This window comes from Martes martes (assembly GCF_963455335.1).
Source record: "Martes martes genome assembly, chromosome: 10".
NCBI lineage: Eukaryota > Metazoa > Chordata > Mammalia > Carnivora > Mustelidae > Martes > Martes martes.
Genome location: NC_137898.1, coordinates 72,518,016 through 72,590,104, shown reverse-complemented (window position 1 = coordinate 72,590,104; position 72,089 = coordinate 72,518,016).

The following is a 72,089-nucleotide window of genomic DNA, read 5'->3' as shown; positions in this document are numbered from 1 at the left end:
TGGTTTCATTATCATTTGTTTCCATGAATTTTTTCAATTCTTCTTTAATTTCCTGGTTAACCCATTCATTCTTTAGAAGGATACTGTTTAGTCTCCATGTATTTGCATTCTTTCCAAATTTCCTCTTGTGATTGAGTTCTAGCTTCAGAGCATTGTGGTCTGAAAATATGCAGGGAATGATCCCAATCTTTTGATATCAGCTGAGACCAGATTTAAGACCCAGGATGTGATCTATTCTGGAGAATGTTCCATGTGCACTAGAGAAGAATATGTATTCTGAATGTTCTGAATGTATCTGTGATGTCCATCTGATCCAGTGTGTCATTTAAGGCCTTTATTTCCTTGTTGATCTTTTGCTTGGATGATCTGTCCATTTCAGAGAGGGGAGTGTTAAAGTCCCCTACTATTATTGTATTATTGTTGATGTGTTTCTTTGATTTTGTTATTAATTGGTTTATATAGTTGGTTGCTCCTATGTTGGGGCATAGAATTTTAAAATTGTTAGATCTTCTCATTGGACAGACCCTTTGAATATGATATAGTGTCCTTCCTCATTTCTTATTATAGTCTTTGTTCTGAGTTTCTTGTGGGAACAAACATCAAAATCCAGGAGATGCTATGATGCTAAGAACGCCCCTCAAAATCAATAAAAAGAGGTCCACACGTCGTCACCTGATAGTAAAACTTACAAGTCTTAGCGACAAAGAGAAAATCCTGAAAGCAGCCCGGGAAAAGAAGTCTGTAACATACACAGGTAAAAACATTAGATTGGCAGCAGACCTATCCACAGAGACCTGGCAGGCCAGAAAGAACTGGCATGATATATTCAGAGCACTAAACGAGAAAAACATGCAGCCAAGAATACTATATCCAGCTAGGCTATCATTGAAAATAGAAGGAGAGATAAAGAGATTCCAGGACAAACAAAAGCTGAAGGAATTTGCAAACACCAAACCAGCTCTACAGGAAATATTGAAAGGGGTGCTCTAAGCAAAGAGAGACCCTAAAAGTAGTAGATCAGAAAGAAACAGAGACAATATACAGTAACAGTCACCTTACAGGCAATACAATGGCAATAAATTCAAATCTCTCAATAGTTACCCTGAATGTTAATGGGCTAAATGTCCCAATCAAAAGACAAAGGGTATCAGAATGGATAAAAAACCAAAACCCATCAATATGTGGCCTACAAGAAACTTATTTTAGACCCAAAGACACCTCCAGATTTAAAGTGAGGGGGTGGAAAACAATGTACCATGCTAATGGACAACAGAAGAAAGCTGGGGTGGCAATCCTTATATCAGATCAATTAGATTTTAAGCCAAAGACTATAATAAGAGATGAGGAAGGACAGTATATCATACTCAAAGGGTCTGTCCAACAAGAAGATCTAACAATCTTAAATATCTATGCCCCTAACATGGGAGCAGCCAACTATATAAACCAATTAATAACAAAATCAAAGAAATACATCGACAGTAATACAATAATAGCAGGGAACTTTAACACTTCCCTCACTGAAATGGACAGATCATCTAAGCAAAAGATCAATAAGGAAATAAAGGCCTTAAATGACACACTGGACCAGATGGACATCACAGATATATTCAGAGCATTCCATCCCAAAGCAACAGAATATACATTCTTCTCTAGTGCACATGGAACATTCTCCAGAATAGACCACATCCTGGGTCATAAATCAGGTCTCAACAGGTATCAAAAGATTGGGATCATTCCCTGCATATTTTCAGACCACAATGCTCTGAAGCTAGAACTCAATCACAAGAGGAAATTTGGAAAGAATGCAAATACATGGAGACTAAACAGCATCCTTCTAAAAAATGAATGGGTCAATCAGGAAATTAAAGAGGAATTGAACAAATTCATGGAAACAAATGATAATGAAAACATAACGGTTCAAAATCTGTGGGACACAACAAAGGCAGTCCTGAGAGGAAAATATAAAGCGGTACAAGCCTTTCTCAAGAAATAAGAAGGGTCTCAAATACACAATCTGACCCTACACCTAAAAGAGCTGGAGAAAGAACAAGAAAGAAAGCCTAAACCCAGCAGGAGAAGAGAAATCATAACGATCAGAGCAGAAATCAATGAAATAGAAACTAAAAAAAAGACAATAGAGCAAATCAACAAAACTAAGAGCTGGTTCTTTGAAAGAATTAATAAAATTGACAAACCCCTGGCCAGACTTATCAAAAAGAAAAGAGAAAGGACGCAAATAAATAAAATCATGAATGAAAGAGGAGGGATCACAACCAACACCAAAGAAATACAAACAATTATAAGAACATACTACGAGCAACTCTATGCCAACAAATTCGACAATCTGGAAGAAATGGATACATTTCTAGAGGCATATAAACTACCACAACTGAACCAGGAATAAATAGAAAACCTGAACAGACCCATGACCAGTAAGGAGATCAAAACAGTCATCAAAAATCTCCAAACAAACAAAAGTCCAGGACCAGAAGGCTTCCCAGGGGAATTCTACCCAACATTTAAAGAAGAACTAATTCCTATTCTCCTGAAACTGTTCCAAAAAATAGAAATGGAAGAAAAACTTCCAACTCATTTTATGAGGCCAGCATCACCTTGATCCCCAAACCAGACAAGGATCCCATCAAAAAAGAGAATTACAGACCAATATCCTTGATGAACACAGATGAGAAAATTCTCACCAAAATACTAGCCAATAGGATCCAACAGTACATTAAAAGGATTATTCACCACGACCAAGTGGGATTTATTCCAGGGCTGCAAGGTTGGTTCAAATCCATCAATGTGATGCAATACATTAATAAAAGAAAGAATAAGAACCATATGATACTCTCCATAGATGCTGAAAAAGCATTTGACAAAGTGCAGCATCCCTTCCTGATTAAAACTCTTCAAAGTGTAGAGATAGAGGGCACATACCTCAATATTATCAAAGCCATCTACAAAAAACCCACTGCAAATATCATTCTCAATGGAGAAAATCTGAAAGCTTTTCCACTAAGGTCAGGAATACGGCAAGGATGTCCGTTATCACCACTGCTGTTCAACATAGTACTAGAAGTCCTAGCCTCAGCAATCAGACAACAAAAAGAAATTGAAGGCATCTAAATCGGCAAAGAAGAAGTCAAACTCTCACTCTTTGCAGATGATATGATAGTATATGTGGAAAACCCAAAAGGCTCCACTCCAAAACTGCTAGAACTTGTACAGGAATTTAGTAAAGTGTCAGGATATAAAGTCAATGCACAGAAATCAGTTGCATTTCTTTACACCAACAACAAGACAGAAGAAAGAGTAATGGAAGAGTCAGTCCCATTTACAGTTGCACCCAAAACCATAAGATACCTAGGATAAATCTAACCAAAGAGGCAAAGAATCTATACCCAGAAAACTATTAAGTCCTCATGAAAGAAATTGAGGAAGACACAAAGAAATGGAAAAATGTTCCATGCTCATGGATTGGAAGAACAAATATTGTGAAAATGTCTATGCTATCTAAAGCAATCTACACATTTAATGCAATCCCTATCAAAATCCCATCCATTTTTTTCAAAGAAATAGAACAAATAATCCTAAAATTTATATGGAACCAGAAAAGACCTCGAATAGCGAAAGGAATATTAAAAAGAAAACCAAAGTCGGTGGCATCACAATTCCAGATTCAAGCTCTATTACAAAGCTGTCATCATCAAGACAGTATGGTAGTGGCACAAAAACAGACATATAGATCAATGGAACAGAATTGAGAGCCCAGAAATAGACCCTCAACTCTATCATCAACTAATTTTCGACAAAGCAGGAAGGAATGTCCAATGGAAAAAAGACAGCCTCTTCAACAAATGGTGCTGGTTAAATTGGACAGCCACATGCAGAAAAATGAAACTGGACCATATCCTTACACCACACACAAAAATAGACTAAAAATGGATGAAGGACCTCAATGTGAGAAAGGAATCCATAAAAATCGTTGAGGAGAATGCAGGCAGCAACCTCTTTGACCTCAACCGCAGCAACTTCTTCCTAGGAACATCACCAAAGGCAACAGAAGCAAGGGCAAAAATGAACTATTGGGATTTCATCAAGATCAAAAGCTTTTGCACAGCAAAGGAAACAGTTAACAAAACCAAAAGACAACTGACAGAATGGGAGAAGATATTTGCAAATGACATATCAGATAAAGGGCTAGTACCAAAAATCTATAAAGAGCTTATCAAACTCAACACCCAGAGAACAAATACTCCAATCAAGAAATGGGCAGAGGACATGAACAGACATTTCTGCAAGGAAGACATCCAGATGGCCAACAGACACATGAAAAAATGCTCCACATCACTTGGCATCAGGGAAATACAAATCAAAACCACAATGAGATACCACCTCACACCAGTCAGAATGACTAAAATTAACAAGTCAAGAAATGCAGATGCTGACGAGGATGGGGAGAGAGGGGAACCCTCCTACACTGCTGGTGGGAATGCAAGCTGGTGCAACCACTTTGGAAAACAGTGTGGAGGTTCCTCAAAAAACTGAAAATAGAGCTACCCTATGACCCAGCAATTGCACTACTGGGTATATATTCTAAAGATACAAACGTGGTGCTCCGAAGGGGCACGTGCACCCGAATGTTTATAGCAGCAACGTCCACAATAGCCAAACTGTGGAAAGAGCCTAGATGTCCATCAACAGATGAATGGATAAAGAAGAAGTGGTATATATACACAATGGAATACTATGCAGCCATCAAAAGACATGAAATCTTGCCATTTGAGACGATGTGGATGGAACTAGAGGGTATCATGCTTAGCGAAATAAGTCAATCAGAGAAAGACAACTATCATATGATCTCTTTGATATGAGGAAGTGGAGATGCAATGTGTGGGCGTTGGGGGGAGGTTGGAAAAGAAAAAATGAAAGAAGATGTGATTGGGAGGGAGACAAACCATAAAGGACTCAATCTCAAAAACAGACTGAGGTTTGCTGGGGGGAGGGGGGACGGGAGAGGGTGGTGGGGATATGGACATTGGGGAGGGTATGGGCTATGATGAGTGCTGTGAAAGGTGTAAACCTGGCGATTCACAGACCTGTACCCCTGGGGTAAAAATACATTATATGTTTATTAAAATAAATTAATTAATTTAAAAAAATGAGTTTCTTGTAGACAGCATATGGATGGGTTTGTTTTTTTATCCATTCTGATACCCTGTGTCTTTTGATTAGGGCATTTAGCCCACTTACATTCAGGGTAACTATTGAAAGATATGAATTTAGTGCCTTTGTATTGCCTGTAAGGTGACTCTTACTGTATATTTTCTTGGTTTCTTTCTGATCTACTACTTTTAGGCTCTTTCTTTGCGTAGAGGACCCCTTTCAATATTTCCTGAAGAGCTGGTTTGGTGTTTACAAATTCTTTTAGTTTTTGTTTGTCCTGGAAGTTTTTAAGCTCTGCTTCTATTTTCAATGATATAGTATTCTTTGATACTATATCTAGTATCTGGATATAGTATTCTTGGCTGCATGTTTTTCTCGTTTAGTGCTCTGAAGATATCATGCCAGTTCTTTCTGGCCTGCCAGGTCTCTGTGGATAAGTCTGTTGCCAATATAATATTTTTACCATTGTATGTTACAGACTTCTTGTCCTGAGCTGCTTTCAAGATTTTTTCTTTGTGTCTAAGACTTGTAAATATTACTATTGGATGACAGGGTGTGGACCTATTCTTATTGATTTTGAGGGGGGTTCTCTGCACCTCCTGGATTTTGATGCTTGTTCCCCATGCCATATTAGGGAAATTCTCTACAATAATTCTCTCCAATATATCCTCTGCTCCCCTCTCTTTTTCTTCTTCTTCTAGAATCCCAATTATTCTAAGGTTGTTTTGTCTTATCACTTATCTAGAATTCTCCCCTGATGGTCCAGTAGTTGTTTGTCTCTCTTTTGCTCAGCATCTTTATTCTCTGTCATTTGGTCTTCTATATCACTAATTCTCTCTTCTGCCTCATTTATCCTAGCAGTAAGAGCCTCCATTTTTTATTGTACCCCATTAATAGCTTTTTTTAATTTCAAGTTGGTTAGATTTTAGTTCTTTTATTTTTCCAGAAAGGGCTTTTATTTCTCCAGACAGGATTTCTTTAATATCTTCCATGCCTTTTTTGAGCCTGGCTAGCACCTTGAGAATCATCATTCTGAACTCTATATCTGACATATTTCCAATATCTGTATTGATGAGGTCCCAGGCCTTCGGTACTGTCTCCCGTTCTTTTTTTTTTTTTTTTTTGGTGAGTTTTTCCGCCTTGTCATTTTATCCAGATAAGAATATATGAAGGAGCGAATAAAATACTAAAAGGGTGGCAAAGACCCCAGTAAAATGTGCTTTAACCATATCAGAGGAGACCCCAAATTGTGTGGGGGGAAAGGGGATAAAAAGAAGTTCAGGAAAAAAAAATAAAAAATTTAAGAAAAATTAAAAAGAGAAAATAAAATAAAAGAAAGAAAGAAAATTTTTAACAAAGAAAGAATATATATATATATTAGAGTGGTGAATAATACAGGGCCACCTACTTAATTTGGGGAGTATTTTGATCTCTTAGAAGAAACTACCTCCCAAAATTTTAAAGAATGAAAAACATATAAAGTAAACACGATGAAGGGATGGAATAATACTATAAAGATGAAAATTTTAAAAAAATTTCTAAAAAAGGAATTGATACATTAGTTGGGAGAATAAAGAAAGAGAAAGTGGGAGAATTTGCTCAGGCTGGAGACTAGAACAAAGCCCTGTGCTAGATCTAGGGTATATTTTGATCTATTAGAAGAAGTTGTATCCCAAATATTTTTATAAGAAAAAACCCTATGTGTATACAAAAAATAAAGTTAGATACAATGAAGGATAAAATATGACTATAGTAATGAAGGTTCAAAAAAGATTTTTTCTTTGAAAGGTATTGTTGAGATAAACTAGTTAAACAACATTAAAAGAGGAAAGGGTAAAAGTTAAAAAAAAATTTAGCAGAAGAAAATAATAAAATTTAAAAGAATTAATTAACTTTGCAAGACTAAAGAATCATGTGGAGAAAGTCCTGAATTCCATGCTTTGCTTTCTCCTCCTCTGGAATTCTGCTGTTCTGCTTGGTAAGTGAACTTGGTTGTGGCTGGATTTCTTGCTGATCTTCTTGGGGAGGGGCCTGTTGTAATGATTCTCAAGTGTCTTTGCCTGAGGCGGAATTGCACCGCCCTTACCAGGGGCCAGGCTAAATAATCTGCTTGGGTTTGCTTTCAGGAGCTTTCTGTAGAGTTCTGGAGGATGGGAATGAAAATGACGGCTTCCCAATCTCTGGCTGGGAGGAGCCAAGAGCTCAGGGCCCCATTCCTCAGTGCGCACTCAGAGAAAAGCGCTCAATCACTCCCATCTCCCTGGCCTCTGGCTGTGCTCCAAGCTCACCCAGCCTGTGACTGAGCGTCTCTGTCTCTGGCACACAGCTCCACCTGGAGTCTCCAAACCCTGCAGATCCCTGTGCTCTTTCAGGGGTGTCTCCCCGGATCTGTGGGGTTCCCACCCACAGAGCAGTGGCCTTTGCCACAGATCACACTTTAAGGTAACCTCAAGTTGAGAGCTCACTCCTTGGCTCCGTCTCTGTAGCCGGCTTCCCTTCCCTAATACCTGTGAGCTCTTTGACACTCAGATACCCCTGATCCTTCTGTGACCCCACGGAATCTGAGGCCATGCTGTCCTTGCATGGGCTTCACCCCGGTTTAGTCTCTGGAGCAATGTCCATCAGTGCTGCAGACTTTTAAAAGTTGATTTTGTGCTCTGTTGCTCCGCTGCTTGCCAGGAGCTTACCCCTCCCCCCACGGTCTATCTTCCCGTAGCTTTGGATTCACTTCTCTGCAGGTCCTACCTTTCAGAAAGTGGTCGATTTTCTGTTTCTAGAATTGTTGCTCTTCTTCTCTTCGATTTCCCGTTGGATTTGTAGGTTGTCACAATGGTTAGATAAGCTATCTAGCTGATCTCCTGCTACCTGATGTCATCTCAGCCTGCTACTTCTCTGCCATCTTGACTCCTCCTCTTCTTTTCTTTTTCTCAAAGTAATTATTGATAGCTATGTATTTATCACCATTTTATTACTTGTTTTGTGATTGTTTCTGAAGATTTTCTCTGATCCTTTCTTGTCTTTCTCTCTTTTATGGTTTGCTTATTTTCTTTAATGATATATTTACATTTCTTTCTCTTTATTATTTGCATATTTATTAGTGGTTTTTGATGTGTGGTTACCCTTAAGTTTGTGTATAACCTCTTCTGCATATTACTGTCTATGTTAAGTTGATAGTCATTTGAGCACATTCTTTACTCCTCTTCTCCCCATCTTAGGTATATAGTGTAATATTTTACATCCTTCTATTTTGAGTTCCTCCACTCAAGGAGTCCCCTTAAATATTTCTTTCAGGGCTGATTTAGTGGTTGTGCACTCTTTTAGTTTTCGTTTTCCTGGGTAACTCCTTATCTTTCCATCTGTTCTGAATGAGAGACTTGCTGATAGAGTATTCTTAACTGCAGATTATTGCCATTTAATACTTTGAATATATCATACCACTCCCTTCTGGCTTGGAAAGTTTCAGCTGAAAAATCCCTGGATGAGCTTTTCAGATTTCCCTTGTATGTAACTGTCTTCTTTTGTGTTGTTTCTCTTAAATTTTTCTCACCAATGTCTTGGTGTGAATCTGTGGTTGTTGATTTTGTTGGGGGTTCTCTGTGCCTCCCGGATCTGGAATCTGTTGCCTTCCTCAGATTAGGGAAGTGTTCAGCTATATTATCTCTTCAAATACATGTTCTGTCCCCTTTTCTCTCTCTTTATTCCTGGGACTCCTTTAATATGAAATTTACTTTGTTTGATGGAGTCACAGCATTCCCTAAGTCTATTCTCCTTTTGCACAGTTTTTTTTTTTTTTTCACTTTTGTCCAGCTTGATGACTTTCCATCGCTCTCTCTTCTAGGTAACTTAATCATTCGTCTGCTTCTTCCAGCATGCTGTTCATTCTATCAAGCTTGTTTCTTATTTCATTTATTGAGCCCTTTATTTCTGCTATGTTAATGGTCTCACACATGTGTTCCACTCTTTTCTCAAGTCCAGTGAGTATCTTTATGATCATTACTTTAAAGTCTCTATCAGACATATTACTTATATATGTTTCACTTAGCTCTCTGGCCACAGCCTCGTCCTATTCTTTTACTTGGAACAACTTCCACTGTCTTCTCATTTTATCTAAGTCTCTGTGCCTGATTCTCTATGTTAGGAAATTTAGCAATTTCTCCTGTTGGTGAGGATAAAGAGATCCTGTAGTGCTTTGCAGTATGGCATCCCCTGTTCCCTAGGGCCTGGTACTTTAGTGTATGTCTCCAGTGTGTGTTGTGTGTGTTCTGCTGTTCTATCCTGGCCACTTTATCCTATAGGCCAGCTATCTTCAAAGGTTCTCTTTATCTATTGTAGGCAGTGTTTGGTCCCTGGCCTAAATGTGGTGCATTTTGACTAGCTGTACTCTGGTCTGCTTGTGAAATGAGTCTTGTTGCCACCAGCTCTGCTACCAAGGTTATGCAAACTCCTGGGTCAGGAGATGTGCTGTGAACAGAGGGTTTGATCCAGTCTTCTGGGGCCTGGGGCCCACCATACTGGGACTGAGCCAAGAATAGCTGGGAAGGGCAGTTCCATTGGAGTGCAGGGTCAGGGCTTGGTATAAGCAAGTTAGGTGGTGAGTGTAAGCACTGTGTTGGTCCTTTCAGGTGGATCTGTGTTTATGCTGAGGAGCAGGTCAGGGAAATGGTGCCTGTTAGTTCCTTTTTTCCTGGAGGGGTCTCTCCATGAATGTTGCCTCTCAGGATCATTCTCTGAGATGAGCAGATAACCTTCCCACTGTGTGCCCCAGGTTCTCTTCAGATCACTTTCTAGGATGTCCATGGGTTCTTTGCCTGTCCTCTCTCCAAGAACAGCACAACATCCTCCAGGCTTTCCCTGAGCTGAGTCTGCCGACCTTTAGAAATTTAGGCTTTAAACCCTGCTAGTTTCAAGAACTCATGAAATTCAGACCCTCTTACTTTACAAGCCAGTTGCCATAGGGATTCATTTTTCCCATATGCTTCCCCATGTGTTAGTCATCTCTCTCCCCTCTCTGTGACAGCATTTCCCTCCCCACCCCAGCGGTCACAATCTGTTTCTTTCCCAAACTGTGTCTCCATACTTCCCACCTTCTTTGATAGGGCCTCTTCTCAACCTTTAGTTGTGGAGATTGTTCTGCATGTCTTCAGGTCAATTTCTGCGGTATTTAGGGTGATTTGATAGTTATCTAATTATATTCATGGGAGCAGGTGGGCCTAGGGTCCTCCTATTCCTGGCCATTTTCCAGACTCTCCAATTAAGGCTGACTTTTGATGGTGGATGTAAAACCTGCAACATCATCCATCCCATGTTTCCTGAAAGGTTCAAATGGAATCTTTTGTAAGTATTTTCCTAGAGGAAATGAAAATAAATTATTTAGAGTTCCTTTGGAAAATAAAAGCAATTTTTGAGAAAATCATCCTTATGCAAAGTTTGTATTTCTTAAAATCTTTCCAAATTCAAAGTGGATTTCTATTTTAACAATACAGATTTTAAAAATTATTATTATTGGTTATTTTTCAAAACATGTCAAGAATCAAAAGAAAAGTGAGCCTTGGAGACATATGTCTCTTCCTTCTAAGGATATGACATGGAATTAAACTAAGTTAGGACTTCAGGACCAAAGTCAGAAATACAGAAGTCAAGATCAATATAAATTAAAAACACTAGTAGTAATCAAGATCACGTTATCAGGCACAAGCATAAAACAGAGAAGCAAGTGACAGGTCTGGGAGTTCAGGAAGTAAGGATAAGCATAAATGACCTAGCTGTGGATGGCAGATTTCCAAAAAGAAAGAAGTAGCTGTGCTCTTTATACTTGAACCCTGGCATAACCTGGGTTTAAACATTAAACCCTGAATATCTAATCTTTACTGTTACGGCCCACAGGAGTAGAGTTAGAGACAAAGTATAGGAGAAGATGGGAGGTGGGTGTTGCTAAACACACCAGGGAAGTTGAGCACATATGATCATTTCACACTTCAAGGAAAATACAGTATGTGATAGAGAGAAGCCTATTATATTCTGAATGCCTGCAATACCCAGAGCCCACAGAACTGAGCAGTTTTTTTAGCTATAGGTGGAACTGATGTGCACCATATAAATTCACTCTTCTGGTTATTGTAGATCGGATCTGAGGTAAACATCTCACCCAAAGGTGGTCAGTCTGTTTAGGCTAGCCCAAAGTCTGTGAGGTTGCCTAGTGAGTAAACTATGGCGATAGGGGCCCTGGGGACCCAATCAACCGTCTCAATAAACCAATCAAATTTCCTCTGAAGAAGTCTAAACTTAAAAAGTATAGTATAATGAGAGGGGCGCCTGGGTGGCTCAGTGGGTTAAAGCCTCTGCCTTTGGCTCAGGTCATGATCTCAGGGTCCTGGGATCGAGCCCCGCATCCGGCTCTCTGCTCTGTAGGGAGCCTGCTTCCTCCTCTCTCTCTGTCTGCCTCTCTGCCTAGTTGTGATTTCTCTCTGTCAAATACATAAAATATTTAAGAAAAAAAAAAGTATAATGAGAAAGCTGGTTAATTGGTGGTGCTAGAAACAAAGGAATTTTTTTTTGGTCAACCACAAAATGGAACCCTAAAATAGGTGTTAACATATCCTTTGTATCTTGTGTGATCTCCCAATTCTAGAATCCTTCCAATCTTCATGAGGTCTGGCTGTGTGAAAGTCCTATCTTCTTTTGTGATCTTATATATACTTAAAATGAACTCTTGTGACTTTAGGCATCTTTTCTTAAAATTTACACATTTGTATACTACCTTTGAAATACAGACTTCTGAATAAAGGCTGTCAGATGTTAATCACTCACCTTGAAGAGTGTATTCTTGACTAGGGATTAATTCTTTTATTAATTTATCATACCTATGGTGAAAACTAGAATTAACTAGCATCTACCTACATAACATATTCTTTAGGATAAAGTATTTAAAGAACATGAAACAATATAGTAAATAGCAAAGCCTGAGCTTTTCCCTTGCTCTGGGCCTGGTGGCATGTAGATCTTCATCCAGAATTCATCATGTGGCAGGTGACCTCAGAAAAGAGGCTTGAGAATTAGGTATTACATTCTAGGCACATTCTGTTCAACAAGGCATATGATGCCTTTCAAAAGAAAGGCAAATTTGACAAATGTCCTTCCTCTCTCATCTCCATCCACTCTTACCCCCTTAGCTGTATTAAAAGTTATATTATGAGACTTCTTTTTATGGGCATCCCTCCCCATTGTTCCCATAGCATTGTCTAGCCCACTTTTTAAGTTTCATTTATTCTGTAAAAATAATAGATATCACATATTGAATGCTTCCCAGGTTTTGGGAGCTGGAACTGTGATAAGCTCTTCACTCTGTCCCAGAAAAGCCTGAGTTACCTAGAAATAAAAAAGTGCCCTGCGAAAAGACACTGGAAAAGCCAAAAGAAACACTCTATTTATCTAACGGTTTATCTGTATTTTCTTGCTTGGCCATCTAGTTGACACCAAATTCCTGTGCTGTTTACTAGGTTGTTAAGGAAGTTCAACCACAGGATTGGCCATTTGATTAATCAATCCAAAAACTCTGTGACTTGGAATCTTACTCTGGCTTATATCTCAGCTCTAACACCCAGCTCTTTGAAAAACTTAAGGCCCAGTAATTGGTATGCTTATGTCAGGTCTCATCAAGACTCAACAGAACTAGGAAATCTTAATATCTTAAACCTTAACACTTAACTGTTGAAGCAGAGGACTGTTTACTTTGTGCAAGGGTCTAGGAAGAAGTGACAGCATCAACCCTCGTTTTCACATATCCTCCTTGGATAATGATTGCTTTACTTCCTCAGTGAAAGTTTTACTTTTGCTGGATGATATATTAGTGACTCTTAATGGACCATTGACATAGCAGCTGTTGAGCTTCTTTGGGAAAGGTTGAGAAGCTGTATAAGGAAGAAAGGAAGTCAACAAGGAGAATGTATACCAGACAGCCTACGTCCCCAACTAAGGCTTCACTCATAATAGTATTTTTCTTCCCTCTCATCTTCTAGGCTGCCGTACTTCATCTCTTGGTTGGCTCACTCAAGAGTTTGCTATGGTAAAGCAGGATTTATTTCTTTTCTTTTTTTTTAAAGATTTTTTATTTATTTGACAGAGATCACAAGTAGGCAGAGAGGCAGACCGAGAGAGAGAGAGAGAAGCGGGCTCCCTGCTGAGCAGAAGAGCCCGATGCGGGGCTCGATCCCAGGACCCTGAGATCATGACCTGAGCTGAAGGCAGCGGCTTAACCCACTGAGCCACCCAGGCGCCAGCAGGATTTATTTCTTATTGGCTCATCTGCTAATTCTTGGTACAACAAAATATCATTGGGTTTTAGTATGTTTCTGAAATTTTGTTAAGAAATTAAAATTAATTAAAGTAATATTTGCAATACTTTATGATTCCTACCTATTCTAATTATCTCCTAAGGCAGCAGAATCACAGTCATGATTTAGGACTTCCTAAAATGCATGTAACATTTAGTTCTCACAATAACCTTATAAAATAAGTCTTAATACCATATCACATTATTTAAAATTAATTTATTTATTTTAATAAACATATAATGTATTTTTATCCCCAGGGGTACAGGTCTGTGAATCGCCAGGTTTACACCTCTCACAGCACTCATCATAGCCCATACCCTCCCCAATGTCCATATCCCCACCACCCTCTCCCGTCCCCCCTCCCCCCAGCAAACCTCAGTCTGTTTTTTGAGATTGAGTCTTTTATGGTTTGTCTCCCTCCCAATCCCATCTTCTTTCATTTTTTCTTTTCCTACATCTCCCCAACCCCCCCACATTGCACCTCCATTTCCTCATATCAAAGAGATCATATGATAGTTGTCTTTCTCCGATTGACTTATTTTGCTAAGCATGATACCCTCTAGTTCCATCCACGTTGTCGCAAATGGCAAGATTTCATTTCTTTTGATGGCTGCATAGTATTCATTGTGTATATATACCACCTCTTCTTTATCCATTCATCTGTTGATGGACATCTAGGTTCTTTCCATAGTTTGGCTATTGTGGACATTGCTGCTATAAACATTCGGGTGCACGTGCCCCTTTGGAGCACCACATTTGTATCTTTAGAATATATACCCAGTAGTGCAATTGCTGGGTCATAGGGTAGCTCTATTTTCAGTTTTTTGAGGAACCTCCACACTGTTTTCCAAAGTGGTTGCACCAGCTTGCATTCCCACCAGCAGTGTAGGAGGGTTCCCCTCTCTCCCCATCCTCGCCAGCATCTGCATTTCTTGACTTGTTAATTTTAGTCATTCTGACTGGTGTGAGGTGGTATCTCATTGTGGTTTTGATTTGTATTTCCCTGATGCCGAGTGATGCGGAGCACTTTTTCATGTGTCTGTTGGCCATCTGGATGTCTTCTTTGCAGAAATGTCTGTTCATGTCCTCTGCCCATTTCTTGATTGGATTATTTGTTCTCTGGGTGTTGAGTTTGATAAGCTCTTTATAGATTTTTGGTACTAGCCCTTTATCTGATATGTCATTTGCAAATATCTTCTCCCATTCTGTCAGTTGTCTTTTGGTTTTGTTAACTGTTTCCTTTGCTGTGCAAAAGCTTTTGATCTTGATGAAATCCCAATAGTTCATTTTTGCCCTTGCTTCTGTTGCCTTTGGTGATGTTCCTAGGAAGAAGTTGCTGCGGTTGAGGTCAAAGAGGTTGCTGCCTGCATTCTCCTCAACGATTTTTATGGATTCCTTTCTCCCATTGAGGTCTTTCAACCATTTTGAGTCTATTTTTATGTGTGGTGTAAGGATATGGTCCAGTTTCATTTTTCTGCATGTGGCTGTCCAATTTAACCAGCACCATTTGTTGAAGAGGCTGTCTTGTTTCCATTGGACATTCCTTCCTCCTTTGTCGAAAATTAGTTGACGATAGAGTTGAGGGTCTATTTCTGGGCTCTCAATTCTGTTCCATTGATCTATGTGTCTGTTTTTATGCCAGTACCATACTGTCTTGATGATGACAGCTTTATAATAGAGCTTGAAGTCTGGAATTGTGATGCCACCGACTTTGGTTTTCTTTTTCAATATTCCTTTGGCTATTCGAGGTCTTTTCTGGTTCCATATAAATTTTAGGATTATTTGTTCTATTTCTTTGAAAAAAATGGATGGGATTTTGATAGGGATTGCATTAAATGTGTAGATTGCTTTAGGTAGCATAGACGTTTTCACAATATTTGCTCTTCCAATCCATGAGTATGGAACATTTTTCCATTTCTTTGTGTCTTCCTCAATTTCTTTCATGAGTACTTTATAGTTTTCTGAGTATAGATTCTTTGCCTCTTTGGTTAGATTTATCCTAGGTATCTTATGGTTTTGGGTGCAATTGTAAATGGGACTGGCTCCTCCATTTCTCTTTCTTCTGTCTTGTTGTTAGTGTAAAGAAATGCAACTGATTTCTGTGCATTGACTTTATATCCTGACACTTTACTGAATTCCTGTACAAGTTCTAGCAGTTTTGGAGTGGAGCCTTTTGGGTTTTCCACATATAGTATCATATTATCTGCAAAGAGTGAGAGTTTGACTTCTTCTTTGCCTATTTGGATGACTTTAATTTCTTTTTGTTGTCTGATTGCTGAGGCTAGGACTTCTAGTACTATGTTGAACAGCAGTGGTGATAATGGACATCCTTGCCATATTCCTGACCTTAGTGGAAAAGCTTTCAGATTTTCTCCATTGAGAATGATATTTGCAGTGGGTTTTTTGTAGATGGCTTTGATAATATTGAGGTATGTGCCCTCTATCTCTACACTTTGAAGAGTTTTAATCAGGAAGGGATGCTGCACTTTGTCAAATGCTTTTTCAGCATCTATGGAGAGTATCATATGGTTCTTATTCTTTCTTTTATTAATGTATTGCATCACATTGATGGATTTGAACCAACCTTGCAGCCCTGGAATAAATCCCACTTGGTCGTGGTGAATAATCCTTTTAATGTACTGTTGGATCCTATTGGCTAGTATTTTGGTGAGAATTTTCGCATCTGTGTTCATCAAGGATATTGGTCTGTAATTCTCTTTTTTGATGGGATCCTTGTCTGGTTTGGGGATCAAGGTGATGCTGGCCTCATAAAATGAGTTGGAAGTTTTTCTTCCATTTCTATTTTTTGGAACAGTTTCAGGAGAATAGGAATTAGTTCTTCTTTAAATGTTGGGTAGAATTCCCCTGGGAAGCCTTCTGGTCCTGGACTTTTGTTTGTTTGGAGATTTTTGATGACTGTTTTGATCTCCTTACTGGTCATGGGTCTGTTCAGGTTTTCTATTTATTCCTGGTTCAGTTGTGGTAGTTTATATGCCTCTAGAAATGTATCCATTTCTTCCAGATTGTCGAATTTGTTGGTGTAGAGTTGCTCATAGTATGTTCTTATAATTGTTTGTATTTCTTTGGTGTTGGTTGTGATCCCTCCTCTTTCATTCATGATTTTATTTATTTGTGTCCTTTCTCTTTTCTTTTTGATAAGTCTGGCCAGGGGTTTGTCAATTTTATTAATTCTTTCAAAGAACCAGCTCCTAGTTTCTTTGATTTGGCTATTGTTCTTTTAGTTTCTATTTCATTAATTTTTGCTCTGATCTTTATGATTTCTCTTCTCCTGCTGGGTTTAGGCTTTCTTTGTTGTTCTTTCTCCAGCTCCTTTAGGTGTAGGGTTAGGTTGTGTATTTGAGACCTTTTTTGTTTCCTGAGAAAGGCTTGTACTGCTATGTATTTTCCTCTCAGGACTGCCTTTGTTGTGTCCCACAGATTTTGAACCATTGTGTTTTCATTAACATTTGTTTCCATGAATTTTTTCAATTCTTCTTTAATTTCCTGGTTGACCCATTCATTTTTTAGAAGGATGCTCTTTAGTCTCCATGTATTTGCATTCTTTCCAAATTTCCTCTTGTGATTGAGTTCTAGCTTCAGAGCATTGTGGTCTGAAAATATGCAGGGAATGATCCCAATCTTTTGATACCTGTTGAGACCTGATTTATGACCCAGGATGTGGTCTATTATGGAGAATGTTCCATGTGCACTAGAGAAGAATGTATATTCTGTTGCTTTGGGATGGAATGCTCTGAATATGTCTGTGATGTCCATCTGGTCCAGTGTGTCATTTAAGGCCTTTATTTCCTTGTTGATCTTTTGCTTAGATGATCTGTCCATTTCAGTGAGGGGAGTGTTAAAGTCCCCTGCTATTATTGTATGACTGTCGATGTATTTCTTTGATTTTGTTATTAATTGGTTTATATAGTTGGCTGCTCCCATGTTAGAGGCATAGATATTTAAGATTGTTAGATCTTCTTGTTGGACAGACCCTTTGAGTATGATATACTGTCCTTCCTCATCTCTTATTATAGTCTTTGGCTTAAAATCTAATTGATCTGATATAAGGATTGCCACCCCAGCTTTCTTCTGATGTCCATTAGCATGGCACATTGTTTTCCACCCCCACACTTTAAATCTGGAGGTGTCTTTGGGTCTAAAATGTGTTTCCTGTAGGCAGCATATTGATGGGTTTTGTTTTTTTATCCATTCTGATACCCTTTGTCTTTTGATTGGGACATTTAGCCCATTAACATTCAGGGTAACTATTGAGAGATTTAAATTTATTGCCATTGTATTGCCTGTAAGGTGACTGTTACTGTATATTGTCTCTGTTTCTTTCTGATCTACTTTTAGGGTCTCTCTTTGCTTAGAGGACTCCTTTCAATATTTCCTGTAGAGCTGGTTTGGTGTTTGCAAATTCCTTCAGCTTTTGTTTGTTCTGGAAGCTCTTTATCTTTCTATTTTCAATGATAGCCTAGCTGGATATAGTATTCTTGGCTGCATGTTTTTCTCGTTTAGTGCTCTGAATATATCATGCCAGTTCTTTCTGGCCTGCCAGGTCTCTGTGGATAGGTCTATCTATCTAATGTTTTAGATAGAACCAATCTAATGTTTTTACCCGTGTATGTTACAGACTTCTTTTCCTGGGCTGCTTTCAGGATTTTCTCTTTGTCGCTAAGACTTGTAAGTTTTACTATCAGGTGATGAGGTGTGGACCCATTTTTATTGATTTTGAGGGGCATTCTTAGCATCTCCTGGATTTTGATGTTTGTTCCCTTTCCCATATTAGGGAAATTCTCTCCAATAATTGTCTCCAATAGACCTTCTGCTCCCCTCTCTCTTTCTTCTTCTTCTGGAATCCCAATTATTCTAATATTGTGTCATCTTATGGTGTTGCTTATCTCTCAAATTCTCTCCTCATGGTCCAGTACTTGTTTGTCTCTCTTTTGCTCAGCTTCTTTATTCTCTGTCATTTGGTCTTCTATGTCACTAATTCTTTCTTCTGCCTCATTTATCCTAGCAGTGAGAGCTTCCATTTTTGATTGCACCTCAATAATAGCTTTTTTGACTTCAACTTGGTTAGATTTTAGTTCTTTTATTTCTCCAGAAAGGGCTTTTATCTCTCCAGAGAGGGTTCCTCTGATATCTTCTATGCCTTTTTCGAGCCTGGCTAGAACCTTGAGAATCGTCATTCTGAACTCTAGGTCTGTCATATTACCAATGTCCGTATTGATTAGGTCCCCAGCCTTCGGTACTGCCTCTTGTTCTTTTTTTTATGGTGAGTTTTTCCACCTTGTCATTTTGTCCAGATAAGATTTGCTTTCTCCTGCTGTGGAATTCCGCTGTTCTTGGTGAGTGAAGTTGGTCTTGGCTGGGTTTCTTGTTGATCTTCTGGGGGAGGGGCCTGTTGTAGTGATTCTCAAGTGTCTTTGCTGCAGGCAGAATTGCACCACCCTTGCCAGGGGCCAGGCTTAGTAATCCGCTAGGGTTTGCTTTCAGGAGCTTTTGTTCCCTGAGCGCTTTCCGTAGAGTTCCAGGGGTGGGAATGAAGATGGCGGCCTCCCAATCTCTGGCCCGGAGGAGCAGAGAGCTTGGAGTCCCACTCCTCAGTGAGCCCTCAGAGAAAAGCACCCAACCGCCTCTGCCTCCCTGACCTCTGGTTGCACCTGGAGTAAAGCAGTCAATTGCTGGCACTTGGAGAAAAGTGCCCATTCACTTCCATCTCCGTGGCCTCTGGCCACGCTCTGAGCCCACCCAGCCTGCGACCGGCACAAGGGAACCCTGGGCTGAGAGCTCACTCCTCGGCTTTGTCGCTGTAGCCGGCTTCCCTGCTCTAATATCTGAGAGCTCTGTGGCACTCAGACACCCATGGTTCTTCTGTGACCCCGCGGGACCTGGGGTTACGCTGACCCCGCGTGGGCTTCCCCCCAGTTTAGCTTCTGGAGCAATATCCCTCCGTGGAGCAGACTTTTAAAAGTCCTGATTTTGTGCTCTGTTGCTCCGCCGCTTGCTGGGAGCCGGCCCCTCCCCCTGAGGTCTGTCTTCCCGTCGCTTTGGATTCACTTCTCCGCAGGTCCTACCTTTCAGAGAGTGATCGATTTTCAGTTTCTAGAATTGTTGCTCTTCTTCTCTTCGATTTCCTGTTGGATTTGTAGGTGTTTGCAATGGTTTGATAAGCTATCTAGCTGATCTCCTGCTACCCAATGTCGTCTCAGCCTGCTACTTCTCCGCCATCTTGACTCCTCCCCTACTATGTCACATTTTTGAAATAAAGAAATAGAAGCCTAGAAAGGTTAAGTAGTTTAGTCAAGATTGTACAGTTAGTAGGTTGTGGAGCTAGAATTCAAACCAGCTTCCTGACTCTAGTTGCTACAATGCTACATTAACCTGCCTTCTTAGAAGTTAATGCCTGCCTCTGGACTTCACCCCCAAGTCTACCAAGAAAGGTAGGTTCAGGGGTAAGAACAGCTTCAACTCATATCCTCTGTAAGACAGGGGTTGTCAAACTTTTTCTGTAAAGAATCAAGCAGAAAATACTCTAGGCCTCACATGCTTTATAGTCTCTGTCCTAACTACTCAACTCTGCAGCTGTAGTACAAAAGCAGCCTTAGTAAATACATAAGCAAAAGAAAATAAATGTGAAAATGTGTTCCAATGAAACTTTATTTATAAAAGTAAGTGACAGGTGAATTTGGATTGTGGGCTATAGTTGACTACTAATATAAAGAAATCTTCCAATGATCATTGCCCAATGATCTCTCTTATTCCTTTTTAGAATAAGAAATTACCACTTATTCCTTATAACCCTGTGGACTGCTGAAACTATTTTCCTCAGAGACATAACTTAAAGTTAATGCAGTTTTCTCAGCCTTCATCATAATGTTTAATGTCTTTATAGCATTTGGCACCAAGTAGTGACATAATTTAATGGAAATATAATTAGGTTTGGAGCCAGAATATCTGAGTTTGAGTACTGCATTTGTCATATTTGAGCTTTGTGACTTTAAAAGTCACTTGGTTTCTTGTGACATTTTCCCACTGTTCCTTCAGATATACCCTCTACTCTTTACCCTGCTCCTTGCCCTTGGAGGCCTACCTCTAATAACTGTATTCATGAGACTTCGTGCCTTCTGGCTTTCAGCTGGATTTGACCAGTGGGGAGAATCAAGAAGAGATAAAAGTAAGAGAGATGAATGAGGTTGTTTAGCTCCTTGTAGGGTCATCAAGGGCTGGTGGATTGCCTTGCCAGGATATCATTCCTTCTGTAAAGGCAGTCCCTTTTTAAGAGTCTCTTTCTTCTGGTTCTAGTAATCATTATGCACTAGGTGTATGCTGTATCCCTTGTGATTCTTTACACCTGTCCATTCTTTAAAAATTGTCCTGTTACTACACTCTTACCAAATTATCCATTTTGAGTATGTTATCTATTTCCCACCAGGCCCAGAAGGATATGTTTCTTTGTACTTTTGTTTGTTCTTATAATCCTTTGTTAAGCAAACACCCATTCAGCACAATTATGTTCCAGGCTCTGTAGTAGGCACTGGTGCTACCATGATGATCAAGATGTGGCAACCTCAAAAATTTCCAAAGAGCTGAGAAGAAGCACACAAAATAACAGATTGCTATAAAGACAATGCTACTCTCATAGAGTGAATAAAACAACACAACAAGAAAGGGAAATGTGTAAGGGAAGCAGGGAAGCTCAGAGCAGGATCCAGATTATGCAATCTGGTCTTGGAGTGAAAAATAGACTCTCAGTCAAAATAGATACAATGATCCAGGGATTTTTCAGGTAGAAGTATGACCTCACTGACCAACTAATCTTGACTTCTTCTTTTCTGATCAATCTCTAAATCCTTTGCCAGGTCATTTTCCTTTTTCCCCATTATAACAGTTATTCTTCAGTATGATTTTACCCCCCACCCTTTTTTTTACTGTAGCCCTCTTGGAGCTCCCATTCACTTCTATATTTCCTCTCCTTTCTGAGCAGATGGGGTCAGTTCTCTAGCTTTTATTTTTTGTCTGAACTCTAGCCCCAGATTCTCAATACAACATAGCAAAAAATTCCTTATACTCCCTTCCCTTCAACCACAGGGAAGCTTCTCCTCCCAACTTCCCTATTACTGGTAACTGATTGTATATCCAGGTACCTGGGCTGCAGGACTTACATTAACTATTGCTGCACATAATACTGCTTTCATAATACTGCTTTCATATTTTCTTCATAATACTGCTTTCATACTTTCATACTGTTATCTGTTGCCAGATACTTCCTCTGTACACTTGTCTGAAATACTCTTATCCAGTATTCATTGGATAACTATTTACTGAACACTTACTATTAGCCAGAGATACTTCTAGGAGTTAGGGATGTAGTACTAAGCAAGAGAAACAATTCTTGGAATTTATAGTCAAATGAAAATAAATAGATAATAAATGTTGCTATATTTAACTGAATATAAGAGATCAATAACTATCAAATGCATCATTACTTTATGTATCACCACAAAAATGCTACTAATTAAAATAAGACACTATCAATTATGAGATATTTTGATTTCAAGATGTTAAAATATGTTAAAATACGAATTTTTGCATCTTTAGATCAATGAAATTCAATAATGTAAATGCATGTAATATCTTGGATATTGGAACATGGCAAGGAGAAAAATTAAGTAGAGAAAAGGGATAAGGAGAGCTGGGAATGAGGGCTGTAATTTTAAATAGGGTCTTCAAAGTGGTTCCATTACAGAGATGATATTTTCAAGGGAAGTTAGCCTTGCAGACATCTGAAGAAAGAGCAGAACAACAAAGAGAATAGTAAATACAAGAGCCCTGAGGGAAGAGTATATCTATTCATGCTCAAGGTACAGGGAGGTGGCCAGTATGACTGGGGGTAGGGGGGTGGAAGTAGCTAAAAGAGTAGTAGGAGATGAGGTCAGGAGGAATAGAAGGTCAGGTTATATAGATCTTTTAGGCTAATGTAGAACCTTTGATTTTACTAGTGCAACACAAAATGGTTAGAGGTTTTTGCACAGAGAAATTAAAATGATCTGACTTATGTTTTAAAAGAATGACTCTGGCTAATGAATGGAGTAAAGATTGGAGAGGATGATGCTAGGGGCCAGTTAGGGAGCAATGGGAAAATTCAGGAATGGGGTGCTGGTGGCTTGGACCTGGATGACTTCAATGAAGTTAGTCAAGAAATGGGGGACTTTGAGCAAGTATTAAAGATGGAGTTTTGGGATTTGCTGATGACCAAGATGTGAGGTTGAGGTTAAAGAGTCAATGATGACACCTCTGTTTTTTATCAGGGACCCTGGAAAAGTAGAGCTGCTTTTTCCTGAGATGAGGTAGTTTATGAGAGAAGCATGTTTGTTGGGGAGGATTAAGAGGTTAGGTTTGGCTAGCTTAGATTTGAAATTCCTTTCAGGTATCCCAGTGGTTATGTTTTCTGACACTGTTTACTTCACACTGCCTCTGCCGGACTGACACTTTTCCTGCTTAGATTCTTAAAACTGGTCTCCTTCTCTCTAGACCTTGCTTTTCCTGATTCATTCAACAAATTATTATTTTTTCATTTTAAGATTAAGGTGATTAACATGTTTATTATTTTTTAATTTTAATTCCAGTATAATTAGCATACACTGTTACATTAATTTCAGGTGTATAATACAGTGATTCAACAATTCCATACATTACTCAGTGCACTCCTTAATCCCCTTCACCTATTTCACTGATTCCCCCCACCCACCTTTTCCCTGGTAACTGTAGTTATCTATACTTAAGAACATGTTTTTGACTTGTCTTTTTCTTCCCCCTTTGTTCATTTGTTACTTAGATTCCACATACGAGTGTAATCATATGGTATTTGTCTTTCTTTGACTTATTTCACTTAGCATTATATGTTCTGGCTCCATCCATGTTGTTGTAAGTGGCAAGGTTTCATTCTTTTTTATGGCTGAATAATATTCCATTATATGTATACCACAGGAGTGATTAACATCTTTGTTCAAAAACTTTGAATGTCTTTAGCCATTGCTTATTAAATTTAATTGACTCTCCTTGGCCTGACCACTGACAGGCCTAAACTATGAGTGCTGGCAAATATATACAGATATGTAACCACCACAGTTAAAACGTTGGCCATTTTAGTGTTCTATCTTCCCCCAAAGTTCTATCTTGTGCTCAATTCCATCTCCCATGTCATCCCCTGACAATTACTGATCTGATTTTGTCTCTAAATATTAGCTTTTTCTAGGATGTTATAAAGATGGAATCACAGAGTATATAGCTTTTGAGTCTGGAAAGTCTCACTTAGCCGAGGCCTTTGAGATCCATCCATTTTTGTTACATGTAAGCTGGAGTTTATTCCATTTTATTGCTGAGCTGTAGGCATGTTCCATAATTTATTGATCCATTCTTCAGTTTAAGAAAATTTGGGCTTTTCCAGATTTTGGTGATTATGAATAAAGCCACTATAATGGATTGAGTAGTGGCCTTCCAAAAGGCATGTCTACTTAGTACCTCAGAATGTGACCTTATTTGGAATAAAGGCCTATGCAGATGTAATTAAGGTAATTATATTGAAATAAGATCATCTTGGATAGGGTGGCCCTAAGTCCAATAATGAGTGTCCTTATAAAAGATGGAAAAGGAAAAGACACTCAGGGACACGGAGGGGAGGTGGCCAAGTAAAGACAGATGCAGAGATTGGAGTGATGTATCTACAATTCAAGGAGTACAAAGGATTATAGACAGCCACTAGAAGTTGGCTAGAGAGCTGGGATGTATTTTACTTTGAGTCTCCAAGAGGAATCAACTCTACCAAAACCTTGGTTTTAGCCCCCCTGGCCTCCATAACCATGAAAGAATAAATTTCTGTCATTTTTAGCTGTCAGAATTGGGATAATGTCTTGTCATAGTAGTCTCTTATGATCCTTTGTATTTGTGTGCTAAAGTCTCTTTAGTCGTAAAGTCTCTTATTTATAATTTAACTTTGTCACTAACATTTTTTTTTTTCTGGGTAAGTTTAGTTAAAGGCATTTTGTATTTTGTTTACATTAACAAAAAACCAGTTCATAGTCTCATTGATCTTTTCCATTATGTTTTTAGTCTATTCCGTTTCTTTCTTTTAAAAAAAAGAATTTATTAACATATAATGTATTATTAGCCCCAGGGGTACAGGTCTGTGAATCATCAGTCTTACACACTTCATATCACTCACCATAACCCATACCCTCCCCAAGGTCCATAACCCAACCACCCCTCTCCCCGGCAACCCTCAGTTTGTTTTGTGAGATTAAGAGTCTCCTATGGTTTGTCTTCCTCCCAATCCCCTCTTAGTTCATTTTTTCCTTCCCTACCCCCCACGACCCCCCACCCTGCCTCTTAAATTCCTCATATCAGAGAGATCACACAAGAATTGTCTCTCTGATTGACTTATTTTGCTCAGTATAATACCCTCTAGTTCCATGCACGTCATTGCAAATAGCAAGATTTCATTTCTCTTGATGGCTGCATAGTATTCCATTGTATATATATATACTACCTCCTTATCCATTCATCTGTTGATGGACATCTAGGTTCTTTCCATAGTTTGGCTATTGTGGACATTGCTGCTATAAACATACGGGTGCACGTGCCCCTTCAGATCACTACATTTGTGTTTTTAGGGTAAATACCCAGTAGTGCGATTGCTGGGTCATAGGGTAGCTCTATTTTCAACTTTTTGAGGAACCTCCATGCTATTTTCCAGGGTGGCTGCACCAGCTTGCATTCGCACCAACAGTGTAGGAGCATTCCCCTTTCTCCTCATCCTCGCCAGCATCTGTCATTTCTTGACTTGTTAATTTTAGCCATTCTGACTGGTGTGAGGTGGTATCTCATTGTGGTTTTGATTTGTATTTCCCTGATGCTGAATGATGTGGAGCAGTTTTTCATGTGTCTGTTGGCCATCTGAATGTCTTCTTTGCGGAAATGTCCGTTCATGTCCTCTGCCCATTTCTTGATTGGATTATTTGTTCTTTGGGTGTTGAGTTTGATAAGTTCTTTATAGATTTTTGATACTAGCCCTTTATCTGATATGTCATTTGCAAATATCTTCTCCCTTTCTGTCAGTTGTCTTTTGGTTATGTTAACTGTTTCCTTTGTTGTGCAAAAGCTTTTGATCTTGATGAAATCCCAATAGTTCATTTTTGCCCTTTCTTCCCTTGCCTTTGGCTATGTTTCTAGGAAGAAGTTGCTGTAGCTGAGGTCGAAGAGGTTGCTGCCTGTGTTCTCCTCAAGGATTTTGATGGATTCCTGTCTCATATTGAGGTCTTTCATCCATTTGGAGTCTATTTTTGTGTGTAGTATAAGGATATGGTCCAGTTTCATTTTTCTGCATGTGGCTGTCCAATTTTCCAAACACCATTTGTTGAAGAGACTGTCTTTTTTCCTGCTTCATCAAATAATAGTTGACCATAGAATTGAGGGTCCATTTATGGGCTCTCTATTCTGTTCCATTGATCTATGTGTCTGTTTTTGTGCCAGGACCATACTGTCTTGATGATGACAGCTTTGTAATAGAGCTTGAATCTGGAATTGTGATGGCACCAACTTTGGCTTTCTTTTTCAACATTCCTCTGGCTATTCGAGGTCTTTTCTGGTTCCACATAAATTTTAGGATTATTTGTTCCATTTCTTTGAAAAAAGTTGATGGTATTTTGATAGGGAATGTATTAAATGTGTAGATTGCTCTAGGTAGCATGGCATTTTCACAAAATTTGTTCTTGCAATCCATGAGCATGGAACATTTTTCCATTTCTTTGTGTCTTCCTCAATTTCTTTCATGAGTACTTTATAGTTTTCTGAGTATACATTCTTTGCCTGTTTGGTTAAGTTTATTCCTAGGTATCTTATGCTTTTGGGTGCAATTGTAAGTGGGATCAACTCCTTAATTTCTCTTTCTTCTGTCTTCTTGTTGGTGTATAGAAATGCAACTGATTTCTGTGCATTGATTTTATATCCTGACATTTTACTAAATTCCTGTGCAAGTTCTAGCAGATTTTGAGTGGAGTCTTTTGGGTTTTCCATATAAAATATCATATCATCTGCAAAGAGTGAGAGTTTGACTTCTTTGCCAATTCGGATGCCTTTAATTTCTTTTTGTTGTCTGCTGAGTCTAGGACTTCTAGTACTATGTTGAAATCAGTGGTGATAATGGACATCCCTGCCATGTTCCTGACCTTAGCAGAAAAGCTCTGTTTTTCTCCATTGAGAATGATATTCGTGGTGGGTTTTTCATAGATGGCTTTGATGATATTGAGGTATGTGCCCTCTATCCCTACACTTAGAATAGTTTTGATCAAGAAAGGATGCTGTACTTTGTCAAATGCTTTTTCAGCATCTATGGAGAGTATCATATGGTTCTTGTTCTTTCTTTTATTGATGTTTGTATCACATTGATTGATTTGCAGATGTTGAACCCACCTTGCAGCCCTGGAATAAATTCCACTTGGTTGTGGTGAATAATCCTTTTAATGCACTGTTGGAACCTATTGGCCAGTATTTTGGTGAGAATTTTCACATCTGTGGTCATCAAGGATATTGGTCTGTAATTCTCTTTTTTGATGGGGTCTTTGGTTTTGGGATCAAGGTAATCCTGGTTGCATAAAATGAGTTTGGAAGTTTTCTTTCCATTTCTATGTTTTCGAATAGTTTCAGGAGAATAGGTATTAACTCTTCCTTAAGTGTTTGGTAGAATTCCCCTGGGAAGCCGTCTGTTCCTGGGCTCTTGTTTCTTGGGAGATTTTTGATGACTGCTTCAATTTCCTTACTGGTTATGGGTCTGCTCAGGTTTTCTATTTCTTCCTAGTTTAGTTTTGGTAGTTTGTAAGTCTCTAGGAATGTATCCTTTTCTTCCAGATTGTCAAATTTGCTGGTGTATAGCTGCTCATAATATGTTCTTAATAATTTTTTGTATTTCTTTGGTGTTGGTTGTGATCTCTCCTTCACTCATGATTTTACTTATTTGGGTCCTTTCTCTTTTCTTTTTGATAAGTCTGGCCAGGGGTTTATCAATCTTATTAATTCTTTCAAAGAACCAGTTCCTAGTTTCATTGATTTGTTCTATGGTTTTTTTGTTTTTATTTCATTGATTTCTGCTCTGATCTTTATTATTTCTCTTCTCCTTCTGGGTTTAGGCTTTTTTTGCTGTTCTTTCTCCAGCTCCTTTAGGTATAAGGTTAGGTTGTGTATTTGAGACCTTTCTTGTTTCTTGAGAAAACCTTGTATCACTATATATTTTCTTCTCAGGACTGCCTTTGCTGTGTCCTGCAGATTTTAAACAGTTGTGTTTCCATTATTTGTTTCCATGAATTTTTTCAATTCTTCTTTAATTTCCTGGTTAACCCATTCATTCTTTAGGAGGATGCTATTTAGCCTACATGTATTTGGGTTCCTTCCAAATTTCCTCTTGTGATTGAGTTCTAGCTTCAGAGCATTGTGGTCTGAAAATATGCAGGGAATGATCTCAATCTTTTGGTACTGGTTGAGACGTGATTTGTGACCCAGGACATGATCTATTTGGAGAATGTTCCATGTGCACTAGAGAAGAATGTGTATTCTGTTGCTTTGGGATGGAATGTTCTGAATATATGTCCATCTGGTCCAATGTGTCATTTAAGGCCTTTATTTCCTTGTTGATCTTTTGCTTGGATGATCTGTCCATTTCAGTGAGGGGGTGTTAAAGTTCTCCACTATTATTGTATTATTGTCAATGTGTTTCTTTGAATTTGTTATTAGTTGTTTTATATAGTTGGCTGCTCCCATGTTAGGGGCATAGATATTTAAAATTGTTAGATCTTCTTGTTGGACAGACCCTTTGAGTATGATATACTGTCCTTCCTCATCTCTTATTATAGTCTTTGGCTTAAAATCTAATTGATCTGATATAAGTATTGCTACCCCAGCTTTCTTCTGATGTCCATTAGCATGGTACATTGTTTTCCACTCCCACACTTTAAATCTGGAGGTGTCTTTGGGTCTAAAATGAGTTTCTTGTAGCCAGCATATTGATGGGTTTTGTTTTTTTATCCATTCTGATACCCTGTGTCTTTTTTTTTTTTAAGATTTTTATTTATTTATTTGACAGACAGAGATCACAAGTAGGCAGAGAGGCAGGCAGAGAGAGAGGGGGAAGCAGGCCCCCAGCTGAGCAGAGAGCCCGATGTGGGGCTCGATCTCAGGACCCTGGGATCATGACCTGAGCTGAAGGCAGAGGCTTTAACCTACTGAGCCACCCAGGTGCCCCTACCCTGTGTCTTTTGACTGGGGCATTTAGCCCATTTACATTCAGGGTAAATATTGAAAGATATGAATTTAGTGCCAGTGTATTGCCTGGGAGGTGACTGTTATTGTATATTGTCTCTGTTCCTTTCTGGTTTACTACTTTTAGGCTCTCTCTTTGATTAGAGGACCCTTTTCAGTATTTCCTGTAGGGCTGGTTTGGTTTTTGCAAATTCTTTTAGTTTTTGTTTGTCCTGGAATCTTTTTATCTCTGCTTCTATTTTCAATGATAGCCTAGCTGGATATAGTATTTTTGGTTGCATAATTTTTTCATTTAGTACTCTGAATATATCATGCTAGTTCTTTCTGGCCTGCCAGGTCTCCGTGGATATATCTACTGCCAATCAAATATTTCTACCATTATATGTTACAGACTTCTTGTCCTGACCTGCTTTCAGGATTTTCTCTTTGTCACTAAGACTTGTAAGTTTTACTATTAGATGATGGGGTGTGGACCTATTTTTATTGATTTTGAGGGGGAGATTCTATGTGCCTCCTGGATTTTGATGCTTGTTCCCTTTGCCATATTAGGGAAAATCTGTACTATAATATGTTCCAATATTCCTTCTGCCTCTCTCTTTCTTTTTCTTCTGGAATCCCAATTATTCTAATATTGTTTCATCTTATAGTATCACTTATCTCTTGAATTCTCCCCTCGTGGTCTGGTAGTTCTTTGTCTCTCTTTTGCTCAGCTTCTTTATTCTCCATCCTTTGGTCTTCTATATCACTAATTCTCTCTTCTGCCTCATTTATCCTAGTAATAAGAGCCTCCATTTTTTATTGTACCTCATTAATAGCTTTTTTTATTTCAACTTGGTTAGATTTTAGTTCTTTTATTTCCTCCAGAAAGAGCTTTTATTTCTCTAGAAAGGTTTCTCTAATATCTTCCATGCCTTTTTCAAGCCCAGCTAGCACTTTGAGAATCGTCATTCTGAACTCTAGATCTGACATATTACCAATGTCCATATTGATTAGGTCCCTAGCCTTTGGTACTGTCTCTTGTTCTTTTTTTTTTTGTGGTGAGTTTTTCTGCCTTGTCATTTTATCCAGATAAGAATATATGAACGAGAGAATAAAAGACTAAAAGTGTGGCAAGGACCCCAGAAAATTGTACACTAACCAAATCAGAAGAGACCCCAAATCAGGGGGAGAAGAAAAGGGGTAAAAGGAAGTTTAAAAAAAAAAAATAATATATATATTAGACTGGTGAATAGAACAGACACCCACTTGATTTTGGGTGTATTTTGGTCTCTTAGAAGAAACTAACTCCCAAGATTTTCACAAAAGAAAAACGTATATAGGTTTATAAAAAATATATAAACTTACATATAAAAATATAATTTTTATATATATGTTATATATAAAAATAAGGGTAAATATGATGAAGGGATGGAATATGACTGTAAAGATGAAGATTAAAAAAATTATAAGGAAGGAATTGATAAGTTCATTGGGAAAAGAAAGAAAAAGTGGAGAGAATTTGTTCAGGCTGGAGACTGGAACAAAGCCCTGTGGTAGATTTAGGGTATATTTTGATCTATTAGAAGAAGTTGTATCCCAAAATTTTTTAGGAGAAAAAACCCTATATGTATAAAAAAATAAAGTTAGATACAATGAGGGATAAAATATTACTATAATAATGAAGGTTTAAAAAGATTTTTTTAGAAAGGTATTGTTAAGATAAACTAGTTAAAAATGTTGAAAGAGGAAAGATGAAAAGTCAAAAGAATTAGAATAAGAAAAAAATAAAATTAAAAATTTTAATTAACTTTACAAGGTTAAAGAATCATGGGGAGAAAGCCATGAATCCCATGCTTTGCTTTCCCTTCCTCAGGAATTTTGCTGTTCTCCTTGATCAGTGAGCTTAATCTTGGCTGGCTATTCTTGCTGAGCTTGTGGGGGAGGGGCCTGTTGTAGTGATTCTCAAATTCTTTGCTGGAGGCAGAATCGTGCCACCCTTGCCAGGGGCAGGGCTAAGTAATCTGCTTGAGTTCGCTCTTAGGAGCTTTTGTTCCCTGAATGATTTCTGATTTCCGTAGCACTCTGGAAGACAGGAATGAAAATGGCAACCTCCCAATCTCCAGCCCAGAGGAGCAGAGAGCTCAGGGCCCCACTCTTCAGTATACCCTCAGAGAAAAGTGCTTAATTACTCCTGTCTCCCTGGTCTCTGGCATTTCTTGGAGCTCACCTGGCCTGTGACCAAGCGTTTCTGTCTCTGGCACACAGCCCCATTTGGAGTCTCCAAACCCAGGAGATTCCTGCTGCTCTGTTTTTCCAGTGGATGAAGGTGGGTCTCCCCAGATCTGCCACTTGTGCGGTCCCTGCTCAAAGAGCTGTGATCTGACTGTGCCGCAGATTCACAGTTTAAGGTAACCCCGAGCTGAGAGTTCCTTGGCTCTGTCTCTGTAGCCGGCTTCCCCGCTCTGATATCTGTGAGCTCTACTACACTCAGACACCCCCAATCCTTCTGTAACCCTTTGGACCTGAGACCACACTGTCCCTGTGAGGGCTCCACCCCTGCTTAGCCTCTGGAGCAATGTCCGTCAGTGGAGCAGACTTCCAAAAGTTGGAGTTTTGTGCTCCGCTGCTCTGCCACTTGCTGGGAGCCAACCCCTCTCCCCACAGTCTATCTTCCTGTCACTTCATATTCACTTCTTTGCATGTCCTACATTTCAGAAAGTGGTTGATTATCTGTTTCTAGAATTGCTGCTCTTTTTCTCTTCAATCTCCTGTTGGGTTTGTAGGTGTTTGGAGTGGTTTGATAACTATGTAGCTGAACTCCTGCGACCTGATGTCATCTCAGTCTGGTACCCCTCCACCATCTTGACTCCAACTCCTATTCCATTTATTTCTGCTCTGTTCTTTATTATTTACTTTCTTTTACTAACTTTGACCTTAGCTTTTTCTTCTTTTCCCAGTTCCTTGAAGTGTAAAATTAGACTGTTTATTTTGAGATTTTTCTTTTTTCTTAATGTAGGAGTTTATTGCTCTCAAATTCCCCCTTAGGACTGTGTTTTCTGCATCCCATAGGTTTTGGCATGTTGCACTTCCATTTTCGTCTTTCTCAAGATATTTTTTTTATTTCTCTTTTGATTTTTCTTTGACTCATTGGTGGCTCAGGAACATGTTGTTTAATCTCTATGTATTTGTAGATTTTGCAGTTTCCTTATACTTGATTTCTATATTTATGCCACTATGATCAGAAAACATGCTTCATGTGATCTCAGTCTTCTTAAATTTATTAAGAGCTGGATGCATTGAACTGTGCTTCCTATTAATAATAGGTACAATATCAGGAGGCCAGGTGTCATTGGGGTAGGATCTATATTTTAATACTGCTTCTAAGACTTCATTTTACTACCAAGAACTCTTTAACTTTATTCTTTATAATTCTAAACACTAGGGCGCCTGGGTGGCTCAGTGGGTTAAAGCCTCTGCCTTCAGCTCAGGTCATGATCCTAGGGTCCTGGGATGGAGTCCCACATCGGGCTCTCTGCCCAGCCGTGAGCCTGCTTCCCTTCCTCTCTCTCTGCCTACCTGTGATCTCTGTCTGTCAAATTAAATAAAATCTTTAAAAAAAAATAATTCTAAACACTAGCATATATAGTTGGATCTTTTCATAATATCAGACAATATCTGCCTTTTAATTTGGTTGTTAAAACATTTATGTATAACAAAATTATTGATACATTTGCATTTAAGTAAAACAACTTGCTAATTTTTTTGTTTATTCCACCTACTATTTTTTTTATCTTATTCTTCAGTTCTTCTTGAGTAATGGGATATTTTTATGATTTCGTTTTATCTCTAGCATTAGCATAGTCATTATATCTCTGTGCTTTCAATTTTTAGTGCTTAGTCCAGCATTTACAATATACATCTTTAACTTAAGTATCTACTTTCAAATTATATTTCACCACTTCCCGAATCATTTCAGAAAGTTATAACAGAAAGCTCAACAGTCATTACCCCCATCCTTTTTACCATTGTGGGTATATATCCTATTTCTCTCTCTCTCTCTCTCTCTCTCTGTATATATATATATATATATATAGACAGATAGATATGGATATAGATATATATTCCATAGTATGTTGTTGCTCTGACTGCTTTAGAAAGTCAATTTCCTGGGCACCTGGGTGGCTCAGTGGGTTAAGCCACTGAGCTCAGCTCAGGTCATAATCTCAGGGTACTGGGATCAAGTCCCGCATTGGGGGCTCTCTGCTCAGCAGGGAGCCTGCTTCTCTCTCTCTCTCTCTGCCCACCTCTCTGCCCACTTGTGATCTCTCTCTGTCAGATAGATAAATAAAATCTTTAAAAAAAAAAAAAGAAAGTCAATTTCCTTTACAACAAATAAAAAAGGGATATATTTCATATTTATCCTAATTTTCACTGTTATCTGGCACCTTTGATTTATTTGTATAAATCTAAATTTTCACCTAGTATTATGTTCCTTCCTCCTGAAGAAATTATTTTTAACATCTCTTAGAAGTACTGATCTTCTAGCAATGAATTAAATCTCTCTTTGTCTAAGACATTTTTAAATTTTTATCTTTAAAGTATATTTTTACTTGGTATAGAATTCTGAGATGGCAGTTCTTTTTCTTTTCTTTCAGTACTTTGAAGATGTTCTTCCACTGTTTTCTTAAATGATTTCTGAAGCTGACTTTAATTCTCATATCTTGTATTTTATTGTGGTAAGAACACTTAATATGTGATTTGTTCTATCTTATGTAATGTCTTTTTATTTTCTATGGCTTTAAAATTTTCTTTTTATCTTTGTCAAAAATTTGAATATGATGGATCTAGATTCCCAGAGATTCTTGTTGTAATTAATTTTGGAAATTCTTAGCCCACAGTGAGAGAGAGAGAGAGAGAGAGAGAGTGAGAGCGAGCAGGCACAGAGGGACGGGAAGAGGGAAAGGGACAGAGAAACTGAAGCAGACTCCACACTGAGCCAGAGCCCCCACACCAGACTTGATCTCAGGACCTTGAGATCATGACCTGAGCCAAAACAAAGAGTTGGTTGCTTAACCAACTGATCCACCCAGATGCCCCTTACATAGTCATTTTTCATGCTCAATTTCTCTCTCTTCTCCTGGCAATTCAATTACATGTATATAAGACCACTGCTACTGTCTCACAGTTCACTGATGACCAGGAAGGAGTGAGTAAATGAGTGAGTGTGTGTGTGTGTGTGTGTGTGTGTGTGTGAAGTTTCCCTGCCCAGTCCCTCAACGGGTTAAAGCATTTGTCTTCTATTGTGTCCTGGAAGGCAGGAAATGTTTTGGGCTTGTCTTCCAGTGGCAGGGATCATGACTTGAATGCCTGCATCACCTAGCAGGGCTGTCTCCACTTACCTGACCTAACTCCATCTTTACTTTGAGCATCTAGTTAAGCCCCATAAAAATGAACTTTTGAGTGTGTACTTGCAAACTCTTCCTGAGTCTTTTGGGCTCCTTGTTATTTTCAACTTTCATGCTAGCCTGTAGTTGGCCTTTAGAAATCCATTAAATCTTACCTGAAGTTTTCGGGTTTTTTTCTTCCTTTCTTTCTTTTTATTTGGCAGCAAATTCTTTTTTTTGTTTTGTTTTTATTTTAATTTTTTTTCAGTGTTCCAAAATTCATTGTTTATGCACCACACCCAATGCTCCATGCAATATGTGCCCTCTATAATACCCACCACAAGGCTCACCCAACCTCCCACCCCCCTCCCCTCCAAAACCCTCAGTTTGTTTCTCAGAGTCCACAGTCTCTCATGGTTTGTCTCCCCTTCTGATTTCCCCTCAACTCCCTTCTGAAGTTTTCTTACCAACATTATGGAAACCACTTCTTCCCATGTTCAACAAACAGTGACACAGTTCATGTGTTCTGTCTCTCCCTGAAGGAGCTTATACCTCTGATATTCATTCCAGGTCTTACTGTCTTGCAACCTCCACCATCTGATGAGCTCAAGAGAAGTTATAATTTTGTAGATTGTTTGTTTTTTTCTTGTTGTTTGCATGGGAGCACCATTCTCTGTCTGCTTTTTCCATCCAGAGTAAAAGTGACATTTTTGTCCATTGCACTGATCTTGATATCCTGATGTCTGGTGATCAAAAAACAATAGTATATCATTCTTGACCTAATTCCTCAGGGTATTTCTCTCTCTTTTTCTCTTTCTGGTATTAAAACTTAGGAAAACATTGCCTGGAGGACATCCATATTTTTAATTTCTGGGAAAGTTCTTAAAATAGGTCAGGCCCATGTTGCCTTCTAATGACATACTTAAGATAACTGTGTGTGAACTGAGAAAATTACCTCAATATATTTATTTTCACCAGATGGAATGGGTTGATGACAGGGTTGGATACCCTTTGACTTCAGGTGGTCTCCCAAATTACTTGACTTTATAATTCCTTGTTATAGACAGCAGTACTTTGTTTATACAGTCTGATTGAAAAGATTGACTTGTCATTTTAAGGGAAGTATATGCTTGATTATAAGATGCTGATTTGGATCAATGTATTTCTATAATAACTTTATAAAAATCTTTCAGTGTGAAAGTATCACAATGTTTTGTTTTGGTTAAGTATCAGTTGAATAAATAGGAACACACTTATGGCTTATGCAGTGACATTTCATGGTGTCTAAGAGTCCCAAATTCTCTGTTTCATTCTCCAGCTTGCATCCTAGCCTTGAAATTTACTGCTTTAAAAGGCATTTCTTTTAAGATTATATGTTCTTTTTGAGTTATTGATTGCTTTATTTCTAGATCCCAAGATCAAGCAATGCCACCATATATAAAAGAAATAACAGAATTTTAATATATGTGTTGCCAAAGCGAGTACTAAAGAATTTTAAAATTAGCTGCAAAAGGGGCTACAGTCTTAAGAATGGCGTTAGATGGGGGTGCCTGGGTGGCTCAGTGGGTTAAGCGTCTGCCTTTGACTCAGGTCATGATCCCAGGGTCCTGGGATGGAGCCCTGCGTCGGGCTCCCTACTCAATGGAGAGCCTGCTTCTCCCTCTCCCTCTGCCCTTCCCCGTGCTTGTATGTGTTCTCTCTCTTTCTCTCAAATAAATAAATAAATGAAACATTTAAAAAAATAGCTACAAAAACTCAGAGTATGGATGATAGAGAACCCAAAGTAACTATGGTTCAATTAGTGACATCAAGATATTTTATGCAAACCCACCCATGATTTGAAATGTATATACAGTGAGTAGGAGTGTATCTGCCTAGACCAGACATCATACCATATTTTCCAACTTTAGTCTTTAATCACCTTCTTTAACCTCAAATCTAAATATTGATATTTCAGTTGGCCCTTTTATGAAATGGTTTGGGAGATCTAAGTATGTGTGGCCTGATTTAGCCCAAGTATTTTCTTTTGACAGACACTGGGAAGATATTGTTACTTGAAGTCAGACTAAAATTTTAATTCTCACTCCTCAAATATACAGTGAGTGTGTGTGTGTGTGTGTGTGTGTGTGTGCTGGTATTGGGTATGGGGGAGAAGGAATATGCTTTCTGAAGATTAAATGAGATAATGTGTGAGAAGCACCAAACTTAAGACATTTCCATTTTATGACTCAGTGTCATTTTTCTTTCCTTTTATGTGTCTTTTAAAATAGGGATCATGACAATAAAAATAAATAAATAAAATAAAATAGGGATCATGGTAGTCTATCAGAATGAGTGTAACTCTAGAGCTGGACAGAATCTTCACTTTCAGCCCTATTAGTGAACAGTGCTTTATGATATTAGGAAGCTACATAACTTGCTGGCACCACTGCTTTCCTCTTTGTTAATGGGGGAGAGGGTTGATATCTCTTAAAGTATCCTGGAGATTAAATAACATAAACTCTTGGCATAACACTGGCATCCAAAAGAATTCAATGACTGTTAAGAAATATCTTGCTTTTATATTTTCTTCTAAACTTTCTTTTTCCCTTTTCTTAATTTTTTTTTTAAACAACTCATCCCCAATCAGTTTGGACTTCTTTCCTTTTTTCCTGTAGTGTCTGCTGTGCATCCATTATCCCAATGGTGACTCTGTACAGAACCATTACTTGTCATAATTGGCATAATGTATTGAATACTCACTAGATACCCAGAAATATTTTAAGCACTTTACAGACATTATTTCATTTCAAATTTAGTCTTCTTTAAAGGAAAAGCTAACTTGTAATAAAAGAAATCAGACCAGTGTTTGCCTCTGAGGTGGGACACTCAGGGCTTAGCTGGCAGGGAAACTAAAGGAAGTTTCTGAGATAATGAAAATGGGCTCTATCTTGATAGAAGTCCAAAAGCATTTGAAAAACTCATCAACCATCCAAAGAAAACAAGGGTATTTCATAAAAAGTCAAATTGTATACTTCAATGAAAAATTGAGAGAAAAAATTGTTTTTAGAAACATCCTGTGGCATAGAAAAAAAAAATTAAAACTATTTTCAGATGAAAAAACCAGGGACCTGAATGTTCAGGAAATTTATTCAAGTGCCCGTTTACTGGTGACAGTACCAAAATCAAATCCAGGCATGTTCAAGCACACAGCCCCGCCCCCTTACCACCACACTACGCATCTTCTGTTGAGGCAGGAGCATCCTGACCCATGGTTTGTGATTTCACTTATCTGATCCTTCATACCTGTATCATACAGACTGAAGCAGAGAAAAACGTTTTCAAATGCCCTGACTTCTGACAGGGAGAGGAATCCCATATTTTGGATAAAACTCTACAAAGAAAACCTATCTATTCCAAAATCTTAAGCTAGGATGATGTTACCCTCCAGTATCCATCTAGTAGACTCAGTTCCTCTTCCTTGCCAGCATGTGTTTCCAAGAAATTTGGGAAATTTTGAGAGCACTGTTTCAGTGATGGTAACCTCAGGCAGCATATTCATGGTAGGTCCATACATCCTGTAGTATGAAAACTGCTGCCAACATCTGTGCAGTGAACCAGCAAGGAATCAGCAGTATCTCTAAGATGGGGTTTTAGCAATTGAGCAAGCCTGTTATCTCACCCTTGGTTACAAAGCATATGTTTAAATTTCCAAATAAAAAATGTCAGCGAAGGTCTCTTGCTATTTTGGTGATTGCAAAACAAAGCTGTCTGCAGTGTCTTTGGAGGGCTTGGGTCACTTCAGGGTTATTTCTTCCTTAAATGAGGCAGCAGCTTTTAAATTGACAATAATAACCTTGCATACTATTTCTCCTCCCAACTTCCCAACATAATGGCCATAAATATACAGAAAACTGAATCTGCAATGTAAATGCAGCAGAAGGACAATTGATTGAATCAAAGGGACATTCTTCCTCTGTGTCATGATGAATATAAACTGAAAAATGCCTTATTGTGCTGTCACCTGCATAGTTCACCCTCTAAAACCCAATATTAATGCAAAGCACTTTATATGCTCATTTAATACTCATAGAAACCCTCTGAGAAATCTGCTATTAATATGCCCATTCATAAATTAAAATGTGTTAGCTAGGTTAATTGATTTGCCCAAGGACACACATCACCCAACTGTAGAGGGGAGAGTCAAGATTCAGGCCTCTTTCACTGCTCTCCATTCCCAATTGCCAAATATTCTCTCCCTTCCCCCACCAAATGAGAAAAACATGTTGATCTAGTCTCTACTAGATCTCTACTAGTAGATGTCTCTACTGTGATGTTTCTGGGATTGCACTGGCCCTGGTCAACTACTTAGAGCTAGTCATTTTATCCTGTCCCTTTGAGTACCCTCTCATCCCCAAACATCCCTTCAAACCCAGAGTCTAAAAGCATTGCAGACAGAAGCAAGGCCATTAAAACCTGGGTCTAAGGCAGGAAGAATATTAGCAATAGTAGATGCCAGTTCATGTGATCTATCTTGTACTAGACTGATCATAAAACTGTAAGTGAAACCTTAGTTTCATTCAAAATTATAGAATCCACTATTGTGGGCATTGTGTAGAGGAGATTCTGTATTCATAAAGCAAATGTACATCTGGGCATCACACATGGACCTGGGAAATAAACACAAAATTTGCCCTTTGTGTCTGGATCTGAGAGAGAAATCCTGCAAGCCTACTAAATGATGGCCTTGACAGAGCTCTGCCCATTTAAAAATCACTAAGGAAATATTAGGAAAGACAAGGCCAGAGTCACAGGGCCCAGGAACAAATGCAACAGCACAAGGTAAGAAACCATATCCCAGAGACTTCAACAAATCCTTGAAAATGGTAATTTATAAGATCCAGAAGACATCTCTACTGGACTGTAAGCCCTAGATGAGCAGGGAACACCCTGATTTTTCCTTAGGAATTCCCAGCACCATCAACAGTGTTTGACAAATAGTAGGAACTCCAAAAATGCTTGTTGAATGTCTGTTGAACAAAATGTTGAGAAAAAAAGCAAAGGCTTGTGACCAAAGAATGTACCAAATGTCTAGTTCAAAGGTAATCACAAGTACACAATATCTCAAATTATATGGCATTCCTGTGTTACTCCTGGGAAAGCCACTTAAAGAGATATGCTTCATTCCAGAAGTGACTCTAAGATAATTCATGCTAGCTGCTTCAATAAACATTTCCTAAATCTCAGTGACTTAGCAGAATGTCTTTTTCTTATATATGTTATAGACTGATGAGGGCAGAAGGATCTTCTGCGTTGCTCTTTTTCTGATTGATAACTCAGGGATCCAAGTTCCTTCCATCTCAGAGTCTTATACATCACTTCCGGTAGTGTGGGTGAGAGAGAGAAAACATAAAGAAGTTCCTGTAAGTCATAGCAGTGCCAGTCCTAGAAATATAATTTATCACTTTCTCCCATATACCATTGGCCAGAAGCCAGTCATGTGGTTCCAACCTAACTAGAAGAGGAGCTGAGAATATACTCTTCCTGTCTGCCCATTAGGAAGAAGGGAAAATTGTAAGCATTTATCCACTGTGTTATATTTCATTGTTTTGAGCACCAAATACTCATTAAGCTTTTTCTAACACATATAGAATATTCTCAGCATATCCATAAGGCAATAACCCAAAGTTTCATCTGATCACAGCACTGCATACATCTCAAAGCTTATAATATCCATTGATTAATTCCTTCTCTGAGTCCCTGATTTGGCTCTTTATAGTTACTGGCTCCCAGTATAGCCATTTGCAATGGTGGAACATGACCAGGATAACAAAAATAAACAGCTCCATTTCAAAATGGACACAGTAGTCACTGGTCCATATCAACTGTGAAATCTCACTGAACACGTGCTGGGAAGCCCTCCTACCCTAAGAGTAGGGGTCATCCTTCATTAGGCCCTGATTTTGCTTTCTGACAGAAGTTTTCTTGCTCTCTTGCCCATTGTTCTCTGAGGCCTTACTAAAGACAAGATCCTCTGCACATTTTTCTCCTTGGCTGTTCTCAAGTGGATACAAGGTGTGTGCTCTCCTCGAGGACTATAGAGACTTCAAAGTCTGCCTTCTACTTATGGAAAATTGGGAACCTAAGGGTAATGACAAAACTTAAATAACCTTGTGGGGATTTTGGTGGGGGAAGGGGTGGATTTAAGGGGAGAAATGCTTTCTTTGACAGTACAGTTACCTAAAAAACTTAATAAGGTTTGATATATTGGGTTCCAAGATGTTCCATTTGCTTCTAACTATGGTGAAAGTTCTATTATGGATATTTTTAAAATATGTTTTATTATTTTTCTTCCCATTCCAGCATGACTGTTTCTTGATATAAGTGGAGCTACCTTTAGACAAGTATGAATAGATCTATTCTTTAAGATATTTTATTCAACTAAGAAATTTTACTGGACACTTTCATCAAAGTCTTATAAATTGCTATGGAAAATTTCTAATATAGAAAAATAAAGTGCATAATGAACCATTCTAATCCTATTATCCAGGTTCAACAATCTTTAACACATGGCCAATCTTGTTTTCTATACCCTTACCCACAGGTTCCCACAATCAACACATTACGGTTTCGAAGCAAAGCTTAGATAGCTTGTCCATAAAATTTCAATATGCCTCATAAAGAGAGAATTAAAAAAAAAAAAAACATAGCCAAGAATGTTCATACTTTAAAAAAGCAGTAAATTCCTAATATCAAATATCTTGTAAGTTGGGTACCTTTTTCTTATTTGTTTGATTTAAGGTCAAAATGAGGTTCATTCATTGAAATTGATTAATATAACTTGAGATTCTTCTTAATTCTTTTTTTCTCCTCATCATTTAATTGGTGAAGAAAGAGATCCTTCATTATGCAAAGTTTTTTTTTATAGTTTTTTGTATTGTTTGGAACTCTGTATTGATGTTTAATATGTTCCCTTACCACTTGTTCATCTGTAAATTAGTAATTAGAGTAAGAGACTTGGTCAGAGTTCAGTTGACTTTTTTGGAAGGAATACATGATGGACAGGCCCTAGTGTGATCCCAAATAGCTATTACCTTATGATGCTCATGCCTTTGTGTAATTTCCTTCCCTTGAGTGTGCAAAGGATTGTGACTTACTTCTAAACAATAGAGTATGGTAAAGGTGATGAGATGTTACTCCTGTAATTAGGTGACATTATTTAAGATTCTCTTGTAGCTGGCTAGAAGTAAGAGATTCTCCTTCTTGCTCTAATCACATAAGCAGCCATGTTGAGAGAGTTTGTGTGACAAGGAACTACACGTGGCTTCCAGTAGCTGTTGGTGGTTGTTAGAACCTAAGGGCAGCCTCTAGTAAACTGCCAGTTGCCAACTAGCCACTCATTTGTACCTACACAAGGAAATAAATTATGTCAGAGATTTGAATGATCTTGGAGTAGGCTTTGCCCCAGTTGAGCCTCCAGATGAAAACCCAGCCCAGCCAACACCTGGATTGCAACCTTGTGATAAACTTTTTTTTTTTTTAAGTTGAATTGTAACTCCATGTTTTTTGGTGTGTGTGTGTGTTTTTTTTTCTTTTTTTTAATTAACATATAATGTATTATTTGTTTCAGGGGTACAGGTCTGTGAATCATCAGTCTTACACAATTCACAGCACTCACCATAGCACATACCCTCCCCAATGCCCATCACCTTCCTCCCCTCCAAGGATTCCTGAGATTAAGAGTCCCTTATGGTTTGTCTTAACACAAATCTATGTCTTAACATAGATTAAGAGTCCCCTCCTGTTTCCTGAGATTAAGAGTCTCTTATGGTTTGTCTCCCTCTCTGGTTTCTTCTTGTTTCATTCTTCCCTCTGTTCCTCTATGATCCCGTCTTGTTTCTCAAATTCCTCATATCAGTGAGATCATAGGATAATTGTCTTTCTCTGATTGATTTATTTTGCTTAGCATAACACTCTTTAGTTCCATCCACATTGTAGCAAATGGCAAGATTTCATTTTTTGATGACCATATACTATTCCACTGTATACTTATACCATATCTTCTTTATCCATTCATCTGTTGATGGACATCTAGGTTCTTTCCAGAGTTTGGCTATTGTAGACATTGCTTCTATAAACATTCAGGTGCACGTGCCCCTTCGGATCACTACATTTGTATCTTTAGGGTAAATACTCAGTAGTGAGATTGCTGGGTCATACGGTAGCTCTATTTTAAGCTTTTTGAGGAACCTCCATGCTATTTTCCAGAGTGGCTGCACCAGCTTGCACTCCCACCAACAGTGAAGGAGCATTCCCCTTTCTCCACATCCTGACCAACACCTGTTATTTCCTGACTGGTTAAGTTTAGCCATTCTGACTGGTGTGAGGTGATATCTCACTGTGGTTTTGATATTCCCTGATGCTGAGTGATGTTGAGCACTTTGTCATGTGTCTGTTGGCCATCTGGATGTTGTCTTTGCAGGAATGTCTGTTCATGTCTTCTGCCCATTTCTTGATTGGATTATTTGTTCTTTGGGTGTTGAGTTTGATAAGTTCTTTATAGATTTTGGATACTAACCCTTTATCTGATATGTTGTTTGCAAATATCTTCTCCCATTCTGTCAGTTGTCTCTTGGTTTTTTTAACTGTTTCCTTTGCTGTGCAAAAGCTTTTGATCTTGATGAAATCCCAATAGTTCATTTTTGCCCTTGCTTCTGTTGCCTTTGGCGATGTTTGGAAGAAGTTGCTGTGGTTGAGGTCAAAGAGGTTGCTGCCTGTGTTCTCCTCAAGGATTTTGATGGATTCCTGTCTCATATTGAGGACTTTCATCCATTTGGAGTCTATTTTTGTGAGTGGTATAAGGAAATGGTCCAGTTTCATTCTACATGTGGCTACCCAGTTTTCCCAATGCCATTTGTTGAAGAGACTGTCTTTTTTCCATTGGACATTCTTTCCTGCTTTGTCAAAGATTAGTTGACCATAGAGTTGAGGGTCTATTTCTGGGCTCTCTATTCTGTTCCATTGATCTATGTGTCTGCTTTTGTGCCAGTACCATACTGTCTTGATGATGACAGCTTTGTAATAGAGCTTGAAGTCTGGAATTGTGATGCCACCAACTTTGGTTTTCTTTTTCAACATTTCTCTGGCTATTTGGAGTCTTTCCTGGTTCCATATAAATTTTAGGATTATTTGTTATATCTTTTTGAAAAAAGTTGATGGTATTTTGATAGGGATTGCATTGAATCTGTAGATTGCTCTAGGTAGCATAGACATTTTAACAAAATTTGTTCTTCCAATCCATGAACATGGAACGTTTTTCCATTTCTTTGTGTCTCCTCAATTTCTTTCATGAGTACTCTATAATTCTCTGAGTACAGATTCTTTGCCTCTTTGGTTAGATTTATTCCTAGGTATCTTATAGTTTTGGGATCAACTCCTTAATTTCTCTTTCTTCTGTCTTGTTCTTGGTGTATAGAAATGGAACTGACTTCTGTGCATTGATTTTATATCCTGATGATTTGCTGAATTCCTGTATGAGTTCTAGCCATTTGGGAGTGGAGTCTTTGGTGTTGTCCAAACCTTTTGAGAAATCTTAAGCATTGAGCTCAGCTAATCCACACCTAAACCCCAATCCACAGAAACTATGACATAGTTCAGTGTTTGTTGTTTTAAGGTGCTATGTTATAGAATTTTGTTAGGCTGTATAGACAGCAAATCCAGAATATTTCACATGTAATGTTGGAGTACAAACTGTCTGGTGGTCTCTCTATGATGTTAGTAGCAAAACAGTTTTCAGAACTTTTCAAAAACATTTCTTAAAACATCATTTAATATAATGTATTTCTTCAGTTTGATGTGGTATTTCTAAAGCTATAATTTCCAGAATATGTTAATGAGTCACTTGTCCTATTAAAAATGTTTCATGAGAATATGATTCTGTAGTCAAGTAAGTTGGGAAAGCAGTGTATCCTGTAGCTTTCTTATGGAAAACTAATGTAAATGAATAAATACATGCTCTGCTAAGTACTGCAGAAAAGGAATGTATATATTGCTTAACTACAGTCTTTTCAACTATTTGAACACAGAATTTTCTTTCTCAGGCAACATGTAAGATGTTTGAGGAAGAGAATCCCATAGACATGTACTTTAAATATTTAACATAGTATTTTGAGTGTATTGAATTACCAACCAATCTTTTCAGTGGGTCCTCCCTAAGACTGTATTTCAGGCTTTTTTTTCCCCCTTCCTGGCACAACAATTTACAAATCCATTAGTTATTTTTGTTCTGTATCTCTTTGATGTTTTCAACATGTGGTCAGAAATCTTACCTCTTGGGGCACCTGGGTGGCTTATTTGGTTGAGCATCCAACTCTTGGTCTCCATTCAGGTAATGATCTCATGGATTGTGGGATCAGTCCCTAGGTCAGGCTCTGCACTCGATGGGAAGTCTGCTTCAAGAGTCTCTCCCTCTGCCCCTCCCCCCACTCATAACATGTGCTCTTTCTTTCTCAAATAAATAAATAAATCTTTTTAAAAAAGGAAAGTCTTCTCTCTCTCTTTCATCATTGTGTCTCATTGCCTAGAACAATGCTAAACATGTGGTAAGATGCAGTGTTTAATAAATGTATGCTTAATGCTTTCCTTGCTGGATTCCTAATAACTGAAAGCAAAAAACTATCTAGGGTCCTCATCATGAAATTCTTGTTTGATAGAAATATGGTCCTGGAGTGCCAATAATGAGTAACACCTATTTGTTGGTCAGGAATAACATACCATGGAAATGGTAATTCCTCCTTTCTGCTTTTGCACTGGAAATCATCTTTCCTCATGTGATCCTGTGTTTAGGAAAGAGGGGAAGTATAAAATAGTGATAGGGATCAGGACTGCTATGTATATTAAAAGCTTCTCAATAGAACTGTCACTGCTACTGCTGCTATTAACTGGAGTGGACTGAGCATGTTTTATGTGACAGTCTTTAAGTCATATGACAGCCTTGTGAATTAGGTACTGTAATTCTCCTCATGTAACAGCTGAGCAAATTGAAGTTAAATAAGTTTAAATAAAGTCTAATAGCTAAGATTTGACTAAACTCTGTGACTCCATAGTCCTTACATTACTGTAGACTCAGGGGGAATTAAGTTATGCATAGTTAATGTACCCAAAACTTATTTACCAGGTGACACAAATGCAACCTGAGAAGATCAGTGACTTGGTAAAGATCACAAATCATTAGTGGGAAGCCCTGCAGTTGAAACACAAGTCGTGGGATTCTTGTCTAGTTCTATGTCACACTTTGGCCCTGTGATTAAATAGAAAACTGCTATATGTTTATCATTGTTTTAGGAAAAGCAAATGCTACCTTCCATAAGGAGCCTTAAGGTGATTCTGGAGGCATGAGATTTACAAAACAGAAATAACTACAAAATAGTTACAATTGAAGTGTCATAAAGTTAGTATTTAACTGTCCAATATCTATCTATCTGTCTGTCTATCTATCTATATTTCTATATTTCTTTCTTTTTAGTTTTATTTATATAAGTAATCTCTACATCCAACATGGGGCCTGAACTCAAGACCCTAAGATCAAGAGTCACATTTTCTTCTGATTGAACTAGGCACCTCCCCCCAATCTATTTCTTCAAATATTTTTACTTTAATTTTCTTTATTTATTGAAAATTTCTTCTTTTTAAAATTATATTTAATAAAGTAAAAACTAAAGGATGTGTCTATCTGCAATTCCAAAGAGGTGGAAATTTGGAATGAAAAATCCTAGAATAGAGGTGCCTGGGTGGGTCAGTGGGTTAAGCCTCTGCCTTAGGCTCAGGTCATGATCTCAGGGTCCTGGGATCAAGCCCCGCATCGGGGTCTCTGCTCAGCAGGGAGCCTGCTTCCCCTTTTTGCTCTGCCTACTTGTGATCTCACTCTCTGTCAAATAAATAATAAAATCTTTTTAAAAAAAGAAAAAGAAAAGTCCTAGAACAGTGAAATGGAAAAGGCATTAAAGCAAACAAAAGACCTTTTTTCATATGTATGTATAACTTGAATTCATACAAACCTATTACGTACAAAATGTGACTCATCTTAACTCTTAAAATTTGTGATGGTAAACATGTTTTTCATGTATTTATGGGTCAATGTTTTCTTTATGCAAAATGCCCTACTTTCTATTGAGTGATTCATTTTGTCTTCCAGGTTGATGAAAGCTCTTTATATATTAAAAATCTCAGGTCCTTTTTTGTTGTATGTATTAGCAATATTTCTCCTTCTGTTATATATACTTAAAATATTTCCCTTAGTCCTTTAAACACTTTTAGTGGCATCTGTCTAAATGATAATAGATCTTCCTCTAACCAAAACTATAAAATATTTCAATTAAAAAAGACCCTGTTTCAGGGTGGACTGCATCAAGACTTTGTGTAGTCACTAAAATGAAGACTTGTAGACCCATGAGATGACAACAAAGTGAGCCTGACCATTTACTCTCACAGTTACAGCTCTGCATGGTGCCAGATGGGCTTCCCGGCACAATGGATGGGCAGCCGTTCCACGCATGCTGTGTGAGTCATAACGTGAGAGGAAATCAGGCCTCGGCCCCGTGCCAAACCACCCAGAGCAAGTCTTTACAGCCAGACATTTCTCATAAGCACAAAGGGCAGAAAAATCTCCAGAGTGGATTCAGCCTATGAACAACCTAGGATAAGATACTAAAACATTTGAAGTTTTTTTCCTATAGGCAATTAAGCTCATGTTTTAAAAAAGTGCATTTTCTGGATGGCTTAGTTGGTTAAGCATCTGCCTTCAGCTCTGGTCATGATCCCAGGGTCCTGGGATGGGGTCCCGCATGGGAGTCCTTGCTCAGCAGGGAGCCTGCTTCCCCCTGCCTGCTGCTTCCCCTGCTTGTGCTCTCTGACAAATAAATTTTTAAAAAATCTTTTAAAAATAATAAAAATTTAAAAAGCGTATTTGCATTGTCTTCATGTTTCTAATTTCCTCTAATGTAATATATTTCTAGTTAGAATCAGCCCTTTTTTTGAGTCACACATATATTGCAATTTGATTCTTAGATGAACATGAAAAAAGTGATGTCTTCATTTATGATATATAAATAGGTTAATGGCACGAGACATCTGGGATGTCTTTTCCAAATATGTATGATTAATATTCTCATTTTGTTCAGCACTGCAACTCATGGCTAATTTGCTATTTTCACTTTATTCCCGAAGCTTCTGCCAATTGCTTACACTTGGGTCTCTTGCAGCATCTGTGACATCCACCACTGGGGATCCCCTCGAATGCTGGTCAGAATGGTGCAGACATGGGTGCCCATCCTGGCTTTTTCTCTTTACAGCTGCCTCATCTGAACCAGGGTATTTTAGTTTAATTTTCTTATTTTTATTTTTTAGAGAGAGAGATGTGAATGGTGTTAAGGTAGGGGCAAAGGGAGGGAGAGAATCTTAAGCAGACTCCATGCCCAGCATGGAACCTGACTTGGGGCTCGATCTCACAACCTTGAGATGATGACCGGAGTGGAAATTAAGTCAGGCATTTCATCAACTGAGCCACCCAGGTGCCCCAGCAGGCTATTTTATTTCTCTTAGCATCAATTTTTCTCATATGCAATTCCAACTTCTTTTTCTTTATCCCAAAGCTTTTTTATTAAGTTCCTTTCATGCACTTTGGCATCCCCATAGTCCCTAAGAGATTACTGTATGTAATTTGATATTTCAGCAATTTTCAGGAGGTTCAACTACTTAGGTTGGATGAATGGTTTCCCCAACTCAAAAAACCAGGACCATGGTTTTTAACTCAGGGAACGTTTGGCAATGTCTGGAGAAAATTCTGGCTTTCACAAATGGGGAGTACTCCTGGCAGCTAGTTAGTATACATCTGGGGTGCTGTTACACATCCTAAAATATGTCAGACATACAAACATGAAAGAATCATCTGGCCCAGAATGATAATATTACCAAGGTTGAGAGACCCTGGTATAGCAGAAAATATGGCTTTGGGGTCAGACCTAGGTTCTAGTCCCAAGTGAACAACTGTTCACTTGCTTTGTGACCTTGGAAAAGTCGCTTGACTCCTCTGTGCTTCCAAAAGTTCTTTCTGACATAAAATGTTACAAGAATCTAGACCCACTGAGATAGATGGAAGCAGGGATTCTTGTTACAGTAAGACCGAGGGATTTTGGGATCTTAATAAAATTCAGGGATCTGGGTGTTCTTTGGAAACATAAAGTCCTCATCAAAATTGTGCTTATAGAAAGAGAAGAAAAACAAATATTGTGCCTATTTGTGGCCACTCTGAACACTTTAGCCTCTGCCTTTCAAGGAGACAGCTTTAAGAGAAACCAAAGCATGCAAAAGTGCTAACAGAAAAGATGTCAATTCCATCCATTTCCTGAGCTCAGTGAGTACCACAAAATTGAATGTTTGCTTAATTGATTTCATGAAATCACAAAGGCTTACTTTTACCAAGATTGTTATAATGAGGTTAAAGCCTGCAAAGAAGAATGTGAGCATCCAGAAAATCAAGACACAACACAGTGGGTGGGCATGCCTGTGTGTGTCCACTGTGACCCACTGGGCCCTCTTCAAGGCCAGCCCCAGTGCTGGTCATGAGCTGGACCAGGTTCTTGGAATACATCCACTATGGTGGATGGGAGCCAAGGATCCTGTCCTGGGAGCCTGAGAACAAGCATGCCATCTCATTCGCTGTAACAGACTTAGGACCAAATGTAGCACCAGACACATAGTAGTGCTTAATAAATAATTACTGAATGAATACACAGAAAACCTAAAGCAGAATACTCCTGAGTGGGTCTAGTAACATTTGACTGTGATCCTGGGGTGGGGGGGAGCACTCTGGGCAGAGACCAAGGTGGTCTCTTCCCACAGGGGTTTGGGATAAGTGGAGGCCTTTGAGCTGCATGACTCAGGTCTACTGTAGAAACATTCCTGAAGGACAATGCCTCTTCCAAGACTCGTCTTAAGGTTTCACATAAAAGGGGTAAGCACATCATCAAGTAGATTCTATTCCTCAAATCAGCAGTGATTCTGAAGGAAACCCCTATTAGAATAAATAGGAATTACAAACCAGAGTAAAGTATAAGCAAACTCAATTGAAGGAAATAACTAGTCATGAGAATCAATGATTTTTCTTTCCAAAGCATGTGTTAATAATTAATATTTATTAAATGTTTCCCATACCCCACACACTGAGCTAAGTGCTTTTCACACATTTTGCTTTATGCTCACAGCAACCTAAGGTATAGCTCCTATTGTTATCCCCATTCTATTGGTGAAAAAAATCAAGACACAGTGAGGTTAAAGGATTTGCCGAAGGTTCTAGAATTAATTGTGACTAGGAGGTCGGTAGGAATCCAGAGCGGGGATTCTTAATCCCTGTTCAATGTTGCTGCTCTACTATTTGTAGAACAGCTTCTCAAAGTCATGGATGCTCCATGCACATCATACTGGCTCTGAGAACTAAGTGCTTATGCAGGACCATCTGAAGACGATACTGTCCATTTGATCCTCTAGGTGCTATAAAATCTATCTCTAGATTGCAAATGACCAGCAGGAATATCCCTGGATTTCACGGTTACACTCGTTTTGTTGTATGTTTTATTTACAGCAAGGATGCTCTTGTGGGCATTGTTAATTAAATTAAGCAGTGTCCTCTGTGTGAGGCCCCAGACAAATGGTTCTCTAGTTTTAATACCAGAGATAATTGTGTTCTTAATAATGCCTCTGGTTTGTTTTCCTCTTTTGCACATCAAATTATATAAATAGTCAGAGCTCCTTATTTGTTTTGGCTGCCAGAAGTGTATGGCCACTCACCTGGAAGTTTATTGAACTTTACACCTCAGGTAAGCACCTCTGACTGAGTCAGAGATTTGCCAAGCGATGTTTTCCATTTGAGAGGATGCTCAAAGGAATTCCCTGACCTCCTGTCGTTTCCACCTCCTGTTAATGGGAAAGTCATGGTAATCGTGCAGGGGAGGGAGGTAAAGAGCAGTCAAAATGTTCCAAGCACTGAACAAGGGCAGAGTTATATACATATTCTGTATCTTCCCGGAGCTCATAGCTTGGTGAGGAAACATACAAATTTCATTTTTTTAAATTGCGTTCAAGTCATGATGGGAGTACAGTTACATGCACGGGCCAAGGAAATGAAAGTTTTAATACAAGAGTCGACACTTGGACAGGATTTCGAAGCACAAGGAAACATTTACTGAACACTGCATGTGGTGTTCTTCATTTAGATTAGTCTGAATCTTCACCACAAGCCCAGAAGATTGCTGGACTTCCCCCCCGCCCCCACCCCACTTTTTCAGGTAGATGAGAACAAGGCTGGAGGAAATCCACTCTTCACTCAGGGCCACGCAGCTGAGAAGCTTTGAGGCTGAGAATTCAACCTAACTCAGTCTTCACACATGCTCTTTCTCTCATGCATTAGGGCCCTGAAGGTCTTAAGGAGGCTTCAAAGCGAGCCTGCGTGTTTTGTGCTTGGTTTTGGGGAGTAGGGAAGCACGTTCTACCCAGGAATTACCTGGTTGAATGTTTGTGTCCTTTGTGCAGGCAGAGGAAATGGCCCCATGATTTCTCAGGCTGTTTTCAAGCTTGTGTGCTAGGCACGCTTTCCCAGGGAAGGGAAGGTCTCCACTTTTAACTAGTGATAACTTTTCCTTTCGGCTTAAGCATTTCTCTAATTGTGCCCTGAAGATTTTGATGAGCTACACTTAAGCTCAGTGAGGGAGGGGATCAGGTCAGTCTTGTTTGTTGCTCTATACCCCAGTGCCTGGCCTACAGAAGGAAGTGGCATTCATTAACTATTCACTGGATCAACACATGAATCATGGAAGAAACTTGAAGTTAATGCATTAGATTTGGTAGTTTGGTAGTCTCTCTCTCTTTTTTAAAGATTTTATTTATTTGTCAGAGAGAAAGCAGAAGTAGGGGGAGCAGCAGGCAGAGGGAGAAGCAGGCCCCCATAGAGCAAGGAGCCTGATGCAGGACTCGATCCCAGGACTCTGGGACCATGATCTGAGCCAAAGGCAGATGCTTAACTGACTGAGCCACCCGAGCATCCCTAGATTTGGTACTTTCTATGTACCCCAAAACAGCATGAGACTTGAAGTACTCATTAAATATTTGCATTAAAAAATCCGTTATTTAGGTGGTAAATGCTTACTCCAATCCACCCCTGCCCCAAACTAAACACAACATTTCTATCAGGATTGTTGCAACATTGTATGTCTCCTATCAGAGCAGCACTGAGCTAGCCTGTAATTGCTAGTCACCTGGTCAACCTCCCCCCCCCCCCCCCCACCTCCTCCGGAAGCATCCCAGAGCAAGCAGCCTGCAGGCATAGGCAGTGGATCCCTCCTCACCTTCCTATTCATGGCATCCATCCAAGAGCTGGCGTGAAGTAGGGTTGGTGTGTTAACAGAGAAAGAATTAATTTATCAATTAATTAAATATTTTAGCTGCTCTTAATTATCGTGTCGGATGATTTACAAGTTTTGGGGGGGGAGTCATTATCCAGAGGAAAACTAAAAAAATGCCTTGCCATATTCTCAAAGCAAATTAGTACATATAAGCTGCCCTCTCCTTACACATATACACACCCCAAAGGAAAGAATAAAAATCACAAAAGTTCTGAAATGGCACCTAAGAAACAGTGTGAGAGCCTTCAAAAGCAGTGCGAAACAGAACAGGTTGGTATCCATCCTTGGACCTCCCGGGCCTCCCCCATAGTCTCTCCTTGTAGAAGTTTCTTCTTAAAGCCTTCTGGCACCTCCTCTTCTGAGCTGCTGATGTCTGAACTCGAGATGTCTCACTCTGAAGGTTTTCTATCATGTTTTTAAAATAAATCATGCATTCAAGTATCTTCTTAGGCTTTCTCGCCTTATTCTACTTTTCTTTCATAATCCTTCTTTCATGCGAAATCTCTTGCCTCACACTTTGCAGATGGGAAGTCGTAAGTGATGGATGTTTCTCTTTCTAGTCACTAAACATCTTGAAAGTGATTCAAAACATCTAGAGTTGTCCTACCTACATCAATTCCTAGTACGTTTCAGTGGCAGCCTCGTATTATTTACTATTACTCAGGACACTGTGTATCTGTTGCTTTATAAATGTAGCTGCTTAAGAATAATTGAATATGACTGATTTATAAATGACCATATCTAAAGTAATATCCAGAGTAATAAACATTTGCATAGATATACAATTTAAAGAATGCTTTCCTATCAGCACACCACCTCACAACAGCTGTAAGAAGTAGCAAATGATAGATAAGGAAACTAATACCCAGAGTGGTTTGCCCAAGATCAAATAGTTAGCCTAGGTCTTTCATTTGCATATTATTCCCCACATTATCCCAGCTGGGCAAAATTTAGAAGCAGACAATCTTGAGTCTGGGGAAATGGATTCCCATCCTAATGGTTTCATTCTGGGAACATGGTAGATTTAAGGAGATCTCCTGATACCTCCTTGCCATCACTTTGCTGTGTGCCCTTGTGTAAGCTGTTCTGCTTGCCTGTAAACCCTGTTCCCATTTCTAACCTGAGAAACCCTACACACCTTTGTGTTTAGATACCACTTTTTCCGGGAAGCATACCTGCCCTCCTGAACAAAGTTAGTGGCTTCCTGCATGTCACCTCTGTTCCTTGGATATCTTTCCATTACTGGATTTATCACACTGGAGTATCTAGCTAGATTTTTGTCTCCCCAGGTGTGCTAGAGGAAGCTAGAGGACAGAAAGCATCTCTTACCCGGTAGGTGCTCGGTAAATCCCAAGTTAGACTATCTCTAGGGTTCTTACACTTAAAACTGTGTTGGATGCACAACTGGGTGATATTACCCTTTTGCCTTTTTTTTTTTTCCCCTAAAATTTATACTCCTATCCAGGTGAACAATTTGCTTCATTGAAGTATTTCAAAGCCAGGAAGTGGAAGTATTGTTTTATTTCTCTACATAACACATAAAGTTTGAGGCTGTTGGAATGCAGGAAACTACCCAGATGTAATGAACTCAAAGAGATCTGGTTTCACCCTAGCCTAGTTCTTCAAGACTCACCAAGCAAGGTAGAGATGAAAGGTCTTTCAAATGAGGGTAACCACCCATCCATGTGCAAGAAAAATGGCCCCTTCATAATACCCAAGCTCAAAGAGGTAGGACCTGGTGCATTAATTTTTAAAACAGTTGTGTGAGGCAGCAGGCTATCTTCATCCTTCACAGTTTGTTAAAGTGAGTTCAAGACGGAGGGATAATGGCTTCCCTAAGTTCATGTATAATGGGAGATGAGAGCTTTACAGAGTTCTGATTTCAAGATGGATATGCTTTCTGCTATACCACATAACCTTTCTTCCCCATATGAGCAGCAGTGACATAAATAGGAATGCTTTTCTCATCTCAGCCACTCATTCAGATCCTCCTTCCCTGCCGCCACCATTGGCTTTGCTGTGAGAAGAAAATGCTTAACCCTTTTATCTAACATGGTACCTGGTTGAGAACAAAACTGGCTATTTGTCCTTGGCAGACTTACTTTGATAAATTTATTTAAGTTCTCTGGCTTGGTCTTATGGTCCCATCCTCCTGATGTGATTTTTTTATTAATTATTTTTTAATTAATTTTTAAAAATTAATTATTTTATTAACATGTAATGTATTATTTGCCCCAGGGGTACAGGTTTGTGAATCGTCAGGCTTACACACTTCACAGCACTCACCATAGCACATACCCTCCCCAGTGTCCATAACCCAACCACCCTCTCCATTACCACCCTCCCCTCCAGCAACCCTCAGTTTGTTTTGTGAGATTAAGAGTCTCTTGTGGTTTGTATCCCTCCCAATCTCATCTTGTTTCATTTTTTCCTTCCCTCCTCCCAACCCCCCCGCCTCTCAAATTCCTCATATCAGGGAGATCATATGATATTTGTCTTTCTCTGATTTACTACTTCACTCAGCATAATACCCTCTAGTTCCGTCCATGTCATTGCAAATAGCAAGATTTCATTTCTTTTGTTGGTTGCATAGTATTCCATTGTATGTATGTGTGTGTGTGTGTGTGTGTGTGTATTCTAGATATATAGATAGATATCTAGAATACACACACACACACACACACACACACACATATCTCACATCTTCTTTATCCATTCATCTGTTGATGGACATCTAGGTTCTTTCCATAGTTTGGCTATTATGGACATTGTTGCTATAAATATTTGAGTGCATATGCCCCTACAGTTCACTACATTTGTATCTTTAGGGTAAATACCCAGTAGTGTGATTGCTGGGTCATAGGGTAGCTCTATTTTCAACTTTTTGAGGAAACTCCATGCTGTTTTCCAGAGTGGTTGCAGCAGTTTGCCTTCCCACCAACAGTGCAGGAGGGTTCCCCTTTCTCCGCATCCTGACCAACACCTGTCGTTTCCTGACTTGTTAATTTTAGCCATTCTGACTGGTGTGAGGTGATATCTGACTGTGGTTTTGATTTGTATGTCCCTGATGCTGAGTGATGTGGAGCACTTTTTCATGTCTGTTGGCCACCTGGACGTCTTCTTTGCTGAAATGTCTGTTCATGTTCTCTGCCCATTTCTTGATTGGATTATTTGTTCTTTGGGTGCTGAATTTGATAAGTTCTTTATAGATTTTGGTTACTAGCCCTTTATCTGATATGTCGTTTGTGAATATCTTCTCCCATTCTGTCAGTTGTCTTTTGGTTTTTGTTGACTATTCCCTTTGCTGTGCAAAAGCTTTTGATCTTGATGAAGTCCTAAGAGTTCATTTTTGCCCTTTCTTCCCTTGCCTTTGGCTATGTTTCTAGGAAGAAGTTGCTGCAGCTGAGGTCGAAGAGGTTGCTGCCTGTGTTCTCCTCAAGGATTTTGATGGATTCTTGTCTCACATTGAGGTCTTTCATCCATTTGGAGTCTATTTTTGTGTGTAGTATAAGGAAATGGTACAGTTTCATTTTTCTGCATGTGGCTGTCCAATTTTCCCAACACTTTGTTGAAGAGACTGTCTTTTTTCCATTCGACACTCTTTCCTGCTTTGTCAAAGATTAGTTGACCATAGAGTTGAGGGTCTATTTCTGGGCTCTCTGTTCTGTTCCATTGATCTATGTGTCTGCTTTTGTGCCAGTACCATGCTGTCTTGATGATGACAGCTTTGTAATAGAGCTTGAAGTCTGGAATTGTGATGGCACCAACTTTGGTTTTCCTTTTCAACATTCCTCTGGCTATTCGGGGCCTTTTCTGGTTCTACATAAATTTTGGGATTATTTGTTCCATTTCTTTGAAAAAAGTTGATGGTATTTTGATAGGGAATGTATTAAATGTGTAGATTGCTCTAGGTAGCATAGGAATTTTCACAAAATTTGTTCTTGCAATCCATGAGCATGGAATGCTTTTCCATTTCTTTGTGTCTTCCTCAATTTCTTTCATGAGTACTTTATAGTTTTCTGAGTACACATTCTTTGCCTGTTTGGTTAAATTTATTCCTAGGTATCTTATGGTTTTGGGTGCAATTTAAATGGGATCGACTCCTTAATTTCTCTTTCTTCTGTCTTGTTTTTGGTGTATAGAAATGCAACTAATTTCTGTGCATTAATTTTATATCCTGACACTTTACTGAATTCCTGTACAAGTTCTAGCAGATTTTGAGTGGAGTCTTTTGGGTTTTTCACATATAGTATCATATTATCTGCAAAGAGTGAGAGTTTGACTTCTTCTTTGCCAATTCAGATGCCTTTAATTTATTTTTGTTGTCTGCTGAGTCTAGGACTTCTAGTAGTATGTTGAATAGCAGTGGTGATAATGGACATCCCTGCCATGTTCCTGACCTTAGCAGAAAAGCTCTCAGTTTTTCTCCATTGAGAATGATATTTGCTGTGTGTTTTTCATAGATGGCTTTGATGATATTGAGGTATGGACCCTCTATCCCTACACTTAGAAGAGTTTTGATCAAGAAAGGATGCTGTACTTTGTCAAATGCTTTTTCAGCATCTATGGAGAGTATCATATGGTTCTTGTTCTTTCTTTTATTCCTATATTGTATCACATTGATTGATTAGTGGATGTTGAACCAACCTCGCGGTCCAAGAATAAATCCCACTCGATCATGGTAAATAATTCTTTTAATGTACTGTTGGATCCTATTGGATAGTATTTTGGTTTCATTTGGTTTTTAATTTAATTTTCTAAAAAATGTGAATGACGCTCCTGCTGGTTTTTAGAAATGCACCTTTGTCATCGACACGACTTTCCAGTGACTTTTGTGTTGATAGTTTCCTCAGATGCACTTCTGGGACCTATACATACTTTACATTTACACATGCCCCCCATTTTTTTGTTAGCCGAAGAACCAGCAAGTGAAGCGACACTACACTCTAAAAGCTTTCCATCCTGATTTTCAGAGGCGGATTTCAATGTCTTTTAGATCCCTGGAGATTTTCATCTATTTAAAAAAAAGCTTTTGGACACCTAGGTGACTCAGTCAGTTGACTGTCTGACTCTTGATTTCAGCGCTGGTCATGGCCTCAGGGTTGTGGGATGGAGGTCCACATCTGGCTCCATGTTGTGTATAGAGCCTGCTTAAGATTCTCTCCTTTTCCTTTTGCCCACCCCCTAAACAAACAAACAAACAAACAAATACTTTTGAGGGAAATTGCTCATAATATTGTTGTTAATGCTGCATCAATAGTTCAGTCAGGAACTTTTGAGAATGGAAGAAATTATGAGGGCCAAATAACACCCTTCACCTCACATTTTACATAAGAGATTATCTGTTTGGTAGAATTCAAATGGAGACCTAAGAAAGCATATGGACAGGATCTAAATAAGCTCTTGCAGAAAAGAGACCCAGGTGTGAAATTCAGTGCTACTGTTAGCTGTTTGTAGTAGTGGCCATATGCTTTGATATATGCATTAAAATTGTTAGAACTGTATGCCAAAATATTTGGAAAATTTTTGGTCATTATTTCTTCAACTGTTTCTTCTGGACCAAACTCTTCCTCATTGCTTTCTGGAACTCAGATAACACAAATATTAAGCCTGTTTTTATTGTTCTACAGGTCTCTGAGATGTTTTTTTTTTTTTAATCTCCTTTTTTTGTTGTTCAAACTAGATAATTTCTACTTACATATCTTCAAGTTTCTGACACTTTTCTCTATTTTCCTCTATTCCTCTCCATCTCACTGTGGAGTCCAGTTAGTGAATTCTTTATCTCTAAAGGTTAGTTGTATTTTTTAGCTATAAGACATCTGTTTGGTTCTTCCTACATCTTCTGAGTCTTTGCTGAGGCTTTCTATATTTTCATTTGTTTCCAGAGTGTTCATGATGTGTGTTGGAACATTTTATAATAGCCACCTTAAAGATGCGGTTAGATAATTCCAACTTCTGCAAGTTAATCCCGACTTCTGCTGGATTATCTTGTCTTGGCTTTCCAATGTCAATTGAGCTTTTAAAACCTTTGCTTCTATCTGTCCTCTCTGTGCTCTACCTAGAGATCAATCAGTGTCCTGGGCAGTAATATACCTTGGCTCAGTTCTCACAGGTTTCAGTTTGCTGGATAGAATCCTATCCACCCGTGCACAGCTGGGGGTGTAGGTCAGCCATTGATATATAATTTCCATGGGGTCACTTTCATGAGCTCTTCTCTATCCTTAGTCTCCTTGGCACTTTCCAGTTCCCCATGGCTCACCTTTTTGGGCCCTCACCCAGAAAATGTGTTTTAGTTATCCTACTTGACTACAGGGTGAAGATCAATGTTAAATAAGTGAGACACACACCACAGGGGCAAAATGTAAGTGGTGCCAAAAAATATCAGTAAACAAGGTAAATGCAAATATAATACATGATTGGAAAATCAAAATTAATACAAAAATCCATCATATTAAAATTTTAAATGAAGACAGGATCTGACTCTTGTTTGCGTGACCCCACCTCCCTCATCCTCCTAATTCCAGTCCCTTCCTTTTGGGTAATTCCACAACTGTGCCCTATCTGGTGACCAACAGCAGGAAGACAGGTAGGGGAGCTGGCAAACGATGTGGCTATGGTGCTACTTTGAATTCTGATCTTCTTCCTCCACCTGTCTGACACTATTTATCTTTCAGAGTTCTGAAGCAGCTGCTGTCCACATTCTGTGCAGGTTTTATTGTTGTACTCGGTGGGAGTGACAGGGTAGAGGGTGCTTCTTACTCTGTCTTAACTAGAACTAGAATCAGAAAGGAGTATTCTTACAAATTTCTCTAATGATCTAGAGGGAAGGCAGGAGTTGGACAGTGGGAACAATTTCTGGGGGTGGGGAGGAACAGTAAAATAAAACAATTTTGCCACACTATACTTCCTAGTAACTGTCTGTGACCTTGAAAATAAAATTAACTTCTCAGACATCCCAGGAATTATCCCTAGTGCTCCTTTAATCTTCATTCTCCAAGGGAAAGTAGACACACACACACACACACACACACACACACACACACACACAGTGTCTTTATGCATGTGTGTATGTACGTACAGAAGCAGACATGCATATATTCATGGCCCAGTGAGAGAGTGAGAGAGAGAGATGAGGGGAACAACTTCAGTAAGGATCCCATAGATTTAGATAAATAGAGGTTTCCCCATGTTCTCCTCAAAATTAGTGAAAGAGAAAATGTTCAGTTGGAGAGCCTCTGAATCCCAGTCTTGGCTTCCTCCTACCTTCTTGTTTTTAGAGAATAATCAGGAAATAAACTTCTCTCATATGTATAGTATTTGCTAGCATGGACCATATTGCAATTTGTCCTATTTGTAAGAAAAAGGACACTTGCATAAAGGATAGATACTGGTTTTAAGCAAGGTGGATCAAGTTCAGGGCTTTTATGCCTTCAGCTCTCTGTGTGTCTGCCTTGAAAAAGGCTGGAAAACCTATTCAAATGCCTGTTTGAAGTCCTTTGTTTGGGATTTCTGCTTATTTGCCTCCCCCCCACAACCCCACCCTGGGCCCACAACTGCTTTGTTTATTGAACATGGCCAGCTTTGGGCAGAAGATGTTAAAAAGCAGTGCAGAATATATCTAAATATTATTGTTTGATCATTGAATTTGGAGAATGAGAGCTGTGTACAAAAACTGTTGACCTGCTTTTCGACTGCATAGCTTCCGGCCATTTTGTATTCATTTCAATGAAAAAAAAATTTTAACCTATATCTTGGCTCAGAGAGTGGATTTCTGTATAATTCTGGAAAACCCTAAAACCCCTCACCAATTTCCTCCCTATCTCCTTTCCTGTCTCCTTCCTGCCATTGCTCCTTTCTCCTCTCAATTTCCTTCCTTTTCGGAAACGTTGACTTAGCACCTTCTTTGTGTCTGTGACTTTCATAGGCACTGTAGCCTGTACAAAAGTGGATGAGGAAAACTCCAGTCTAGCTAGGAGCACTGTCATCTACTGGGGGAAACAGGCATGATCACATGAAACTGTTGAAACAATCCTGGAACAATATTGGCGTAATAATATCTCAGAGAGATGGACCATTTAGCTTATTTCTGATCTCTTTGGAGTTTATCAGCATCTTTTAGATTTGTTACTTTGCTCAAGCTGCATCTTTTCCAAAAAATAAAAAAATAGAGACATTCTCTTGTTGCTCATTGTGTGATTGTGTGTGACTGTGTGTGGCGGGGAAGGGTATGGTGGGAAATCTTCATTTAAAAATGCATGTTAGTTGTGTTTCAGGTGTTTGTTGCTACCCCAGGCTTAGCTATTGTTTTGTAAAGTTGCATTTTCTTATATTGCCCTCTGTGGACACATTTCTATTCCTAGCCCCTGAGCCACATCACGTGGTAATTGTTCATCCTGTATTAAGTCCCAAGCCCTGGGCCAGATGTTGTCAGCACTACAAGAGAAGACCACCCAAGTGTCTTATTTTACTGTGCTCTTGTTCATTCCAGGCAAAACTGCCCCATGAGGTCTTGGTTCTCTCCCTCGATTTTATCTCATGGTGATCATATAGGCAGCGAGCATTCCCTCAGGTTGCAAATGTAGACAGCTTCTGTCTGCTCCCAGTAATGAGGGTGAGAGAGCTGACACAGTCTCCCTCTTACACTCATCTATTTTCCCTCGTCCACTCCCTGACTTCCCTGGGCACTGTGCCTGGGAATTAACCTCCTGTCCTATCATTCAAGAGGGAGGATGCCCATGATGCTTTGGTCTGACTGACTTAGGGTGCTCCGGAGAGACCTGGAGGCTGAGTGTCTGCCAGGATAGTGAGTATATGAAGAGAGCCCTCAGGAATTACCTCAGGATACTGCCAGGCATCTCCTAACCCAGTTTCTTGTTGCATCCCAGGGAAGCAGTTAGCACAGGGTGCATGGTGGAGCAGGCTATGTGCAGGAACCCAAAGGCACAGGGGCTGCCTCCTGTGCAGAGACAGCCCTGTATGGGAGAATCTGTTGCCTGGAGTGAAGCTGGCCTGTGCCTTTTCCTGGGAAGCCTATGACCTCAATTTGGTAGATTTTTTTTTTTTTCTTGAAAAGAAATAGGTATTGAACATGGATGTGATGAAAAGACTTAAAATTTTAGAACCTGGACTAGCTTTTCAATTTGTTTGAAGGGCTCTCTTATATGTCTCCCTAAACCCCCACTCCTTTCCCTGAGTTATGGGTTTTGCTGGAATTGGGTTCCAGCAACAGGGTCTCCATCTTAATAAAGCAGGAATAAAAGTCCCTGCCACCTGACAATAACAGCTCCCAGCAGGATTAGGGAGGGACAGAGCTGTCAGGTATCAAGTGAAGGCTGTACTCAGGCATCCCGGAGCCAGTCAGCCATATACACCCCAGCCACCGAAGGAAAGCAGCTGTCATGAAAGTCTCAGCAGGAGAAACAATTTTCAGAAAATACATTTATCTTTTTTCCTTATTTAGGTGCTGCTTCTGTAGTTGGAACAGAATCTCAGAAATACTTCACTTATAGTTTTTTTTCAATAACTAAATTTTTCTTTCAATTTCATAGAACAAGCATGTGCCGCCAAGCAATATTATCACTGACACCATCAATAACCACTTAATTCATTCAGTTAATTGTTCATTTAACAAATATTAGTTGAGCTAATAATATTCTAGGTGCCAAGCTCTAGACATTGAGTTATGAGAAGTTCACTCCTTACATTTAAGACACTCTGAATCCTTTGGGTAAAACATGCAAAAAAATGTGCAATTTTAATCTGATATGATGTATATTGTGACAGAGGTATTATTTAGTGATACAAGAATATAAATGAGAGACAAGAAACCAGACAGCAGGAGGCAAGGTCATTTTGGGAAAGAGAAGAACTTGTGTACAGAGGGGAATGAAGATATATGTGGGCAAATGACATGTTCAGCTCATTATTGTGTAGGAGCAAAACAGTGAGTGGGACTGGAAGGGCAGGTGAGGACAGATCTTTAGAAACTATGCCATGCTAGCAGTGCCTGGGTAGTTCAGTCTGCTCGGCGACAAATTCAGTTTCAGCTTAAGTCATGATCTCAAGTCATGATCCCTGCCTCAGGCTCCACGTGGTTTGGAGTCTACTTGGAATTCTCTCCCTCTCCCTCTCTTTCTCCCCCTTTATCTCTGCCCCCTCACCACCACTTGCATGTGCTCTTTCTCTGTAAAAATAAATAAATACATCTTTTAAAAAAAGAACTGTGCCATGCTAGGGAGTGTGAACTTTATTCTGAAGCTGACATTTATATAAGAATTTTAAGCAGATATAAATGGTATAATCTATTCCACCAGCTGAGAGTGCAGGTAAGTTGACAACAAAAGAATAAAAATATCCATAGGAATGTTGTCAGGGTACTTACTGATGACTCCTGTGAGCAACAGATGTGATGAGAATGAAACAAGATTCACTGGGAACCTCAACTGCATCTTCTTAATCATTAATATGTTGAAACAAAATTTTTGAAGCAAGTTGATGTAGCATTAGATATGAAATAATTGGTGATGGGTAATGATTTGATAATAAAATAACTTAAAAATTCTAGGAGTTACCTCTTTTTAGCATTCAAATTCCCTCAAGTCTCCATTTGTGAACTTGGAAAGTGTTCTAGGATAAACTGTGCCCTCCTCTGCCACATTTATATGTTGAAGTCCTAATCCTCAGTACCTCAGAATGGGACTGTATTTGGAAGTAGAGTCTGTAAAGAGGTGACTGAGTTAAAATGAGGTCATTTGGGTGGGCCGTGATCCCGTACGAGTAGTGTCTTTATGGATAGAGGACTCTGTGAGGAGACACGGGAGAAGATGGCCATCTACAGACGAAAGAGAAAGGCCATGGAAGAAACCAACCTTGCTGATATCCTGGTCTCAGACTTCTGGCTCCCAGATGAGAACATAACCTAGGGCCATTCTGTGGCACTTTTTTTGAGGCACTTCTAGCAAACTAAGACCATAAGGACTTTAGAGTATCTTTCCTAAGTCCTCCTCAATAGTCAACAATTGTCTAAGAACTCCTGGGGAGTTATTCAGCCCAGTTTTTGATTCTAGCTAGTCCTGCTTCTAGGCTGAAAGAGAACTCAAGAATTACACATGGCCACAGGCAGATGCTAGCTTTTTCACTCCCTGGTTTCTTCTGGTGCCAATTGAAAGAGTTGAGAGCTTGTGCTGCCCTATGGAATATTTCCTGATCATCTGTAAGGAAGACATCATTACTGGTCTGGGTCCTACTCCCATGAGCATTCTCTTCATCCACAGGTGCTCAAAGGGATTTACAAGGTTAGAGTTCTTTAGTTTTTCTCTGAAGGTCCAGCAATTGTGCCTAACATTTTCCTCTGAGATAGGGAGGGATTTCCAGTGTCAGGCACACACCCACTCTCACCTCTGTTTGGGCCCTGCTATGAAGCCGGGGTGGCCAGCCAGGCTTGCCTCTCTCTCCTGGCACCTTCCCCTCAGCTCCTTTCCTGTCAGTGGGTCTTTTGTGGAATATAATCAGTTCAGCAGTAAAAATGTGATAGCATTGAAGCTCAAATAGAAAGAAGCTGGGATCTTAATCACTTCCTCTCAGGAGTTTCCTAAGTCCCTTTGCACATTTTTTTTTTTTTCTGCATTTTTTTCCCCCACCAGAGTTCTGCTGATTTAGGGAATTAGGTTTCTATTTGATTAATATTTGCCTAAGGGACCTGTTAAGTAAGTCTCTGCAGAATAAATAGATCTGATTTATGGTGCTTTGTAGCTTCACCATGAAAAGGAAGCTGAATTTTTTTTTTTTAATGTTAAGTTTTCTTGCTTAAATCCCAAATAATCACTGTCATATAACAGAAAAAGGGAAATGATCAAAATGTTCTAATTCCAACAGGTCTTAAATCACCACTAATGCTATCTTCTAAAAATAAAAATAATAGCTAGTTCCTACCCCTGGCCCCCCACTGCCCACAGGCCACAATCCAGATAACTCTTTAACCTGGCTCCAAATAGCAAAGGAACATGCAAAATAAACACATTTCTACTCTTCTCTCAAGATTCAGCTCAAATATTCACTCATTTTTTCTTTTTTAAGATTTTAAAAATTTATTAGAGAGCACAGGTAGGAGGAGTGGCAGAGGGAGAGGGAGAAGCAGACTCCTGCTCAGCAGGGAGCCCGAGGCAGGGCTGGATCCCAGGACTCTGGGATCATGACCGAAGCCAAAGGCAGATGCTTAACTCACAGAGTCATGCCTGCACACCTCAAATATTCACTCTTACTTATGTGCTTCCAAATACAGTGATTCATGGTTGTTTTCTTTGATGCCTTTCTTTCAAATTAAAAATAATTATGAAAGTATAGTTGCTATTCAATGTTATGTTAGTTTCAGGTATACAATATAATGATTCAAGAATTCTGTACGATAAGTGGTAACCATATACCACTGTACAACATTATTACAATATTATTCACTATATTCTCTAGGATATATGTTGCACTTCTGTGACTTATTTTATAACTAGAAGTTTGTACCTTTTAATCCCATAATCTATTTTGCCTAACCCCGCCCCCCCAATCTCCCTTCTGGCAACTATCAGTTTATCCCCTGTATTTAAGAGTCTGTTTTGTTTTACTTTTTAGATTAAATATGTAAGTGAAATCATATGATATTATCTTTCTCTGTCCAACTTATTTCACTTAGTATAATACCGTCTAGGTCATCCATGATGCTGCAAATGACAAGATTTCATTCTTTTTTTTTTTTTTAAGTTGAGTTATATTCCATTGTATGTATTACCATATCTTTGTTATCCATTTGTCTGTTGCAAGACACAGGTTGGTTCCATATCTTGGCTATTATAAATAATGTAGCAGTAAACATGGGGTGCATATATCTTTTCAAATTACTGTTTTCCTTGAGTAAATACCCAGTAGTGGGATTATTGGATCATATGGTAGTTCTATTTTTAATTTTTTGAGGAACCTCCATACTGTTTCCACAGCGATTGCACCAGTTTGCATTCCCACCAACACTGCACTCGGGTTCCCTCTTCTCCACATCCTCACCAACACTTGTTATTTCCCGTCTTTTTGATTCTAGCCATTCTGACTCACGCGAGGTGGTATCTCTGTGGTTTTGATTTGCATTCCCCTGATGATGAGTGATGCTGAGCACCTTTCCAAAATGTGTCTGTTGGCCATCTGGATATATTCTTAGAAAAAAGTCTATTCGGGTACTCTGCCCATTTTTTAAATCACATTGTCTATTTGGGTGTTGAATTGTCTAAGCTCTTCATATAACTATTTATTAGATGTTTTTATTTTGTATATACCACCTACTTCCTATAGGTCTGTATTTTGGATATTCATCCTTTGTCAGATATATCATTTGCAGATATCTTCTATTCAGTAGGTTGTTTTTTTGTCTTGTTGATGGTTTTCTTCACTGTGCAAAAGCTTTTTACTTTGGCAGAGTCCCAGTAGTTTATTTTTCCTTCTGTTTCCCTCACCTGGGGAGACATATGCATAAATATGCTGGTAAGGCCAATGTCCAGGACATTACTGCCTATGTTTTCTTTTAGGAGTTTTATGGTTTCAGGTCTCACCCTTAGGTCTTCATCCATTTTGAGTTTACTTTTGTGTAAGGTGGAAGAAAGTGTCCAGTTCCATTCATTTGTATGCAGCTGTCCAGTTTTCCCAGCACCATTTATTGAAAAGACTGTCTTTTCCCAATGCATAGTTTTGGCTTCTTTGTCCTACATTAATTGACTATAAAAAACATAGGTTTACTTCTGGGCTCTCTATTCTATTCCATTGATCTATGTGTCTATTTTTGTGCCAGTATCATACCATTTGGATTACTGTAGCTCATAGTATATTTTGAAACCTTGGGTTGCTCATTTCAGAATTTGTCTCCACCTTTGTTGTTTCTCAAGGTTCCTTTTGCTATTTGAGATCTTTTGTGTTTCTATACAAATTTTAGGATTATTTGTTCTAGTTCTGTGAAAAGTGCTATTGCATTTTGATAGGGATTGCACTGACTCTGTAGACTGCTTTAAGTAGTATGGCCATTTTAACAATATTGATTCTTCCAGCCCATGAGCATGGAATTTCTTCCCATTTGTTTGTGTCATCTCCAATTGCTTTCATCAGTTTCTTAAAATTTTCAGAGTATAGGTCTTTGGCCTTCTTTAAGTATATTCGTAGGCATTTTATTATTTTTGGTGCAATGGTAAATGGGGTTGTTTTCTTAATTATTCTTTCTGCTACTTTGTTATTAGTATATAGAAATACAACAGATTTTTGTATATTAATTTTATATTTTACTAGTTTTTTGGTGGAGTCTCTGGGGTTTTCAATATATAGTATCATTTCATCTGTAAATAGTGACAGTTTTACTTCTTTCTTATCAATCTGGATGCCTTGATTCTTTATTCTTCTTCTTAAATTTTATCTACTCCACTTGTAAAAGTAAAACCAAGAACCAAAAACTTCCTTTTTTATCCTAATCATCACAAAGCATAGCAGAGTCCCTGCTTTTGGTAAACAAATAAATGAATGGGATAGATTTTTGGAAAGTATTGCTGATTGCAATGTAGAGTATTTCTTGAAGTGCCTTTATGGTTTCACTCACTAAAATCAGGGAAAAAAGTGGAAAATGAAAAACAATTTAAGCAAGAAATATGTTGGACTAAATAAACAATAGTGAGATGGAGAATAATAGATGTTGGAAATAAAGGACTCTTAGGGCTTGGTGTTTAATTGATCAAAGGGAAAGGGGAAGGAAATGACTTTCAAATCACTGACAGGGAAAACTGAGTGAAAGTTGGTAACTAGAACACCAGAAAAAAAAAAAAAAAGAGCAAGTTGCGGGTACTCAGATTTTTTTCTTCTTTCTTCTTTCTTTTTTCTTTTTTTTGTTTTTTTCTTTTTTTGGTACTTACAAAGTGTGATGAAGTGTGTTTTGCCAATAAAGAATTCACCGTCTAGTTGGAAGTTGAGGCATACCTCTAAATTACTTTTTTTAAATTGTGAAATGGCTTAAAAAAGATATCAAATCAATGGGAAATAAACATTACGGGGGAAAAATATACCAGCTACTTCCTAGAAAAGAGTAAAAGTCAACACTGTAATTACTGTATTACCTGGAGCCAGATACTCCACTACTCTGAGCTTGAGTTTCCAAATGGCATTAAATGTTTTTGTTGTTTTGACATATTGACACAGGGAAAGCTGTTGCTAGATTGCCTTGAACTCATTAGGCCTTATTGAAGATTCTTTATGCTTGGCAGAATCCCAGTTTGCACCAGGAAATTTCTTCCATTACATAACTGAAAGACTAGAGATCCTGGGATAGAGAGGTAGAATGTGAGGCAAGTCTCCTCAAAATAGTCTGTTACTGAAATAAAAGGGCAAGTTATAGAGAGGTAGAAAATATTTTACATTTTCTCTCTAAGCATGCACACAGTAGTTCTTTGGGATTTTTTTCATATATTTGTGAGTGAGGATTCCTACAGCTTTTAATAAGAAGGCAAACAACCCAACATGTAAGAGCAAGACTGAAACAGACTCTTCACAAAAAAGATATATAAGATATAGGATAAAAGTGTATATAAAATGCTATATTCATAGAGTTATACTCATTCATCTGAGCAGTAAGAAGAAATGAATTACTGACACATATAGCAACTTTGATGAATCTCAAAAGCATTATGTGAAGTGAAAGAAGGCAGACATGAAAGACTACATATGGTATGATTTTATTTATATAACTTTTTAGAATAGGCAAAATTAAGCTATAGTGAACAAATGATGAGTCATTTCCTGGGAACAGGGGTGGTTTTGGTGATTTATTACAAATGTGCATACGTTTTTGTGATGATGACAACGTTTGATTGTGGTGTTGGTGTGGTTACAAAAGTACATTTTTAAGATTGCCCAAAATGTATATGGGTATATTCAAGACATATTTATTGTGTATGATTTATAAATCAATAAATTGGTATTTAAAAATTTAAGTTATTAATATACCACTCTTTGGGAAAAAAACATCAAATAGAGAAACCACTCTTATCTAACTGTAGTTAGGTATATCTATCAAAAAATAAAGAGCGAATGTATACACAAATATAAACAAAATGAAAAATGAAAGAGGGAAATAACTCTTTTATTTAAAAAAAAAAAACATTTTATTTATTTGTTTGAGAGAGAGAGAGAATGAATGAGAGAAAGCATAAGGCCAAGGGTGGGGAAGAGCAGGTGGGGCAGAGGGAGAGGGAGAAGCAGCCTCCTGACTGAACTGGGATCCCAAAGTGGGGCTCAATTCCAGGACCCTGGGATCATGACATGAAGCTGAAGGCAGATGCTTAACCAACTGAGCCACCCAGGTGCCCCTGGAAATAACTATTTTGAAAAGATGAAATTAAGATCATAAAAGGTTATTTCACATGAGTTACAGATATATATTTGAAATCTGAAGTGAAAATACAATTGGCTATAATTGGCCCTACTTGTGATAGAAATATGACTGATTATCATATTAAAAAGGGATAGGGGCACCTGCGTGGCTCAGTCCATTGAGCTTCGAACTCTTGGTTTCAGCTTAGGTGGTGATCTCTGGTTGTGGGATGGAGCACCCCCCACGTTGGGCTCTGTGCTCAGCAGAGTCTGCTTGAGTTCCTCTCTCTCTCTTCCTCTCCCTTTGCCCCTCTTCCTCTGCCTCTCTCCTGATCACTCTGGCTCTTGCAATCTCTAAATAAATAAATAAATCTTTAAACAAATTTTAAAATATTTTAAAAAGTTAAAGAATCCAAAGAACTACCTCTTAAAACTAGACATTTACATAGGGAATTTTACCAATCCTTTAAAAATTATTCCTACTTAAATTCTTCTAGGGTATAGAAATTAAAAAAAAAAAGAAGAAGAAAAACATCTATATATTTATCTGAAACAAATGTAATGTTTAAAACTAAATCTGATAAAGATAAGATAAGAAAGCTGGTAAAGTTGTTTCCTTTATGAATATTGATTTAAGAATTCTAAATAAACTATTTGCAAACAGAATTTTCCAACAACATATTAAGAAAATATGTCATCATGGCCAAATGATATTTATTCTAAGGGTCAAAGAATGACCCAATATTAGAAAATCCAATAATATAAATTATTATATTGAGAGTACTGAGGCAAGTAATCATACATGGGTCTCTATAGATATATTTAACAAAATTCAAGACAAGAGAGGAACAAATGAACTTATCTGTATATCAAAGGATGACATACTTGCACAGAAAAAATTAATTTAAGAAATTGCAACATGTTATTTTGAATGTACACCCTTAATAAAATATGTACTAAGAATAAAAAGAAATACAAAGGTATCTTGAACTTTATTAAGTTGTTAGAACAACTTACCACTACTAAAGCAGTGATTTTGGTTTAGACATTTTGAAATTATTTTATGTGGTGCAGGATAAAACAAGTAGGTAAATTCGGTATGAAAAAAGCTGAGGAAGAGCACTGTGGCATTGGATTTGAATTTTTGTTCGCATGAATGATTAAATGTATGTAATTAAGTGACAGCGAGGGCCAGAAGCAATGTCACATCAATAGTTACCATTATACTCTTCTCCTAGATCTTGGCTTGTCAACAACATTCCTTATTAAAATGAACCTGGGATCCTTGGAGATATAACTGAAAGTACACCTTGGGCAGAGTGAGTACAACACAACTTGAAACCTCTTGCTATGGTCAAAAGCAAAGAAGTGTCCTGTACTGAGGGCACAGATCAAAATGGCCCAGAATTCAACTCATCTGGATTTCTATTGTCCAAAGTTAGGACGACTTGATTATTAAAAGTGAATAATGATGGTTATTAAAAATAATGATGATAATACCTGTAAATAGGAAGTTTCATTCACTTAAAAAAGATACAATTAGGTGAATGATGACAGATTGATGATTGATAAAAACAGCTTAGAATAAGGAATCTTATCCTAAGGCTTTTGTTTTTGTCATCGTTGTAGACAAGAAAGACTATCACAGAGTAATGAGACAGACTTGTACATTTAAAACTTGTTTTTGATGGTTATTAGTTCTGTGATAATATCTCTTGCTCTCTTATTCTACACCTTTCAAGTGGGAAGATTAAAAGCACCTCACTCATGGTAACATTGTGAAGATTACCTAAGTTCACACATGTAAATCACTTAGACTAGCAGGTAACATGTAATAAGTACTCAGTAAGAATCTGCTATTACCCTTATTAATAGTATTGTTAGAGACTCATACCAAGATGTCTGCTTTTACTGAAAGTTTTTGCTTTCACCAAATTTAAAGGCTGAATTTCTGCCCACCACATTACTTTGTCTTACAAACCCTATGTGAGTTTTGTGTATTCTGGAGAGAAATGGCTAAGGAAAATTAGATGGTCTTTGTCAGTAGCTTCAGTTAGAGACCCTCTTTGGACAAAACCTATGTTCAGGTTGACATTAGACTCATTTACCTTGGTCCTCTCTTCTTTATTGCATATATACTTTCGATATGCTAACCATGCAGTTCACCGTTCTAGTGAGGATTTCGTGGTGGATCAGAGACAAGAGCCTGCTGTCAAAGAGCTATGTGTGGGAAGAAGATAGACCACGAACATACAAGTGCATTTAGACTAAGTACTACAATATCAGGTACCGATAATTCCAGAAAGTAAAAAAGAAAATTGGGGTTCTATTTTCAGGTAAATCACAGAGTACTCTCAGGGAAAATTACATGTGAGACCAAATGAGATGTGTCATAAATATTTGGCTAAAAATATTCTTAGGAGAGAAGGCTGTAACATCAAGAAAGTGAGTCAGGATCCCTTTTGGGAGTATTCAAGGAGCTGGAGTGGAGATGAGGGAGTGGGTAGAATATGAGTAAAGAGAAGTATGTAGGGACCTAGATTTCACACATGTATCATTAGAAGGACTTCAGATGGGAAGACTTGTGTATTTAGCAAGGAATGGCATCATACAATTTACATTTTGTAAGTATGATATCAGTTGTCCCAGATGAGAGAAGAACAAATGAAAACAGAATAGTTAGAAGTCTGTGGCAGAGGAACAGGTGGGAGACATGCTTTAGAGCAGGGGGTGGTAGCGGACATGGAGAGATTGGGTTCTGGGTATATAGCAAAGGGAAAGCTGAAAGGATGTGCTGACAGAGTGGACGTGTATCTGTGTGAAGGAATAAGAGAAGTCATGGATGGTTCTAAGGTATTTGGTCTGTGCAACCAAAGGAATGGCGGCGCCATTTACAAAAATGGGGAAAACTGGGGATGGAGCAGGTTTGTGGGTGGTGGTGTAGGTGGAAAATTAAAAATAACTGTTAGTCATCCAAGCAAAGGTGGAAAGAAGCAGTTGGACACATGATGCTGAAATTCAAGGCAAAAGTCTAAGCCACTGATTTAAATTTGGAAACATGACTGAAAAGGAAGTATTCCAATTGATTTATGGAAATTACCTCAGGAGTGCGTATAATGTGGTTAGAAGAGAGGAGCAGGCATGAGCTGTGGTGTGCTCAATCTTTTAGAGGTGGAAAAGACAAAAATAATCCAGCAAAGGAAATAGAAAATGAGTGGCCAGTGAGGGAAGCGGGGAGATTGGGAACATGTGCCATTCCCCCACAAATGAAGAATCTGCTTAAGAAATGGGAATGATTGAGTATGATGGCATTGCTGTTCAGTGAAAAAAATATGAAGGCTGAGAATTTGCACATGTACCTGGTTTCTACTAGGAACAGAGTAGGTTCCAATGAAAAAAAAGGAGTTGAGAAATGGGGACAATAAATACAACCTTTTAAGGAGTTTTGCTATAAAGAGAAACATAAATGGGGTAATTATAGAAGAGGGATATGAGGTTAAAAGGGAGGATTTTCTTTTAAGATCAGAGATACTTCACTGTGTTTGAATGGCAGTGGAAGAAATCTTGCAGGGAGGGAAAAGATGACGATACATGGACAAGAATAGACAATGCTAGAGAAATATCTTGAAATGAGGAGGGGTTCTGCTGTTCCAGGGAGGGGTGGACTTGGGCTAATGGCAGGAAGGTTAGCAGAGTAAATAGTACAGACAAGGAAAGGCAGGCTGTAGGCTAAGGAGGGAGGACAGGAAATTTCTCTTCTCCGTGCTTCCTTCCCTTTTCTCAGTAAAATAAGTAGCAGGGTCTTTGGAAGAGAGAGGGGAGGTGATGGTGAACAATGAAGATTTTAGAAAAGAGGAAATCACGTGGAATTGTTGCTACCTTCCTCTCCACTATTTAGACATATTAAAAAAAAAACTCATTGACCAATTTAATTTTAATACAGAAGAAAATGAGAGGAAAAAAAGGTCTGGGTAACATGCAGCGACAGAGTTGAAATTGCCAAAGTCTGTTGAAAGCAGAGGTCTTGGAACAAATGCAGATTCCATTGGAAGTTCCAAAGAAGCCATTGTGAGACTTGGGTATGTAACTGTTAATCTACAAATGGT